Raw genomic sequence first — 72,089 nt, 5'->3', positions numbered from 1 at the left:
AGGCGCGGTTGTTTGACATAGGGTCCTGACCTACCTACCGAGAATCCTTTGTCATTTAAACTGTCATATGTAACGATTGATTTTTAAATCGAAGTAGTGAAGCAAATTATCAACTCGTAGCCGGGCTTCTACATGCAACCATGTGTCTAGGTGATTGCCAGGCGTACACCTATACCCGTTACAGTTGTGTAAAAAACCTACCTTCTATCTTTCAGGAGTATCTATCTGGATTTTTACGGGGTCAGCCACAAAGATCGACCCACTTTCGAGTCGAGGTCTGTACGTACAGTCTGATCGTCTTGTCAAGACTACAGCTCGACCCACTGTGAATGCACAGTTTGAACTGAACCAAGGTGGGCTACAGTTTGAACTCCATACCAAGGCATGGATCTGTGTCAGTATCACATGATAGCAATGTCACAGCTCGACCCAGCAGTCATCTGCGACATGATCGAGGGATCTACACAAACGTTCAGGTCGTAGCGTTTCAGCTTTTCCAAACAACTGTGTAACTGAGAACTACAACGCAGTAAATGTATTTGTCACCAATATTGGCGTTCACCTTCCGGGTCTCTACCTAAAATAGTTATATTTGTATACATGTAAGTATTACGTGTAAGTAAAGCACTCATTGATACAATGGGGTATGTTTAATATTTGGCAGTGGTTTCTGCTCAAAAGGTCAATATACGTGAGTGTACATGCGATCCTGGAGCCATTCCTGACAAGGTACAGCAGACAAACAGGGAGATTGAACGGAGAGTCGCGTGTATGTGAGGTGAAATGGGGTTTAACGTCGACTCCAAGATTATTGCACTTATATAGCGACGTGCATGCACGTGTGTGTGTTTGTGTGGCTGCTTGTACTAGTCCGGACTGATGCCGATTTATAGTGCTATCTCACTGAGATACCATGCCCCAGTCTAACATGAATACCCCACTCAGACACAGTATACAGACTCCGAGCCGACCAGTCCTTGTTTTAGCTCCTTAATGCCGAGCGCCAGACAGGGTAACAACATGTACCATCTTTTAACGTATTTTGGTATGACGCGGCCGGGGATCGAACCCCGGACCTTCCGCTCCCCGGGCGGACGCTCTACCACTAGACCACGGAGGCTGTCAGAGTCGCGTGGAAGGATAATGACCACCCAGCTTTGAATTCCACCCAGCGCCGGTGGCCCAGTCGTCTAAGGCGCCGCGATTCGCACGTTGGGTCCCTTGGCATATAAAACATATAATTGTGGGTTCGAATCCCGGGTCGCCCCGATTATGTTTCTAGGTTTGTCAGCACCATACCCGTCCTCCGAAGTGGTAAACGTCTGAGACCTGCATCACTTCGGGCTTTCCTCGCACATTTAGCTGACACGTCGTGATATAACTGGAATACTGTTAAAAGCGGCGGTAAACCAAACTCACTCATTCACTTTGTTGAACAGAGGATTTCTGTTTGTCGATCGTGGACATCATGAAGCATACGTAAAATTATGCATTAAAAGCTGGGTGAACGTACCTTGCCTATTTCACTGTAGTTGGTGAGGTGAGGTGAATTTACTTCCGCCTTCAAAATGATTTCACTTAGCAACATGCATGCATGCACGTGTGTGTGTGTGTGTGTGCGTATAAATGTGTGTGTGTGCGTATGCGTGCGTGCGTGCATGTATGTGTGTATGTGTATGTGGATGCTAGTCCGGGCATGTGTCGGTTTCATAGTGCTGGTCCTCTGCAACACAAAGTGGCTGACATTGACTCCCTTCTCAAATACATTATACTGACCAGTCCTTGTTTAATACCCTTAACACCCAGCGCCTTAATAGCGATTGCAATGCAGAGTAACAACAAGCGACATCTTCTAACATCTCAGGGAATATCGAGTATAACCGATCTACATGTACATGTACCTAACTGAGGTATGAAGTACTTCAGTCACAATGAGTCATATCGACAATTTTACAGGAGATAAATTCGACCGAAAACAACAAGTTCAGATTTGTTAAGTCCAATGAGGAAAGTCCCATTGTCGAGTTCTTTTCTGAATATATTGGCATGTCTTTTGGTCTTGACAAATGTAACATTCTTCATCAGAAACGTGGCAGGGTAGAAGAGAGAGTTTACTTGGGCAAGGAGTTATTGGTCATCTCGTGGAAGGTCAGGCTCCAGAATGCCTATATCAAAAGACAAACTTCGGGCAGAATACAAATGTAGATTGATGAAAAATTGGAGTTCACCCTTACAACAAAGAAAAAGCCACATATATGTATGCTGTACCCGTCCTTTCGTATTCGTACACGGAAAATCATGTCAGACAATAGATCACATCACCATCGCACTTCTCTCAATCACTTATATTTACCACTTATAATGGAAGGGCGTGGTTTGGTTAATCTTCATGATAGAATTGTATTGTGCACTTTTTGCACATATTTATTTTCCTGATGACCTTCTTGTGAAGCATGTCAAGACTCATGATTAAAACAAGGCATTCCACAGTTTCTTAAACGAGCCAAGTATATAGGACATAATCTCAATGTCAATGTTTATTTCGAAGTTTTTCAGGGAGGGGCTTCCAGAACCACCACTGCATCGAGTTAATGTGCAGTGTTATGAAGATCAGAAACACTGTACAGTCCTTCGCTTGGATCAAGTCGGTAGGCCTGAAAAGCGAAACCGAAGGATTTCTGTTCGCTGCTCAGGACCAGTCACTTCCCATTCGAAACCGGCAAGCTTTATGAACAGAAGGTACTCCCTTCGGGTGGAAATTAAAGACACAATTAATGTTTGCCGGAGTACACTAATTAATGTTCTCCACGAGATGAGAATTCGATACACTGAACGAGAGAACAGGGCCGTTTCAGGTGAAAAAATATTGACTATTCATGACTATTGCAGTCAGGGCTTCCAGATCTCGGTCATTTAACGTGATGAAGCCTGGGTGAAAAAGAATCATTCCCCTGACTACATGTTGCTACAACTAGATGGACGAAAATCCTCTGACAACCATCAGGTAAAGGTAATCGGATCATTGTCTTGCACCCGTGATCTTGGGCTTATTGATGGATGTGGGCTAGTTTTCGAGGCAGAAAAGGAAAACTGGTGATTATCACAAGAAAATGAACGGGGATGTGTTCATAGACTGGTTGGGACATCAGTTACTGCCCCATAAAAACAACCCCAGATTCATTGTCATGGATAACGCCATCCGGGAAGCAGATACTGTCACGCCAACCATGAGTAGTCTGAAGGCGACAATACAGGAATATCTGACATCTTGTAATTTCGACTTCAGGCCTTATGAAACGGAAGTTCAACTCTTGGAGAAATCAGTTAAGTACAAGACAGATGTCCTAGCGACAAAGCACGGCCACGTTGTATTACGTACGCCAGTCATGCATTGTGAGCTCAACCCTTTTGAGCTTATCTGAGCTAACTATGAAGGGTTCGTGGCATGACATAACACCATAGAATCACACCAGAGGAACAGCAAAAAGCTGAAGATCACGTACGTGAAACAGAACGTCAGGACCGCCAACGTGAGGGCGCAGATATCAACCTTGTTGCACCAGTTATCATACCTTTGGGTGATACAACAGACCCAGATACGGCATCAGCTGCATGAGAGAAATAAATCATCTGTAGAACAACAAATACTTACTTATTAAGAAAAACAACCTTCCAATACTCATCCAGTTTCATAGATGTTAACTATTCCATCATTTTGTCCACGCAAATATAATGCTGAACATATCTTACTTGGTAACCCCGTCAACACATATCTCAATAAAGTACAATAACAGCAATATTTTGAGACCACCCCAACTCAGGTAACATTTGCACCTGTGAGAAGCTCATCATCATTTTACATGCAAAAGTACCACTGTAGGCTAATCACAGTGTCAGTTCGGATATGCTAGATTAGATAGATTTACGTTATTTTAATATATGCTATTTCAATAGCCCAATGATTCGTATTTATTAAATGAATCTAGAAAAGCATTTCTTCTAACATTTCCGACAGAACTTTATCTGTTCACCACTTCATGTTGCCGAGTGCAGGAGAAATGCGGGTGAACTTCCGTGTTGAACAAGGTCATGGTGTGTGTCGCCCATATAAACAACTTGGTACACAGTTTGGTAATGTTTGCATAAACACACTTACTGTATAACGAGTGCACTAGCACATTGAATACACCAATAATCAAACGCATTATCAAATACAAAAAATAGGAAAGCAAATAAGAAACGCCTTTATTAGGCCTATGATAAGAGGGAATCGGGACACTCACCGTGTGAAAGGTTCTCACTTCGCCATCAAATCAGTTTGTGAAATGTAACCAAATTAACGGGCGATATTTTGGTAGTTCATTATGTTCCTTGTGAATTGCACATTCAGAAACTGATTGTAAAATGTTGGTTGCCTTTTAGTGAAAAGCACGTGGACATATACATGCGCACAATTGTGTCAATACAGCTAATATATACAACACGTTTTGATTAGAAACATCGTTGTAAAAGGATTGAATACAGAAATCCAAAGGAGCAATTTTACAATATATCACCGGTGCACAATACGAGCATCAACAAGAATGATAACTTTACGCATAATGGTTGGTGCGCCCGAGAAAGAAATGCAAACAACGTAAAGGTCAAATGACATTTTTTTGCATCAACAGGCCATTTTATTTATTTTTCTCCCGATTCACCATATAAACAACATTCACCATGTTAAATACATCCATAAACAAGGCAGATCTGATACATAGAGATTGCTACATAAGTGTCTGTCATATACCATTTATCTAACAGCGAGTTGTCTCCAAACATATCTTGGGTACAATGTGTGAAGCCCATTGCTGGTGTCCCCCGCTGTGATATTGCTGGAATATTGCTAAAAGCGGCGTAAAACCATACTCACTCACTCACTCCAAACATATCTACGTCGATACGTATTGAAACAACGATTTGTAAGATAAACGTTACATGACAGGCACGAATGCAGTATTCTATTTCTTACACACCCTAACACACACAATTGTATGCATGTTTCAGCAGTGGCGCATCAATATGTTACACATCGGTCATGCGTGACGTCACCCGACTTACTGTTACAACATACCTAGTGTGACCCTCCACAACAAACGTATCAGCTATTTCTGTGGATTGTCAAGGCGAAGATGATAATGTAAAATCGATAAGATCATTGAACATTTATCAACTATCTAAAACCATAGGTTCCATAGTTAAATTCGAGAAACGTATAAATGAATTACAATAAGTTCGTCATAATCTGACCTCAGGTCATCACCATGGAGTTGCCTATCACGGACCTGGAATTCGTTCTCTCACATATGTGTTTAGAATGTGTGCTGTATGTTTGGATGGGCCATAATTAATGACGTCTTTGCAAGGCCATCTCACACATCATACATACCTACCCGTGAAGATCCGGGGTAGAATAGGTCTCTATCAACCCATGCTTGCCGTAAAAGGCCGCCATGGATGTCGTAAGAGGCGACGAACGGGATCGGGTGGTCAGGCTCGATGACTTGGTTGATACATGTCGTCGTATCCCAATTGCGTGGATCGATGCTCATGATGTCAATCACTGGATTGTCTGGTCCAGACTCGATTATTTACCGACCGACGTCATATAGCTGGAATATTGCTGATTGTGGCGTTAAACAACAAACCAAAACAATTTGCAAGCATTTCTGTAAATAGATTATTTCTGCTTTTGCAAATTATTCGTCGCTTCATGTTAGTCACTTAACAATATCTTCATTGATGTTTTGGTCGAAATATGAATTACTTTATTAATGTAGTAAACACAGCAACACAATAAAAGAGAGCTCAGTTTAGATTCGTACTCGACTGCATGTTTGTATTCGGCATTGACTAGTTTACCTGTCTTTTGTATTTCGCCCGCCCTTAAATATGATGTCTCTACAAATTGAACATGGTTACAACAGAAACTCATCAATATCTCCCATCACCAGTCATTAGCGTGTTTCAATCTGATGTCGTCCCTGTTTATCAGGAATTGGAACTTTTTTTTACGAAGGAATTGTCCATTAATGGATATTGTCATGTGACCTTTCGTTATCATTGTGGGCTTTTGTGGACCTTGATTGTTTTGTATGAGGGAATATATAATACTCAAATTCGAATACACACTTTCAATATCTGCGAACGGAATCTCTCTTATGTTTATGTAGTCTTGTCCAGTAATCATGGGCCGATTTGATTTGGTAATTATCAAACATATAACCTGTTTTGTATGACTGACTTAAACTATCATACATTCTGTACAATTCCATTTGTATAAATTTTGTCGTAGCAGTAGAAAGGGAACCACAACCATTCACGAATGATCATGTGATCTATGAACTACTCATTATTGACCGGTTGGAACGGGCTTATCTATTTGGCTATCTATCGACCAAATTTGGTCAAAATCAATTGATAGCTGTTGAAGTCATTTATCCGAGAACGGCGGATAGGATGGACGACGCAGCACTGTGAAGGACATTCTGGTCTTCTACCATATGATACCCCCATGAGAAATCCGGGTTAAAATTGGCCCCCCCCAAAAAAAAAAAAAAAATATTTTGTGATTTTATTGATTGCGTGTCATCGTAACCGACGGCGTGTATCGTTGCTCAACATATAAATTGTCTGGTCCAGACTCCAAATTCACAGGTTGTCGCCATATAGCTGGAGTCTTGCTGGATGCAGCACTTAGAAATAAAGAAACAGATATAAGCTATTATTTGAGCTGAAGCTGTTCGTTAAAATCCATCTCAAACATACTGTCAGCAATATCATTAGATTAATAGACAATAAACTGCAACGAATGATTCATATGAATACTGACACGTCATCTCATCAACGTAAATCATTTGTCGTTTACTTTATTTCTTGTTGAAAGATAAGTGTTGTCCCTATGGCCTGTAATGGGTAGTCAGGCAATAAATGCGCTGAGCTTGTTTGATTAGGCTATCATGATGCAATAAAACACCAAATGACCATTTACACCTACATTTGTAGAACATACGTACATATAATTCAATCAAATTCATCCATAAAACGGGTAAGAAAAGTCGTATGATCTCAATATAAACGATCATAAACTACCACACAGGACTTTATACATGAACATAAAGAGAACTAGACAGGTAGCGGTACAATTATTTGCCAAAACACCTTGCATGTCAATATTGACATGTTTCTAAACGTGCGCGCCTTGTGATCTACACACTAACACATTTGTTTTACATGCAAGGATAAAATAGCTTTGAAATGCTACAGGAACTTTGGTTGTTTTAAGGTGCGCCAGTTTGGATTTATTTATGATTTCAGATTAAAATCTGTCAATGTTTCTTACTGTTGTCAACTGAATTAATTAATTTGTCTCTAAGGATTTATACGCTCTTAAACAGCTTGCACTGAATCCGTAGGTATGCTATAGTTTAGATTTGGATATAGATACGTAAGAGGTAAACGATACCATTTCGCTAAAAATTACGTGTACGGAACGCATATAGTATGTTTTTTTACTACCCCCACGAATTTAATTAGCATTGTATATTCCTCGCTTTGGGGTGGACAAATTTATAAAATACTCCAATGAAATCTAAGCTTTCAAAAATAAAAAAGAAACAAATTTGGTTTAATGCCTCTTTGAACAGTATTTCAGTTACATCACCGAGGAGGCAAGCCCGAAGTGATGCAAGTTTTAGATTTGTATCTGTTTGGCGAACTTAGAAAAATAATCAGAACGAATCTGGGCCTCGATGCTTTTGATAAAAAATGGTAAAATCCAAATTCGAAAGTGTGAATCAAATGACGGTGTGGTTGTACACGTTCTAGTATAGAACGTTGTATGGTCTTGTTGGAATAAAAGTCTCAGACTGATGCGCATAGAAAACAAGGTTCAGTGGTCTTGGATGTTTCCTCTAAATTTCGACACATACATGCGATTGCTTTACAGTCGACGCAGTTTTTTAGGAATTTCTTGTGATTATGGCAAGGGCTTTGTTGCCAACGAAAGAATGAGTGAATATGATTTTACGCCGCTTTTAGCAACATTCCAGCAATATCACGGAAGGGGGAAAACTGCAAATAGCCGTCACACATAGATCCCATGTCATCGTATCCAAATTGCGTGGATCGATGCTCATGATGTCAATCACTGGATTGTCTGGTCCAGACGCGATTATTTATAGACCGCTGTCATGTAGCTGGAATATTGCTGAGTGCGGCGTTAAACAACAAACACAACCTGGCTACCCAACAGCCCCACCAACTGACAAATGATACATGTTTATGTCTACAGCTATAAATGATGTTTTATAAATAAAGTGGGTATTTTTGCGAAAAATGGGAAATAGAGCTTTGCAAGAAAATATTTGTTTGCAATTCAGTCTACTAAACTACGGCCATGTAGCTCACTTTGGACATTCTGACATCCATGTTGAAAGGGTACGTACTCTAGAGCAATGAGCAGTAATTAAGTTGTAGTGATTGATACGTATCTGTATGATTGTGGTAAACTTTGCAAAGGTGTGTTTTCTGAAGTATGAGTGTAAATTAGCTCATTCATGCAATACTTTCACGTATTAAAACTTCAACGTTTCAAGAATGATCGTTGTCTCATTTAATTAAAAAAGTCAAAACTAAAGGGAAGTGACAATCCATAGACCTAACATTTTTCAACTATCAATAATCCCCAGCCCAGGTTTTTGTGGAATATTTCTGCCGTCATAGTAGTACTCGCCACAAGTAAAGGTCGACGTCACGCTATATTTGGGTCTGGGTAAACTGGGTACTTAGCAACTGTCCTCTTACCATGTGACATCAATACTGGGAGCGAATGAATGATTGAGCGTGTTTCTAACAAACTTCCAGCAATCATACAAACAGTTACGTGCAATAACAAACGATGAGAGGGATGCAATATTCTGTTTATGATTCAGTCTTCTGTATACATTCAGTATTATAGTGACGGAATAGAATAATACTTCAAACGAATGTATGTATGTATGTATGTATGTATGTATGTGTGTGTGTGTGTGTGTGTGTGTGTGTGTGTGTGTGTGTGTGTGTTTGCAAGAGTACGTGCGTGAGTGTGTGTATGTATGCACACAGTCACACATTTGTTTGCCGTAAGGGTGGACATTGTAACAATTCAGATAAACATTTCCTAAAAAAGTAACATCACCTTACACAGTCAACACCTAATGTACAGTGGAACCACATCAGTCTGTTCCCTGCTTTCGGGATTGAAGACGATAAGGAACATCTACACATGACACATGGCATTACGTAACATTAGTAATTAATCCGGGCGAATAACAGGATTTCACGGTATATGATACATTCAACTGTTTGAGGGTTAGCACTATTGCAAATCTACTGGTTCGTGCAGCCAAGTACATTTTAAGCAAGGAAATGTGCGTAAATACCATATACATAATCTATACTTCCTTCGATTGACAGAAGTCTTCTACTCGCCGCTGCAATGAAGCATTATTAAAAACCTGTCTTCTACGTTCAGCAGCTGTTATGGTATTTGTCTCCACCAATTGTCGAAGAGCGCGGTCACGTGCAGATTTGGGAAAATTCGATCCAAAATTGAAATTTGTTTCTCGGCACCCATTTAGAAATACAGGATTTTCTATTGAAACCTTTCTAACTAAACTTTCCCGTCGAACTTCCTTAAAAGGGTCATGTCGATATCGATCCTGAGGCCTGACGTAGTTGTGAATCCTCTTTCCTTTAAATAGTATGTAGCTCTTGTCATCTTTACTGGTATCAACTGAGGGATCCGCATCCTCATCACATATAGTCACACCTTCGTTAAGACCTCTTGCGGAATCGGAATTTGAACTTACGTCGACAGGAACTTTCTTTGAATCGTGAAAGTCACTTTTACTTTGATTGCTCGTTGGATTACTCTTTACCTGTTCTATGGTCGACTTGACGGCTGTTTCAGGAACTGCCTTTTCACGTAAGATTGATGCTGAAGAAAAGGAACAAACAGTTTGGTTGTTGAAGTCTACTTCATCAAACCCGGATAGCGGGTTAGCACGATATTCCATTCCTGCAACTGAGTGTGATCTCTGTTTCTCAGGCAGCATTTGAACTGCACCGCCACCTCGTGTTGTCCTTGCCACTGAAAGTGATCTTTGTTTCCTATTATTTCTCATAACTGGACCGCCACCATGTGTGTTTTTCCTTACAGCTGAATGTGGTCGTTGAGTTCCGTATTGTGCTACATCTGTTCCATCTTCCTTTCTGTCTGCACATTGGGAAGGACCATCTTTTACATGCTCTGTTTGTAAATGAAAAGCATGGTGTTTCTGCTCTGGTGAGGTTATATTGTTTCTGTGGTTGCAGGAGGTCACTGGGCGGCACACATTGGGACACTTGCTTCCTTGCCTCGATCCAGCTGGTGCAGACTTACAGCCAACCCTTGGCAAAATAGGGCTGGAATCCCGAACACTTGGTCGACGATACATATAAGGGTCAAATGGATCGTTATACACGGCATTGTAGGATGTCTCAGCAAACGTGAAAGCCCAGGGTTTTCGGAAATGCATCGACAGGACTTGATGGGATTTAGACATTGATACGTTTCCCTGACAATAAAGATCCTCAACAAGTGGACTTCTACCGGATGTTTTAAAAGTGTTTCGTCTGATTTCCAGAAGATACTGCTTTTCCTTTTTCAAGGAGTCCTCAAGAACGTGGTGTTTTTCTTGAAGATGTTTCAGATGAAGATTAAGTGTTCTTTCCTCGTGGCGATTTTTTGCCCTTGCTAACACTTCCCCGTCGGTGAATACTTTAACACCCTTTGGCGTTATTTTGGACATAGTTATTTGTTGCTTAATCCATGAAAACAAATTCAATGAAATTCAGCGCGACACAGTTCTTGTTAATGCAGACACATGAAGTCAAACATCAAACGTCGTGTTAACAATCACAGCAAGATGAACATTTTGTCTGAAGTGATACGCCAATAGTGTAGGAACAAGTGTATTCCGTGCCCTTTATACCTTCTTTATCGGAGCACTTGATATTTTAAGAGGGGCTTTAAGTTTCCTTCTGTATTGCTTACCTGTGTTGGTATTTCAAGTCCAAAGTCAAAGGTTGCTTGCAAGAAGCCAACAAAATGATATGTCGCTACCTTTCCCGTGGGCCTGGCAGCGTCAAGTCAAGTGCTTGATAATCGGAGAATTGCTATCAAATTACCCAGATTTTATTACTGTCTGAAGCAGTCATTGATAACAAGGTAGGACAAAATGTTGACTATCGGCAAATATTTTTCTATAAATAAGCTTCTGTCACTAGCCATTACCGATTTATAGGGATTATTAAGGGATAATCTTAAATGCTTATCGCATAATATGACGCTTTTATGATGGTTTATGATATGCTTTGATAAAAGTCTGTCCTCCCCTCTGTGGCGTGAGAGATAAGTTGTATCGGTGAGAAGGAGGCATCTGCAGACCCTCAGCCTTCGTATGCTGTCAACAGCTTATCAGGGATCACGGTACACCACGATACAACATGTTGACATGAGTGTACATTAACATTGTCGGGATGTCAGGATACATGGGCTACCGTGATCACTGTGTCAGCATCCCTTAGAAGTTTCGAAGGACATTATGGTGCATTTTGTGAGGTTAGTGTTTTAAAGGAATAGTAAAGTGCATATTACGTCCGAATGACCCTATTTGAACTGAACTGTAGTTTCCCAAACTGTGCACATTTGTTTTGTGTGGATATAGTAACACTCTGGTAAAGTATATAGTGCTTTCTGGTGTAATGACATGTGCTCTCTGGTGTAGGGAGTGAGTGAGTGAGTGAGTTTGGTTTTACGCCACTTTTAGCAATATTCCAGCAATATCACAGCGGGGGACACCAGAAATGGGCTTTACACATTGTACCCATGTGGTGAACTGAACCCGGGTCTTCGGCGTGACGAGCGAACGCTTTAACCACTAGGCTACCCGACCGCCCCCTGATGTTGTGACATAGTCTTGATGTTGTATGATGTGTTCTCGTGTATGCTCTTTCTCATACAAGGGACAAGGGTGGCCCAGTCGTCTAAGACGCCGTGATTCGCTGTGCAGAGTTGCGTCCCTTGGGCACGCCAGAAACCTATGATTGTTTGTTCGAATCCCCGGTCGTCCTTATTATGTTCCCAGGTTTGTCAGCACCATACCCGTGCTCGTGGGTTTCACCGAAGTGGTAAATGTCTGAGACCTGTATCACTTCGGGCTTTCCTCCCACATTAAGCTGACACGCCGCGATATAACCGAAGTGGTAAAGGTCTGAGGCGGTAAAGGTTCATGTTGGTAGTTAGTGAGTTTGAGATTTGTAAGGCACTCCACTGATACATTTCCCTCGGGTATTTACCTAAGCCTATACGCACGATAAGACTGTAGCATATGTGTCTGCACGAAATATTATCAAAGTAGTAAATCAATATTTTTCAATCTGCTACACCTACATATAATCACTGAGCTTGTTCCTGACACTTATTTTGTTGACACAACAGCTGCAAAGAAATATGCAGTAGGACTACTCTGGACACTGAACAAGTATTTGTATACACATGCGTTGAAGCACACCCATATTTGTCTCACGTCACGAAATGCTTTCTAGTCAAACACATATCCTGCTTGTTACTAATACATTATACGGCATGCATAGTATATCTGCAAATATTAATTCCACATGTGGCAGAATATGCCTCCAGTAACCCCCATTGGTTGTCTTTAGATAACAAGTGATTACGTTGAGTAACCTGGTAGATTGTGAATCTTGGTGTCTCGACTGTGTGAATCGTTGCCCCTGTAACCCTAATATAACTGACGAACGCTAGATTGTCCATTGGCCATAGTGCAGTAGGAATATTGGCGACCATGGCGGATAAAGGTTCCCGAGCTTTCAGGGGGCACGGGTGGCACAGTCGTCTAAGGCGGCGCGATTCGTTGTGCAGAGTTACGCCCCTTAGGCACGCCAGAAACCTATGATTGTGGGTTCGAATCCCAGTTCGCCCCGTTTATGTTTCTATGTTTGTCAGCACCATACCCGTGGTCGTTGGTTTCAGCGAAGTGGTGAGCGTCTGAGAGCTGCATTACTTTGGGCTTTCCTCCCACATTAAGCTGACACGCCGCGATATAACTGGAATACTGTTAAAAGCGGCATTTAACCAAACTCTCACTCACTCACACTCCCAAGCTTTCACTCACGTACGCACATATACTTATACATATAAAACCAAAATGATAAACGCTGATAAATCCTATAATAATCGGGAAAAATATATATTGGGATATAGTTGTCGGGTATCCAACTGGTATTGTTAGCCTATACCATAGTGAGTGATTGAACAACACTTCAGTTATATCGCGGTGTGGCCGCATTATTTGATTTGAAAACTCACAAAGTGATACAGGTACAAGACGTTTACCCTTTTGGTGGTGAGGCAAGGGTGCTGACAAAGCAGAATCATACTCAGGACGAATCCGGGATTCGAACCCAGGATTATCGGATTCGGTAACTAATAGACGCAAATCTACACAGAATTACTCAACTGGTGGTCAGGCCGCGCGATAAAACACTCATATTACATAGCACATTTAAATTTGGTATCTTATCGAATTTGCCTGGCCACAAGGGCTTGTAGCAACGCGTTGCTATATAGGTGTTATATACAAAGCGGCTTTAAAGCATAAGGTCACAGGCCAGAAGGGGCACGGGTGGCCCAGTCGTCTAAGGCGCCGCGATTCGCTGTGCAGAGTTGCGTCCCTTGGGCATGCCAGAAACCTAAGATTGTGGGTTCGAATCCCGGTTCTCCCCGATTATGTTTCTAGGTTTGTCAGCACCATATCCGTGCTCGTGGGTTTCACCGAAGTGGTAAACGTCTAAGGTCTGCATCACTTCGGGCTTTCCCCCCACATTAAGCTGACACGTCGCGATATAACTGGAATACTGTTAAAAGCGGCGGTAACCCCAACTCACTCACTCACTCACTTACTCACTCCCTCACTCACTCACAGGCCAGAAATTGCATACCACGAGGCATGTTCAATACGCCCACCAGTCACACAACACACCCCTATCCCTACGAGTACATTCATATATACATGAACCACCTCCATGCTCTAGTGAAAAGAGCGTCTGTCAGGGAAGGGGGGGGATGTCGGGGTTCGATCCCCTGGCCGGGACATACCAAAAAGACGTTAAAGATGGTACTTGTTGTTACCATGCCTGGTGCTCGGCATCCAGGGATAAACCAAGTCTATATACCGTGGCTGAGTTGGGTATCCATGTTAAACCGCGGCATGGTGTCTCAATGGGCTAGCACTATAAAACCGGCTTGGGTTCGGGCTGGTACAAGTAGCCACACAGTAGCTATAAAAGTGCAATAATCTTGAACGCGACATTAAATCCCATTTCACCTCACCTCACCTTGCCTCATGATCATATATATACGTTCTGAAGGAGAATCCAAGTCAATTAGCGGACACAGAGTGCAACTCCAGACCACGTGAACATGTACATGAAAATAAGTCATATTGATGATTTCGATTCAAACAGCGTCACACTTCTGGTTAAAATATTTCTTATCGCATGTGCAGGTGTCCGACGTGTTTGTAATAATATATAGCTCGGGGTTTAAAAATCAAAAAAGTATGTTTAACATATCTTGCTTTTATCTTTTGAACTGTTACTTGAGACTGCACGTCATGCTGGTAGGCAAACTAGTGAGTGAGTGAGTTGGGTTTAACGCCGCTTTTAACATTATTCCAGTTATATCACGGCGTGTCAGCTTAATGTGGGAGGAAAACCCGAAGTGATGCAGGTCTCAGACGTTTACCGCTTCGGTGAACCCTACGAGCACGGGTATGGTGCTGACAAACCAAGAAACATAATCGGGGCGAACCGGGATTCGAACCTAAATCATAGGTTTCTGGCGTGCCCAAGGGACACAACTCTGCTCAGCGATTCGCGCCGCCTTAGAAGACTCGGCCACCCGTGCCCTTGGTACGGCAAACTAATTTACAGAGGTGATTTTTATATATTTTTGGAATAACATTTATCAGTCGTCACATACATGTAGGATTAATGTCAAGAACGTTATTGCCCAAGAACACTCACAGATGTCATTCAGTGAACGATAATAGGTACTTGAGGGGACAATACCTCACAGCATTGATAACATGTGAAATCCATGGCTTGATAAGGTTGACGCTCTATCTTCGCAACACGGGCTATATTATCAGTCAACGATTAGGAGTAAATACATGTTAGTAACTGTCACCTATGTGACTACTGTGTTGTGAAAAATATTTCAGACAATATTTGGGATCATGCTGAGATGGCTATTAACAGTATACCTAGTTAATCTCCAATTAACTGATCACTGGTTTTCAATCAATATTTCCTTGAATGGTAAATATAATCCTATTTGTCTTGGCGGAGGTAAATCACCGAAAGAATCAATATTTGCCTTTGAGATAAGTGCATGTCACCATTAATTGTCCCCGGCATTATCTGTAGTCACACAAGGTGATTAATTTTTCCGGCTTGAATTTATCAGGATCTGATATACATAAAATGAATGGAGGTTCGGGTAGCAACATCTTAAATTTTCAAGTTCGTAATCATGTATCTCACACACAACATCCTGTCATGTTGAAAGAACACATAAATAATCTATCCCAGCATTGTAGAATAATTGTTGTGTATAGATTGTCAAATTAATGCTCTCATTTTCATTACACGCCTCGTGTAAATCAAAATAATAAAATTAAGAAGTACCCATGTTTTGTAAGTATATGATTGTATCAAAGCAGACAAATATTAACATTTAAAAAATATTATCAACTGTAATATACATCTGGTTAATATATATAGTATATTATATATTATTTGTTTTATCGTTACGTGGCTATGATTCATCGATAGCGACTTTATTGATTATTGACAAAGGAGGGTACTTTAGCTAGATTATTTAATCATTTGTCTTGTACGTATTCTTTACTCCTCGGCATGGGTCGTAGTATATTAAAAAGATAAAGATTTTGAAATCTAGTTAATGATTATGTGTGTCTCATATAAGCCCAAGGTAAATGGTAGGTTTCCAGACGCACACATTACACTGTCTGGGTAGCTTTGTCTTATATTGTGAGTACGCCTGAAGACTGAATACTGAGGAACTGGAGGATCCGACAATCGTTTTGGAAAAACGATTGTATTAAAATAATTTGGTTAACATCCACGTTAGCTAGAAACACGATAATTAGTGGCATTATCCCCGCACATAACGAGGGATGGACGATGGATACCATAGCAGACGGCCGGAGTCGAGACAGATGTTGGCAATGACCAGGAACTCTACAAGTAGTTTTGGCAGCAGAAGCTTCTTGAGACATGGCTCGGATAGAGGAGACAGGAAGTCTCAGTTCCACCTTGCGGTGGACGAGAGGAGACTCCCACCACCCGCTGTGTTCTGGAGCGACAATGAGAGAGATGCATACAGGAAAAACAAAATCATACAGAGTAAGTTAAATTCTGATCTCGATGACATCCGGTTACATAAACAGCATTCATCTCGGGTGATTAGATGTGATGCGTTGAGATTCCGGTTACATTCAACACGATTTCCTCATTTAACACCCTTGAAATTTGGTGTTTGGGGAAACTACAAGCAGAGGTCTCGTCATCGGTCAATACAGTCGGGACATGTGGGAAATATTACTGGACTGAAATGTTCACCTGTTGGGGATGACACTCTATCATGCATGGTAGCGTCCTCACCCGAACGACAAACCTCGATGGTACAACTTACACCGACCAGGCAAACTACACATTCCACTTTGCACAGAAATAGCAGTCTCAGACGTTACATCGGAGAGGCACAGAGTAGAAATGGAAATAAACGGCCAGAGACGAGTCCTGTCCGAGTTCCGGATGTACAGTATCACACTAAGCTGAACGTTGATAAGGAACAGGATGATAGGATTAAAGCGGCTGACAATGGTTCACAACTTCACCAACTAAAAGACAGTTCAAAACAAGATGTATCTGACAATGTACTGAATGGTGACTTTGGTGCTTCCATACAGGATAATAAGGAAGATTTGCACGTGCATAAGAGTGTTAGTTCATCCATTTTATCCAAAAAGAAAGCTTCGGGAAAGAAAGTACGATGGAGTAATCCAGAATATTCCTTTCTGAGGTCGAGGACAACATTGGACGATCCTTCCAAGGTGATCCCTGCTGAAAGTAAATTGATATCTCTTTACAACCCGACTCGTAATTTGAAAAACGCTTTGACATCTGAAAAGCTGAGGTTCCAAGACAGCCAGGATAAAGTGTCTGATTATGTGCGTCACCTTGCAATATGTGGATTTTCAACAAAGACCGAGGCATGTCATGATGTGGAGTACAAAAGAACAACTACTTCTACATCATAAGGGATGTGATTGCAGGCATTTACTTTGATGTTGAAAACATGCTTGTGCTTATGGCAATGGTAATGAGATATATCATAAGTTTCATTTATGTTTCTGTTGTTATTGAAATGTCGAAATCAAGTCTAACGAGCTTTGTTGATGTGATCTTAGTGCGTTTATACTTGACTGGTACTTACCTTTAGTAAAAATATGTCTTTGTGGTCCGATTGATTATATTGAGTTGGGTTGCTGAAGACTTATTCTACCCCGGATCTTCACAGGTCCCTGGGAGGGATGCATGCATACACGTCACAAGAACGCAGCTGGGCAAAACGGATAGTTGTAATAACGCTTGTTTAATCGAAACAAATGTGATTACGATGTTATATTTCGTAACGAATACAGTGCCATAAACGTGTACTCGAATTAATCAGGCATGAACAACTTTGATGCGGGTAGTTAACGCTAAGCAAAAATGCCAAGCTGGGATGTTTATGATTTATAGATCGCTATTTAGTAAATAAAGACGATAAGCTCAGCACGATGTTTTGGTCATCTAGCGTTAGTTGTTGTTACCCTGCCTGGCACTCGGCATTAAGGCTGACTAGGAATCAAATTACAGTGTCTGAATGGGGCATCCTTGTTAAACGGCGCCACTATCAAACTCGTACAATCAGCTACACACACACGTGCAGGCACAATGTGAAATAATCTTGAACGCGACGTTAATGACCATTCCCCTTCACTAACCCCCAAGTTTAAGATCGCTGGATGGAAACCAAAGATGATTTTGTTGCTACCCCTCAGACTGTAAAGTATAAAAGATTAAATGGGACCTGTTGATCATGACAGGACAATTTTCAAATATTTACCAAAAATTAGTTGTATATTTGAACCATTGTACTCTATGAGTGAAACCTGGCCTTCTCGTGAATCTGAAATGATTTATTACGTAGTGTTATAAAATATCGTTATCAGGACAAGGACACTCCACGAAGTCACTTAGAGAATTATTGATATATCAAGGACTGTCTACACTTTGAAGAAGGTGCACGGTATACTCGGTAATATTAACACCATACGACGTGAAGAATATCCTTATAGATAGCCTCTTCTCGCATATCCTGTCTAGTAAAGCGCAAGACTTCACACCCGAAAGGGTATCCGTGCTTTGTTGACTTTTGTTTGTTTATATTTTATTTCTTTCCTTCGCAAACATACATTGAGATTGAGAAAGTAAGTAGGGCTTGGCCATACACATCGCTAAGATTAACCAAAGCCTTTCCTCAAGATAGTAGAAACACGAAAGAACATGCATTTTCCAAATCAATATTGATAAAATAATATCCAATGGTGTAGACAATATGTCCGTTCTTTACACCACAGGAAACAAAACTGCTTCGTTGCACGTGGGCCTTTCTGCGCGGATCAGATTTCGGCCATGTGTGCCGAGTTGGCTTCAAAGTGGCGTGTCGACGGCTTTCGGTCGATATTATTATATATCCATAAAGTGAGTGAGTATGGTTTTACGCCGCTTTTAGCAATATTCCAGCAATATCACGGCAGGGGACAGAAATGGGCTTCACACATTGTACCCAAGACGCTTTAGCCACTACGCTACCCGATCGCCCATCATACCAATAAAGACTCCGGAGCAGTCATGTATTGGAATCGATAGAATAATCACCCAAGACAAGGATTTTGTGCCGGATTTGCAATTTCACTTTAGAAACAGCAATACAAGCCGAGCTGTGTTGTACGGAGTGTGCATTTTTGACACTCTTGATATTTATTGATCTAGAAATATTTAAGCAACGACACAAGGGCCTGTAGTTTGGGATCGTTCAATCCAGAATAGTGAATGAAAGATGTGGGCTTAACGCTGCTTTCAATAGTATTTCATTTTCATCAAAGTGTGACAGCTTCATGTAGGAGGAATACCCAAGGAATGCACATCTTACATCTGATTTTGCTGTTGCCAAACCAAGACAAATTAGAGGGTCGAGTCTTGGATTCGTACCAATGATTCTGACACGCGTAAAGGACGCAACTTCGAACAGCACAATGCGGCACTTTAGGCAACTTGTTCACCCGTTTGTCAGATTACTTTTGATTAAGATGTAAGTCTAGAGAGCGGCCATAGCTAAACACAACAATAGGTGAGGTGAGGTGATCAGGTGAAATGGGTTTAACGTCGCCTCCAAAATTATTGAACTTATAAAGCGACGTGCATTCACGTGTGTGTATGTAGCTGCTTGTACTAGTCCGGACTGATGCCGATTTACAGTGTTAGCCCACTGAGATACCATACCGCAGTTTCACATGAATACCCCACTCAGACACAGTATACTGACTCCGAGGCGACCAGTCCTTGTTTTAGCCCCTTAATGCCGACTACCAGACAGGATAACAACAAGTACCATCTTTTAACGTCTTTTGGTATGACGCAGCAGGGAATCGAACCCCGGACCTTCCGCTCACCGGGCGGACGCTCCACCACTAGACCACGGAATACGACAATAGAGGATGAGTGAATGCTGTCTGAAGCCAGTAGTATTGCACTTTGCCACAGCGGTCTGTAAATAATCATGTCAGGGCAGGTAAACTAACACTAGAAACATGTGCAAATATCAATGCCATCGTGTAGGATGATAGAAAAGTCATGTCATCGAGTCTGACCACCCGAAGAACTTCAGTCGACACTTACGACATGCACGGCATACTTGGGCCCCACGTGCCCCGGAAACCCCACGAAGGGGCAATACACGGGAGCCGTAGAATTACAACACCTTCTCAACAGACGAAAGGTAGATCCTCCCAACCACTCTCACTTTTCACTCTCAAGCACTCAATGTTCCACGTCATAATGCGTGTCTCCTCGGGTAAATACAACGTGTGAGGCATGCCAAGCTACCCGCGCCACATTCGAGGCATGTGCATGACCTCTCTCTTATCGGTACATTATACACTTGATTTGAAGGGGTGTACAAGCCACTAGTTCAGAGACATTGTACAATTACCGATCTTATGTATTTGAAAAATTAACTATATTCGGCACATTTCTTAAGAGTAAACTGGCCTTAACGTTGTTCATACAGCTATTACCTAAATAATTAATAAATAATGGGACACACGCCTCTACATATTCGATAGAAATCTCTGAGTCGATTGAACGATTCCGACTATACCATGAGCATGTTTTTATTAATCACTCTCTAATAGTAATGACACCAGGTGTTCGCGAGAAGGGGGGCGTATCCTGCTCCACCGATGGCACCCGCCCAAAACACATGCAAAGGCAAGTCAAAGCAAGGGAACGTATGGTACAAGTCAAAATAGGGAATTGCATCGGACATCATTTTTGTCACTGACGCTTCAAATTTGGAAATGTCCTCTTCATATCAACCCTAAAACGTTTTGAAAGCTTTGCTGAGGCCATGAATGTTGTAACCTTGATCAAACAACTTCTGACCGAGAGTCGTATGACGCGCTTTGACATCTTGATCGTAAGAGCATGCTTGTTTGTATCCCACAAGTTGTGAAATGTAAACATCAGGGGGTGACGTCCAATGGTAAATGGGATGTTCAGCGATGAATCCCGATTGATGTTGGACTTCGATGCCGGTTGTACGAGGGTGTGCTGACGCCATCAGCCACCTGCGATCATGCATCTTGATTAATATTGTCAGATCTCCACATCTGCCACTGGTATCTACTACTCGAAAACATCGTCACCAGTCATGTTGTGGTGTTGCACTGGCCTTTGTGTTGTACGCACCAGAGTTCACCTTGATGACATCATTCTTGACCACCTATGCTCGATGCTCATGATGTCACTTACTGGATTACCTGGCCCAGACTCAATTATTTACAAACCTATACACTCTTCAAAAATAAAGAAACGCACAGGTAGTGCATAGTTCATTTGACTACACAAAAAGTCCGGTATATAAATTGGATATATGTTACTGGAAAATGTTGGTGGCCTGACAGTCGACAAACGGTGCGTCAAAACGTAGCCATTATCGATTTGCAATGTCTTAAGCGGCATTGTTCACTTGGAGGAAAACAGTAAACCAAATGCACGTGCAAATTATGGCATTTGTAACTCGTGGTAGTGGCTATAAAAAGGCAAGCATAAGCCAATAATTTGTCATTCAATTGTCAACATTTTTCAAGTTCGAAAAAGCCGAGAACATCGCCTTAGGACGTATCTAATGGGGTGGGGGGTGGGGGGGAATTGCAGTCTTCTGTTGCACGCCACTTCAACGTCCACCACAGCACCATTTGTCGCCTTTGCGACCGATACACACAGTTCAATTCAACTACAGACCGGCCGACCACGAGTTACCACCCCTGCTCAGGATCGTTGCATTCGACTGTTCCACCTAAGTCATCGCAATGCCACAGCTACGGAGACTGCAGGACGCATCCCTGTTTTGAGGAGGATAACCAAAAAAAAAAAACATCTTCGCGAGGCTGGAATCCGGCTCAGGAGACCAGTTAACGTCCCTGTTGATGCGAGTTTGCTACTTTGGTGAAGCCAACGGGCATGACCAGGGCGAGTGATGAATTCAAACCAACGATCACGGCGTATTGACTGGCGGTATCAACTAAAGTTTACAATCGACGAGGAACTATAGTCTGCGACACACGCTCGATATAAATGCTGTTTAACATCTGGTTAATGTCTCTAATATTACCCCAATCACTACAAAGTGGTGCAAGATGTATACCACAGCGGGAGATCGGAGTCGTTACAGACATTGACCTTAACCAGGAACTCGCCAGTAGATCAAGCAGTAGAAGCTTCTTGAGAATTGGCACGGATAGAGGCGACAGGAAGTCATCATACTATACCTTACAGTGGATGACAGGAGGCCCCCCGCCAACAGTAGTGTTTGCTACAAAGCGAGACGTACGCAAGAAAAACATAATCATACAAAAACAACTTACCTAAAAAAACTAAATTAAGTTAGATAAGAAACAAAAACAACTCGGAATGTATAGGACATGTTACACACAACATTCCTCTTGGGTAATAAACTTTGATGCATTGAGATACCGATTCCGTGCATCCTCGAAAAATATCAATTATCAAATATCAACTATCATAGGTAATTCCTATCGAATTAAATGTGACATGACAGTACAAGATTGATTAAAGTTTAACACTGTTTAGTCGAAATCGAAGGGATCCTAGAAAAGTTCGACTTCATTTCAAATCAATAATTAGATGTTTAATTATTATCAAAAGGGTAAGTATCAAAAGAGACAACGAATTTGTATTTTGACAAGTGATGAACGTTGAAGTCAGACTTATAAAGTTATTTTGTATATCTTGGAACGAAAGCAAAATAAGACAACCAAACAGTCGGCATATCCAACTGGACCTGTACATGTAAGAATTAAAACAATGACCATACCACATGAATGAATTGAGTTGAGTTCGATACAATGTCAACACTGTCTTTCGGTGTTCAACAAAAAAGAACGCAAATCAATTCTTTGCATGAAAGGACGTGTCCCCTGCGTACCCGGGATAGAATGTGTCTCCAAGCACCCAATTGCGACCACATTGGACAAACAGTTTGAGAAGTCGGAGGCAGGGAGTCTGGTAGTTAAAACATAACTATGTCTTTGCGATGGGAGCTTTCGAGGTATGTAATCATGGTATCTATCGGGTCGTCTGCCTCAAGCCCAGATGCTCCTGTAATTGTGTTTTCAATGTTTCAATCATTAATTTAACCCAGCCCCGCTTTAAAATCACCATATGTGTATCTCCATTCTCCTTGGATTCAGCTAAGGTATTGTGCAAAGCGACAGGGAGTTGGATCAATGTTTTAAGTGGGTTCTCCAACTGAATTAAGGGAACACCGATAATAGCTATTAAACAATGTTTGGTGTTGCATAACATTTTTTGTTCAAAATAATTTTACTTTACTCGTAGATGAAACAGGCATTGAAAGTGCAGCACAGACATTTGGTAAGACAACGTTAACATATTACATCACAGTCGGCTAGGGACTAGCGCCATATTTCAAAGTCTAAAACATGGTCTGCATTTTGTATTGTATAATTGTATATGTAAGTATTTAAAAACCTCTTCCGGCAATGAGAAACGAGTACTTTTCTATACGTATTAGCTTCCGCGAAGAGGTGGTTATAGTGATTTAATACCTCTGACTGACCAGTCAGAATCTCTTTGAAGTAATTTCAAAAGACATGACATATTTAACGTATTATCATGGAGGGTTTTCCAAGGAGCAAGCGTTTCTGTTTATTATAAGTTATATATTTTTTTATAATTTGGAGTTAACACGACATACGGCTTTTCCATTGGATGAGTGGTCGGTCAAATAACTCCAAAACTGACGTTCATAAGTGTATGAACGACACAATGCGACGTTTTCCCTTGCACGAATGTAAACTTAAGCGTTGTTCCTGGTCAAATTGACCCTTGAACTCAGCGTGATAGTGTACATTGAGAAAAGTCAGAGTGTTTGACTGCATCATCGTTCACAATATCCGCTCCACGACCGATCCGAGTAAACAAAACGAAGAAATGAGTTCACTGGAGTATGAACCTTTATAGAGTGAGGGCCAAACAAGCTCCGACGTTCATACAGTTTGTCCCTCACTCTGAAGTTTCATACTCCAATAGACTCACAAAAAAAGAAAGTCAATTCTTAAAAAGTATATGTATGTCTGTAATACGACGCCTAAACGCTTGACGTTTTAGATAGGGCTTGGTCCTTAGTCTCCCACACGTGTTATAGAAAACATGTTCCGACAACTTGAAACAATTACTGTCATTTTACTGATCAAAGCTTTCCGAGCAGCAACTGGTGTCCACAAGGAAGTTAACCACTTTGCTGAAGCCACTGGCATGTATGTCTTGCTGACAAACCATTGTTCTGAATCAGGCCGAATGTGGGATTCCAACCAACGATGATTAGATCATAGAACATAGGGAAACTCTGCACAGCGCACGTTGATACCATATTTATCTTTGAACAGCAATGACAATGATATCGGCCTTAACAAGAACTCCGACAGTAGAAGCTTCTCGAGACATGGCTATAGCTAGGAGACAGGAGAGAGGAGACAGGAAGTCGTAGTACTTCCACCTTTCACTAGATGAAAGAAGGTTCCCGCCACAAGCCACTCTTATTGAGTGACAAAGCGAGATGCATACAAGATGTATGCGTTGGGATACCGATTGCGTGCGACACCTTTTACCATCCTTGAGAATTAACAATTTCGAAAAACTGCCCCCCCCCCCCCCCCCCCCCCCCACACACACACACACACAAACACACCCCTACCCCCCTCCCAATAAAATGTCCGACCTATCCGAATGTTTGACGAATCCGAAATCGGTTTCTCAACGTCATTCATATCACAAGAAGCGTGACATGGTAGGTGTACAACAGCATTGAAATTGATTGATACACATTATCAGCCGATTGCTCTGTATAATGACGTCAGCGCTTAAATCGGAATTGATGTCTTCAAACTCAACTGTATTCAGTGATGTGGACGAAGTCACTATCGTTCCATTTGCTTCTTCCCTTGTTACAGTCACAACTGTATTGTTCTCACGTGCCAAGACACGCAACGTCATTCCTCCTGGTGAATCAGTTTCGACTTTAGGTGCAATTACTGTTGTCGTAAATGCATACTCTCGAGGAACCTGACTGACCATGTGACCGCCAGCAAGGTCAGGTTTCCGGACATACAGAGCCCCAGAAAACACTGCGACTTGATGATTAGAATGGATTCGGGTTCCTCCTAAATCACATTTATCAGCTCGAGAATCAGATGCTAAACCTAACTGAAATACGTCACCATTACCAAGTGTAACACTGACTGTATCTCCATCTCCGTATTGTACACTGTTGAATACATAATCACATATTGCATTTAGGGTCACTGAAATAGCAGTATTGTCTCGCGTGGCCACAACGCCAAGGTTTGCAGTTTTCTCGACACTTGCAACGAGATAATCCGTTGACAACATTTCCTCTGTCAAAACAGTGAATGCGTCTGAGGTGTCTGTCCCAAAAACGTATTTATTGTGGCCATAAAGAGCTATTTTGGTGGAACAGTTGACAAAAATGGCCTTATGTTCAACTCTTGTTCCAGTTAGGAGCTGTGTTGTGTCAGGTAAAGCCAGCTTTACCACATCGCCCGCGATAATATGCACATTAGTCTCATGTCTTGTCCCGTCATTGTAGCTCACAGTACAACCACGGTCAAGGGCGGATGAGAAATAAAGAATGTTTCGAAGAGCACTTGTTGGAGCATGTGTGTATTCAGGAAAAAATGCTAGAGAAAATGTTCTTCCTTTTGTATCTGTGAAAGCTGCAATACATCATAAGTGAAATTACGTTTTCGTTGACTAAAACGTCATTCGTAGTCGCTTACTTGTCTCGATTTTATAACACATGTGAAGACACATTTTGGAGATAAACACACTGTGGCTTCAAATGTTGAGCTAGGTTACAAGTAGATTTACATGTAACTGCGTAAAATTGAATTTGGCACAGTACACGTAGCTACTGTGTGGGCTGTTGATCTGATTCTAGGAAACGCCGATGATAGTCTTTCAACGCAAAAGGCGCTGTATGTGCCTACACATCTTGATACCTTTCTTGATATCAGTGTACTTTATCCCCATACATGACAGGCATTGAAAGAGTTAAAATTACTACTTTGTAGACAACATAAATGGGCACCCGCAAGCCTTTCAAAGTTAAGCTCTGCACAGCACGTCTTTGTTACGATTTCACGTCGCTCATTGTGACCCTGAAAATATGACGTCATGGTCGGATACAGAAATACGTAAAATTTCCAGCGCTCCATTGTTACTAAACCTTGGACACTCATAGTCCTAGATTTATGTCGTGTTTCCTGGCCAGTGTCGTCACATATGATCGTACATAGCATTATTTCAATATGTCTGCCGACACTTGGTGAGAAAACTTGTGAGCTGATGCAGCCTTTAAATTATTTGTTTCAAACAGAGGTTGTTAGTGTGATTTGGACCTGATGACCACTAACAATCGAGAATTTTTCACACTCATGGCTGAATGTACAATTACAGTTGTAGGTACAATATTTAGAATTGAAGGTATCGAAACTTACCCATGCATATCTGATTATAGGAAAACATAAGCCAAAACAACTTCAGGATATTCTTCATAGCTGTCAGTTTGCTTTCATAACCCGATCACTGCTGAGAACAAAACATGTGGGCAAATTAAGCCCTTTTAAGGTGCCAAGTCGGCGCTGGGAACAGCTTGTAAAAAGCATAGCGATAACCTTGCACAATCTGAACTGAACTTTATTCACGCTCAGGCCGCTATCAGCGGCATCAGAGGTACAAAATTATTTCAACACCATGATACATATACATATAAATAAAGAATATATACAAAAACATCTTAGCCGAGCATGCATGCATATTTATACAGATTTACTATGGTAGCAATATATGTGCAATTCAGAAAGAGGGAGAGTTACTTGATAGGTTTAAACAATGGCGCGGTGATTTTACAGAATTTGGACAGGTTTCTTATGTCGTGAATTATTGCAGGCCATGTACAGTGGATTTGAGATGATTCACAATAGATGACGGCATTTGTTCGTTGGTCAAAGCTTCTACAAAATGTTCAAAACATTTTATTCTGAATATTTGTATAACATTGTCTGATTTGATTTGAATTATAAATGAAAACGTACTGTAACATGCACCTATAACATGAAACTGATCAAAACTTTCCGAGCAGCAACTAGAGTCCACAAAGACGTTTACCACTTTGGTGAACCCACTGGCATGTTTATCGTGATGACAAACCATTGTTCTAATTAAATCAGGTCGAATCTGGGATTCCAACCAACGATAATAAGATCAGGACACGCGTGAGGAAAACAATGTACAGGCGAATTATGTTGCCTTGGATATCTTTGCACAGCAATGACCATGACATGTATGGAATTTGCTTTCCACGGAACCAATACAATTGTAACATGTCGCAGTTCATGCTGGATAACGACACACAACCCTAAGTAAGTTGAACCTGAATCTAACACCTCACTAAACCGTGGAAATCATGTGAAGTAGGAGTGAGTTAGGTGGGTTTAACGCCGCTTTTAACAGTATTCCAGTTATATCGCAGCGTGTCAGCTTACCGTGGGAGGAAAGGTGATGCAGGTCTAAGACGTTTACCCCTTCGGTGGAACCCACGAGTACGGGTATGGTGCTGACAAACCTAGAAACACAATCGGGTCGGACCGGGATTCGAACCCATAATCATAGGTTTTGCGTGCCCAAGGGACGCAACGCATCGAATGGCGGCGCCTTAAACGACTGTGCCACCCGTGCCCCAATGTGAAGTAAGAAGGTATATCCATGTCATTCTGACACCTGAGGGAACTCCTACGAAGAAACAGTGTCAACAGCTCGAAAGACTAGACTAATGGGGATCGAATGGTCACAATGTGTGACATGTCTGATTATTGGTCATTGTAGTCTGACGGTGTTGTGTTCATACTATCAACCACCTGTCAGCCTGTTTCTGATTCAGTTATTTTCAGCATGTCGTAATATAAGTAAATAATGACTTTGACGTAAAACAACATTCACTCAGGTTCTCACTCACCATGTCATTGTGAAAAGTGTCATATGATGTTCATATGATGTTCATATGATAATGGTTCATGTGTTACCTCATGTGTTCATGTGTTAAAAGGCATGGCTCGATTCGAATGGCTTGTTGGTGTTGGTGTGGCCTCTTCACAACTACCGGTTTGCTTTGTTTTGAAAATATATGTGCGGAGGAACAATGAATTGTGTTTAAAAAATTCTTTCTGAAAGTTTCTTTGTTTCTTATCATAATTTTCATTATATATTTAGAGTGTGAGAATAACTGCTTGCGTCTCTGCGTGCGTGTGGGTGGACATATGTCCCTGAGGTACATGGTCGCGGTTCTCATAAAACGTAACACCACTACTGACTGAACACTACAATAAATAGGACAAAATTTAACGACATTGCACATACATGTACTGTGTGGCATAATCACCGTCTACAGGTGGCCCCGTCGTCTGAGGCTCCTTATATTCGCTTAGCGGAGATGCGTCCTTTAGATCTGCCAGACAATATTGATCGCGGCTCCGCCTAGATTATGTGTCTGGGTTTGTCAGCATCGTACCGTGCTCTCTGGCTTCACCAAAGTGGTAAATGTCTGACACCTGCATCACTTCTGGCGTTCCTGTCACATCAAGCTGACACGCTGTGATATCACTGAAACTCCCTCACTCACTAAAGGGAAAACCGGTGGTCCATTGATCCAATGTGCTGCAATTTGCTGTGAAGAGGTTCTTGACTAAGTCAGTGAAATGATCCCATAATCACAGATAAAGCTATTTAAGCATCCCTCGTAGTTATCACTAAAATCATTTTGGCATGTCCTCCCACATTAAGCTGCCACGCCGTCATATTACTGAAGTACTATTACAATGTGTGTTATACACAACTCGCACAACTTATTGTGTCGTTAAGGCGTAAGAGAGTATAGTCTTCTGCCGCTTCTGGCAATATTCCTGCAATATTATGACGACGGGAACACGAAAATTGGGTTCAATCACGGAGATTCGACATTGCGAGCGAACAAATAAACTACTCTGCTGCTCAACCAACCTCACTTGATCCCGAGAGTAAGGCGGTTCTTATTGAAGAGAGGTTCGGGGGTAAACTATCAGATCGTTAAAAAATTAGATAAATGACGTATATCCAACCATTGTGATGGTAGGGGAGAAATGCAGGAAGATGTTCAGAATGATTAAAAAGATACAGATAAAATTACAGTTTGACTTTCAGTTGAAAATAAACATTATGTAATCACCTTCTCATTGCTAAGAAAAATGATAAGAGCAACAAAATTGCATCACAAGAGATTGTATTATATACCCCTTTCGTGAAAAGTAAATATAACTAAAATATCGATGTCTGTTTCTCTGTGCTTTCTCCACTGCCTCGCCAACAGATAGCCACATGAATTAACCGACCTGGACTTGTTTCCATAATCCTGCAAGAAGTTTTGCACAGCTACGACGTAGGATTGAATCTGTTCATTTTGAATCCAAGTGCACAACAGTTTGATCAGCTGTGGTTTGTGACTGTCACTATAGGTTTCAGGCCTCAAGTACAAAAAGCGTGCCTATTGCATATGTTAAGCATTCACTAAACGTTAAATGTCTGATACTAAGCCTTAACTGATGTACCTATCTGTATTTAGAAAGATTAATTTCACATTTATCGCGTTTTGCAGGAATATCCAAGAGGACACCATCCACATTTCGCTTGGACATGGATCTACAACAATAAGTGAAGCTGCACGAGGTTCAACATTGAAAAAGAAGCAGCCGTGCGATGGCTAGTTGGCTTTTGTGATTCCTAGTTTCTCCAAGACTTCAGACATCATGGCTTCCCGCCTACTGACGAACTGTGGTGGTTTTCGGTCCACCCTGTTGCCGCTATGGAGACGAAAGGCCTCGCACTGAACTACAATGTCTTCATTGACCGGATTCGTCCTATTGTACACCTCTTGTGACTGTACAAACTCGCCAACCTTCCTTTGAATTTCAATCTTGGCGGGAAACGTTCGTCGACTTTTGGCCGAGGTCAAGGTCGTACACACGTGACCCATGTCGTCTGGTGGAAGCATTTTCGTTGATTCTCTGATCAGTCTTTTCTGAGATGGGTTTATATCTGTATTCTTATCAGTCTTCATACTGAGCATTCCATCTTTGCAACTCTTAGCACGTCCGTCTAAATGTATTCTTCCAGCATCCATAAAACTCCCAGAGGTAACGTCCCACTTCAAAGGCATCACCGTTGTTTCTATAGACTCCAGAAACTGTCTGACATGGCTGTCAGATTGGCACAGATTCGTAGAAGTGGCATACCTTGCTGTGTTCTTTGGACGCTTCTCTGCCTCGTACTTAAGAACTATGTCAGTAATCCGGTCACATAGAGAACACTCCTCACTCTTAGGTAGGCGAGCAGATTTACAGCCCCTGAATCGAAGCGAAGACGGTCTCGCTGAATCGGGCAGAGTTTTAAACTCCTTCCTCTCGTCATCGCTGCCTACATCCACGTCCCTTTTCATCTCTTGCTGTCGAGTTTTAAGTTTCTGAACTCGAAGTTGAAAGTCTTTCTCATAGAGAGTCTTCTCCCTATGGATCAAGGTCCGAGCAGATTCAAGTTTGCACTGCTCGGTTCTGTTTAAACGATGGGCCTTGTATTCGTTAACAGTGTGAAACACCTGGAGCTTGTACGACAGATCATCCATTGCGTCCCTGATGCTAATTGTTGCTCTCTTCACAAATCAATTACAGTCTCACGGCAGCTATACACGGTCTTTGCATATATAGTCTTTCAATGATTTGGAGATCTAACATCATATTCCGATCACGTAATCGCAGACTGTATATATGTTCGACCTAAATGACGAAAATGCCGTGAGAAGAAATCCAAAACACAAGCACACAGGTGTACAATTGGAACATGGAGAATATATGATCTTGTACTCTGAACATGACCGAGAGTCCTTTTTTCAAATATTCACTTAACCATCTTGCGTCTGACTATACACAGGGTACAACAGCATTCCATAAATACGGTTATAATTCTAAAGAAAACCCTGTCGGATCAGTGTACACAACATGTTTTACGCACTCGTACCGATCAGTTAAACAAGTCCTGTAAAAGCAAATGGTCTAGATTGTACTTCTGATAATTGGTGAACGCTGTGTTTGAATAGCTTAGGGCGAATATAGAATCAGCTTCTGGATTTCTGAATGGTTTTAAGTTTCACGTATTCTTGTTCGCCTTGTGTCATATTGTTTAGGCAGCGATTAGTCAGGTCACTTTCTCAAAGCAGGGCAGAAAGATAACCACATACACCCATGTTAAGTACGAGAACAATATATCAAAATAAAGCCTCTATTTTTTCTTGAGTATTTGGTTCTCCTTAAATGTACTTAGTCCCTAAATGCTTTGTCAACTTACTTTTACTTGAAACATAATCCCCACCTCGGCAAAATGAAAGGTTCTTGTTGACACAGAGTTAGTAAATATCTTTCTAGTCAAACTTCGTGCGGGTTGGTAAAGCAATTGGAGTTTTATCGGGTGAAGTGTCTGTGAAATGTAATATTATGTAAAAGCACACTTTAAAACATGAAACGGTTTAAGTTTGATTTATGAACTTGCCGATGTATATGCATTGGCTTTCAGTACAGGGAAGTTAAAAGTCGTAAATGTAATTATCTCGCTGTCAAGGGTACTTTGGATAAGTCTAGAATTCAACATTTCCTAAGATCTTTAGCATAATTGTGTAGAAGTAGATACTTTCGTGAAAAAGATTTGTTTAAAAAAAATAAGAAACGGGAGTGGTGTTTGTTTGAAGTTAATCCTGTAGTCAGAAGTTTTTCTACTTTCGTGGTCTACAGAGCGCTACCAAGCAAGTGATCAATATTGTAAACATTGATATATGACGTGAGGCGAAAGGAAAAATCGTTATCAGCCAAATCTGAGGAATTATCCACATTCAGCACTCATTTTGTACATCCGAACACACTTGAACTAGAAAAAACAAGTATTTTTAACATCCACATCAATCTATTGGAGGACCTAACCCTTAAACACACTATCAGTAAGGGAAGAGATATGATAGGGGCCCTTTACAGATCGCTGGAAATCTGAAATTATACAATTAAGGAAAGGTTTGCATATGACGTACAAACATTATCATAAAATTGGCTAAAATGTTCAACTCCAAGAGAGCCTCTTCCAACAAACTTATGACCAAAGATGATGTTTTTAGCATATGCTGGTACTATCTCGATAAACCATATAAATTTAGCTAGGGTCATCTTCAAAACCCCATTTTATAGAGTACGTTTAGTGTAAAGTCTCAAAAATCCAGGGGTTGATAGCTAGTGAGGGTCAGACAAACCAATGGTTGATAGCTAAGTTTGTTTGTTGTTTAACTCTGCACTCAGTAATATTCCAGCTATATGATAGTGATATAGCCATGGGTAGCCATCCTGATAGGCAAACCAGTGGATGAAAGCTAAGGACGACCATATGAACTACTGGTTGATGACAAAGAAGGACCCGATAAACTACTGGTTGATGACAAAGAAGGGCCTGATAAACTACTGGTTGATAGCAAAGGAGGGTCAGATAAACTACTGGTTGGTGACAAAGAATAAAGGGCCAGATGAACTAGTGGTTGATGACAAAGGAGGACCAGATAAACAACTTGGTGATGACAAAGAAGGACCAGATAAACTACTGGTTGATAGCGAAGGAGGACCAGATAAACTACTGGTGGATGACAAAGAATTAAGGGCCTGATAAACTACTGGTTGATGACAAAGGAGGACCAGATAAACTACTGGTTGATGACAAAGGAGGACCAGATAAACTACTGGTTGATGACAAAGGAGGACCAGATAAACTACTGGTTGATGACAAAGGAGGACCAGATAAACAACTTGGTGATGACAAAGAAGGACCAGATAAACAACTTGGTGATGACAAAGAAGGACCAGATGAACTACTGGTTGATAGCGAAGGAGGTCAGATAAACTACTGGTTGATGACAAAGGAGGGCCAGATTAACTACTGGTTGATAGCGAAGGAGGGCCAGCTTAACAACTGGGTGATGACAAAGGAATGTCAGATAAACTACTGGCTGATGACAAAGAAGGGCCAGATAAACAACTGGTTGATGACAAAGGAAGGCCAGATAAACTACTGGTTGATGACAAAGAAGGGCCAGATAAACAACAGGTTGATGACAAAGGAAGGTCAGATAAACTACTTGTTGATGACAAAGAAGGGCCAGATAAACAACTGGTTCATGACAAAGAAGGGCCTGATAAACTACTGGTTGATAGCAAAGGAGGGTCAGATAAACTACTGGTTGATGACAAAGAAGGGCCAGATAAACAACTGGTTCATGACAAAGAAGGGCCTGATAAACTACTGGTTGATAGCAAAGGAGGGTCAGATAAACTACTGGTTGGTGACAAAGTAAGGCCAGATAAACTACTGGTTGATGACAAAGAAGGGCCAGATAAACTACTGGTTGATGACAAAGAAAGGCCAGATAAACTACTGGTTGATGACAAAGAAGGGCCAGATAAACTAATGGTTGATGACAAAGTAAGGCCAGATAAACTACTGGTTCATGACAAAGGAAGGTCAGATAAACTACTGGTTGATGACAAAGAAGGGCCAGATAAACTAATGGTTGATGACAAAGGAAGGCCAGATAAACTAATGGTTGATGACAAAGGAAGGCCAGATAAACTACTGGTTGATGACAAAGGAGGGTCAGATAAACTACAGGTTGATGACAAAGGAAGGTCAGATAAACAACTGGTTCATGACAAAGAAGGGCCTGATAAACTACTGGTTGATAGCAAAGGAGGGTCAGATAAACTACAGGTTGATGACAAAGAAGGGCCAGATAAACAACTGGTTCATGACAAAGAAGGGCCTGATAAACTACTGGTTGATAGCAAAGAAGGGCCAGATAAACTAATGGTTGATGACAAAGGAAGGTCAGATAAACAACTGGTTCATGACAAAGAAGGGCCTGATAAACTACTGGTTGATGACAAAGAAGGGCTAGATAAACTAATGGTTGATGACAAAGGAGGGTCAGATAAACTACTGGATGATAGCGAAGGAGGGTCAGGTAAACTACTGGTTGATAGCGAAGGAGGGTCAGGTAATAGACTGGTTGATGACAAAGAAGGGCCAGATAAACTAATGGTTGATGACAAAGGAAGGTCAGATAAACTAATGGTTGATGACAAAGGAAGGTCAGATAAACTACTGGTTGATAGCGAAGGAGGGTCAGGTAAACTACTGGTTGATAGCGAAGGAGGGTCAGGTAATAGACTGGTTGATGACAAAGAAGGGCCAGATAAACTAATGGTTGATGACAAAGGAAGGTCAGATAAACTAATGGTTGATGACAAAGGAAGGTCAGATAAACTAATGGTTGATGACAAAGAAGGGCCAGATAAACTACTGGTTGATGACAAAGGAAGGCCAGATAAACAACTGGTTGATGACAAAGTAAGGTCAGATAAACTACTTGTTGATGACAAAGTAAGGCCAGATAAACTACTGGTTGATGACAAAGGAAGGCCAGATAAACTACTGGTTGATGACAAAGGAAGGTCAGATAAACTACTTGTTGATGACAAAGGAAGGCCAGATAAACAACTGGTTGATGACAAAGGAAGGTCAGATAAACTACTGGTTGATGACAAAGGAAGGTCAGATAAACTACTTGTTGATGACAAAGGAAGGTCAGATAAACTACTGGTTGATGACAAAGTAAGGCCAGATAAACTACTGGTTGATGACAAAGGAAGGCCAGATAAACTACTGGTGGATGACAAAGGAAGGTCAGATAAACTACTTGTTGATGACAAAGTAAGGCCAGATAAACTACTGGTTGATGACAAAGGAAGGTCAGATAAACTACTGGTTGATGACAAAGGAAGGTCAGATAAACTACTTGTTGATGACAAAGGAAGGTCAGATAAACTACTGGTTGATGACAAAGGAAGGTCAGATAAACTAATGGTTGATGACAAAGGAAGGCCAGATAAACTACTGGTTGATGACAAAGTAAGGCCAGATAAACTACTGGTTGATGACAAAGGAAGGTCAGATAAACTACTGGTTGATGACAAAGAAGGGCCAGATGAACTACTGGTTGATAGCGAAGGAGGGTCAGATAAACTACTGGTTGATGACAAAGGAGGGCCAGATAAACTACTGGTTTTGTAACAAAGGAGGAATAGATAAACCGATGGTTGAAAGCTGAGGAGGTCACACATTACTGCATTTCCTGAACTAATACCTTCCACTGGATGATTAAATTAAATATTTCAGAAAAGTATTGCAGAGAATAACAACTAAGAGAATTTAATATTTGTGTTTATTTTTATTTGAATTTCTTAAACTCAAGTTGTCTGAGCTCCATGGCAATATAAAAACCATATTTATCTAAATCCGTGTCCCCAGACTAGACACTCAGATAGAATATCCCTATCAAAAGTTGAGAAACCTAAGCTCAGAGTCAATATGGCAGTCACAGTTTTGGGTTATTATCATGATTATACAGCTTAATGTTCTTTTATACAATTCAGATCAACCAAGCAAAATATATAGTTCCCAAAATCACTTAATGGCAACATATCATCTTTGTAGAATACATTAATTCCAGACTGAAAATGATCAAGAGAAACAGCACGGAGGTAAAATTCAGTTATACTCAGGGTCACACAGAATTTCTTTTTATAAAAGGTCGCATTTTCAAAGTTCAAGAGTGCAATTAAGTTGCATCTGAAATCAACTATTTTACAAACACACTGATTGTTACTTGTCATGTATTGCATGTGCAACCACTGATTGCATTCAGCCATGTGTTTTGGGTAGCTGATACCATCCCCTTGATCTTTTGCTATGGTTTTCAGTAGTTTTTGTCCATTCTTCCAGTTACATAAAAGCATCCAATCAAACTCACATAGGCATATACAACATGTTCTTCAACTATTGCCACGCATACTTTGAATATTGAAGTAACTGCAACTTTGCATTTATTAATCTATAACTATTCACATAATTATTTTGAAATGCCTACTGGTTATGATTGAAACAGAAGTTCTGTTCATTAAATATCAGTTTCCATGGTGATGCGGCCAATAAATTGGCTGTTTCAATCAGAGGGGGTTTATTGTGATTTGATAACCCCTGAATGACTAATACAAACTGTGTAATTTCCAAATTCATGATAGAATGATGTATACAATACAATTGCGTATTTTCTTGAACAACACTCAAATATGACTAAGACTGGTTCTTTGTTAGTGTTCCGTAATTACAGCTGAGCTAGCTGTTGTCATGACAACCCTACAGCCTTCTTCACTTCCTTCATAGTTTCTTGGGCTATTTCCCTGGCTCTCTCATTCCCACTTTTCAACACTTGTTCCAGGTGAGACTTATCTCCCTTTAGTTTCAGCACATTCTCTCTAATTGGAGCCAACTGTTCAATGACAATGTCAGCCAACTTGGCTTTATAGTCACTTTTACTCAACAACATGTTCTCCTCGCATATCTCCTCCTGCACCAGGCCAGTGAGTGAGGAGTGGATGTCAATCAGATTAGACACACCTGGCCTTTCCTCAGGCTCATAGGACAACACTGCTGTAAAGTCAGTGACTGCCTTCTTTATCTTCTCTCGGATCTCGTCGGGACTGTCTGTCAGGTCGATGCGACCTTTTGCATTCGGTTCTGATTTACTCATTTTGTTTTCTGGATTTCTCAAACTTTTGATCCTTGGTGCATCACCTGAAGAGAAGATAACAAAGAATGAAACATTTACAATCATGCTGTGTTTGAGGACAAAGTTGTACCAGTTTCCATACATTTCAAAGAATTGTAATTTCTGAACAATTCATCCCTATGGGTATTTCATGTTATCCCAGTATTGTTGCAAGAGTGGTGCGTGACCGGCTGATCGTGTCATTGTAATTTCTGAACAATTCATCCCTATGGGTATTTCATGTTATCCCAGTATTGTTGCAAGAGTGGTGCGTGACCGGCTGATCGTGTCATTGTAATTTCTGAACAATTCATCCCTATGGGTATTTCATGTTATCCCAGTATTGTTTCAAGAGTGGTGTGTGACCGGCTGATCGTGTCATTGTAATTTCTGAACAATTCATCCAACGATCTACTCTGTAGGTATTCCATGTTATCCCATGATTGTTGCAAGAGTGGTGTGTGACCGGCTGATTGTGTCATTGTAATTTCTGAACAATTCATCCAATGATCTACTCTGTAGGTATTCCATGTTATCCAATGATTGTTGCAAGAGTGGTGTGTGACCGGCTGATCGTGTCATTGTAATTTCTGAACAATTCATCCAACGATCTACCCTGTAGGTATTCCATGTTATCCCATGATTGTTGCAACAGTGGTGTGTGACCGCCTGATTGTGTCATTGTAATTTCTGAACAATTCATCCAATGATCTACCCTGTAGGTATTCCATGTTATCCCATGATTGTTGCAAGAGTTGTGTGTGACCGGCTGATCGTGTCATTGTAATTTCTGAACAATTCATCCAACAATCTACCCGGTGGGTATTCCATGTTATCCCATGATTGTTGCAAGAGTTGTGTGTGACCTAGTTGATTGTGTCATTGTAATTTCTGAACAATTCATCCAACGATCTACCCTGTGGGTATTCCATGTTATCTCATGATTGTTGCAAGAGCTGACTTATTAAGATCAGGTAGTGTGTGACCTGGCTGATTCATCCTGCGAAACACTGATTATTCAGCTGACCCACACTCAATTATCTACAGAACATCATGATGGAGCTGAAATATTTAGCAGCATATACAATTCACTCACAAACGTGAAGGGATAAATAATATGATTTCATGAGGTACTCGTACATGTTCCAATTGTATTTACAGATTAGATCTTAAGTTTTGATGATAAAGGCATCAATGGATTTTATTAACATCTTTCTTTCATAAGCAATGGTATTTTTCAATCTACACTATCTCAGTGTTAAATCCATCAAATTCTTAGAATATCGTATCATCATAAAGCTTGTGATTCTGTAGGTTGGAATATGTCATTATTCTGACTTAAAATAAAATGGAAACAGGCCTGTGCTGAAGCTAGCAATTTTCCTGCTTTGTGAACGACAGTATCGCGACACACAGTGTAAATGTAATGCCTGAGCAATGATCTATACCATCAGGTCACAGTGACACACAATCAACCAAATCACCGAGTGTGACCACCCAAGTATAATACAAAGTGAGGCTTACTGGAGACCAATATCCGGAATCCCTTTAGGGTGGGTTTTAGAAAAGCTTTTATAAACTTAAATAATGTTTTATAATGCTTCACACATAATGGAATTTGCTCATGTGAGGCACTGTCTTCATCAGCTGATGAACGTCAACAAATATAACTTTAATTCTTTAGTGAACTTTTCAAAGGGACACAACTCTACATTTACTCAGATCAAATTATGTTGCAGTACACAAATAATGATTCCTATTCCTTTCATCAATGAGTCTCGTGTTAATGTCTACATGAGATTTGGGAATTCAGAGTATGTCAGATGTAATTCCTTTACAGTTTGACTTGTAATTATTCATCACTGACAGTGATCCTATTAATGTGGCCAATCCAAGACAGAATCTGAAACAGCTATGATTCATGTAAAACATCTTACTTGAAAGAACTTCAGGTCTAGGAAATATGACCTGGAATGTTCTATTGAAAGCCTTGGCGAGATCTCTGGCCAGCTCGATGTGATGTATCTGGTCATCTCCTACAGGCACGTCCGTCGCCCTGGCAACCAAACAATCGACAGACAAATAAGTGATGGATACAAAGTAGGGTCATTAGATTTCTTCAAGATGACATGCTCCAAATAACCACTTCATTCTGTTTCTGATTTGTTTTGACAAGTTACTGATTCTCTGTATGACTCAACAACGCAAAGACTGCACAGGTTCTTCACCACATCAGAATCAGCATCCGACCAACAGTTTTTGTAGCGAGCCTCCAGTGCAGATTGACTCATCTGGCAGATGTGATTTGAGGATTTTGGGTAAGATTTATATGTTTTTCAATGTACATCCAATCTCATTAAAATCAGACCTCAGTTCTCGTTTCCGCTAAACAAAGATCTGAGGACATCCCATTTGGGGTCACGTCAGAACGACCTTTCATACGACCAATAAGAGCATCGCTTACCAGATTATGAAAGTGACAGTCGGAATGTGATTTCTAATCATGCAACCTCGAAAACTTTAACTCCGAACAATATTAACGGGTTTAACCACTGAGTCCATAAAATCTAGACCATCCATTAGCCATTCCAGAATGTTCTTTTGTTCAGGTTTCAAATTTGTAATCGAGAATTTGTCAAAATATGTTTCGAAGTGTAGTCGCCAATTTCAAATTAGTGCCGTAAAGCACGAGAAAGCTGCCTTCTGATTGGTCATTCCATTGGTCGGTCAAAGTTCGCGCAAGGTCGCTCTGACTCAACCCGTAATGGGATGTCCTCAGATCTTTGTTTAGCGGTAGCGAGAACTAAGATCTGATTTTAATGAGATTCAATGTACATCCATCCAGTGATTTTAAAAGACCATGTTTTTCTTTATTTAGTGGTGTCTTATGCTGAATGTGACTACAGATGTTTTTGGTAGCAAGTGACATTTGGTGAGGATGTGGGGCTGAAAAAGAATTAAGCCAGTCAGGTACTTTATTTTTATTGCTGTGTTAACATGGTTAAGGCCAGGCTGTGCACACATGTACATGCAATGGTGAATGCTTGGTTAATTTCTTTTCAAAATATAACGTTACTATAGAAGTCTATGGAAAACATTAAGTTGTGTTCAACCTGCAACTAGTCATCAATGCACCAATTACCCATGGGATTTCCAGGAAAGAATATAGATCTAATGGTTATGCTGAGTGACATCATGGTTGATGCATGTCACCATTTCCCAATTACGTAGATTGATACTCATAATGTCGATCACAGGATTGTCTGGTTCACTATTGATTATTTTCTGACTGCCGTCATATATCTGGAATATTGCTAAGTGCTGCGTTAAACAACAAGCAAACAAACAAAACTCTTGACCACACTGGCCTAGTATAAAATCATCACTACAGCTGTATTTTGGGTATCAAAGTCCATGACATAATACGCAGAACAGCACATATACCATAGTCATTCATATTTAGTCGAAGCACGTTATCTCGAACCTTGTAATCTTGAACCTGGTTATCTCGAACATACCTATTCTCTGGTCACGACGGTCTTACAATATAATGTTCATGCCTAGTTATCTCAAAAGTCTGGATATCTCAAAGGTGCAACACAGTCCCGCTAGGATCGATATAACGGGGATTTGACTGTATACTACTCGAAAGAAGTTAAAGAACATCTGGTCCTTTCATTCATTTCTATTGTTAATCTGTTATAGCATGATAGATTAAATTTAGTCGTGTGTTCTTTAATTTATTTGGGTTGTATATCCCAAGTCAAAATGGTAAGTGTTATGTAATTTGTATGTATCTTTTGTTTGTTTATTTGTTTGTTGTTTAACGCAGCATTCAGCAATATTACAGCTATATGACGGCGGTCTGTAAATAATTGAGTCTGGACCAGAAAATACAGTGATTGCGCAATTGGGACCCATGACATGCATAAACCAAGTCAGCAAGTCTGACCACCCGATCCTGTTAGTCGCCTTTTTACGACAAGCAGAGTCGCCTTTTACGACAAGCATGGGTTGCTGAAGACCTATTCTACCCCGGATCTTCACGGGTCTTGTATGTATCTGATTCATAGACAATTTGAATGCTACAAACTGCAGGCAACAATATTCAATGTATATCATTACAGCCTTCAAATAAACCAGTGAAACCAGTGGGTGATAGCATGAGCAGCTTTCTTTTTTCCCAAGGTAATGATATTTAGAGGTCATTAGAAGACTGCTTCATATCATACCCGATATCAACCTGAGACCCCCATATCAACACGAGACCCCCATATCAGCCCTTTTGGGATTTGGGGAAAAAAAAGAAAAGTTCTGAATAAAATGATCTTAAAAGACAGAGATACCATATCAGAGTACATGGAGGAAAGCATCTGAATTTAATGAGATTTATAGAAAACCGCCACAGGTCAACCTGTTTTGCTCTGCAGAAGGCTGCAGTGCCACTCGGGCTTGTGTGCTACCTTGCATTAATGAGTGAGTTAGTGGATAAGAATTTACGCTGATTTTAACAATATTCCAGGAAAATCAGGGGGGGGGGGACACCAGAAATGGGCTTCACACATTGTAACCATGCGAGGAATAGAACCTGGGCCTTCTGCGTGATGAGCGAATGCTTTAACCACAAAGCTACCCCACTGCCCCTTGCATTAAGGAATGGAGTTACATCCATGTGACTTGATTCAGTGGAGAGAACCTACTTGTACAGGATGATGTCAGCTGTCTGGAGGATAGGGTAGGTGAACAGACCAACACTGGGGTCCTTCAGCCTTTCAGATTTCTCCTGAAGCAAAACAAAATCAATATCAAGGTGAGGTGGGGTGAAATTGGGCTTAAAGCCACGTCCAAGATTATTGCACTTATATAGCGATGTGCATGCATGTGTGTGCATATCTGCTTGTACTAGTCCGGAATAATGCCAATTTTATAGAGCTAGCCCACTTAGATACCATGTCGCCCTTTAGCATGAATACCCCACTTAGACAGTGTACTGACTCTGAGCTGACCAATCCTTGTTGAGCCAGGCAGGACAACAAGAAGTACCATCTTTTAAGGTCTTTTGGTCTGACATGGTCGGGGATCAAACCCTGAACTTTCCGCTCTCTGGGCGGGAAACTCTTCCTCTAGACCACAGAGGCTGTCCATATCATGAATGAGAGAAGTTTTAACAAGCTATCATAAACAAAAACCCATCTGATACACCAGTAATGTTGTCATGTAAGGGACCGTCTCCGTGGTCTAGTGGTAGAGCGTCCACCCGGAGAGCGGAAGGTCTGGGGTTCAATCCCCGGCCGCGTCATACCAAAAGACGTTAAAAGATGGTACTTGTTGTTACCCTGTCTGGTGCTCTGCATAAAGGGGCTAAAACAAGGACTAGTCGGCTTGGAATCAGTATACTGTGTCTGAGTGGGGTATTCATGTTAAACTGCGGCATGGTATCTCAGTGGGCTAGCACTATAAATCGGCATCAGTCCTGACTAGTACAAGCAGCCACAAAAACACACACACATACATTCACATCGCTTTATAAGTGCAATAACCTTGGACGCGACATTAAACCCAATTTCACCTCACCCCATCATGTAGGAGCATCATGGAATTCTGCAACATGGTAAAATGCATGACTTCATCATTTGTTTTCACAAGGCGGCATGACAATCTTGGGTGGGGCGAGGTGGGGTGTGGCAGGGTGAGGTGAGGTGAAATGGGGTTTAATGTAGCTTTAAGAATTATTTGACATCTTGTTTGTTTGTTGTTTAATGCCACACTCCTCAATATTCCAGCCATATGACGGCAGTCTGTAAATAATCGAGTCTGGACCAGACAATCCAGTGGTTGACAGCCATGAGCATCGATCCACACAATTAGGATCGATGACATGCATCAATCAATTCTGACCACCCGATCCCATTAGTTACCTCTTATGACAAGCATAGTCGCCTTTTACGGCAAGCATGGGTTGCTGAAGACCTAATTCTACCCTGGATCTTCACGGGTCTATTTACCATGTACAGCAATGTGCAGGCATGTGTGTGTGTGGCTGCTTGTACTAGTCCAGACATATGCCAGTTTTAAAGTGTAGGTCCACTGAGATACCATGACATAGTTTAATATGGATGGTCCATTCAGACACATTATACAGACTCTGAGCCGACCATCTATGACGAGAATGTGACGACACTTACCCTCCACTGGGGCAGATGACTGAGTCGAGGTAGAGTACACAGGCTGCTCAATATCCAGTTCAGCTCTGCATGCTGAGACACCTGATTAACATATACAAGTACACTTTATAGAGAGATTGTGAGTGAGTAGGGCTTGAGTTATGTCCCTTCAATATCCCTCCTACTGACAAATCAGATTCCACCTCTCATATCCCTTGCATTTGATTTAATCAGAATAGTGGTGCCCTGTCAAGACAATCTGATCGATAATCAATATTTTTCTTGTAATATAATAGATTTATTCTCGCGAAGTGTATCAAATCATTTGAGCACGTTAATTAAGAACATGAAAAGATTTGGAAAATATCTGTCGACGCCCAGTTGCAAATCTTGAAATCGACCAAAATCTGCCTGTCAGTAGCCATGTTTATGAACCGGATATCAATTTAGTTACACGATTTTGATTGGATGATGCATAGACTTGCTGGGCCAGCCAAAATATAACTCTGAAATTCCAGTCAAGTTTGGCAAGGGTGGACACAGGACTTCTATAGTCAGTTAACTCTCTGTATCGGGAAGATGGCAATAAACTTACCATATCATTTTGCACAGCTCTTAATATTCCCCATCAAGTCCCCTGAGGAGTTGCCATGGCTAAAGACAGTGATGTACAATGTACTAACAGCACAATAAAGATATTCCCTTATATCATGCTTTTGGATGTGAGAATTACAGGGATTTTTGGTCTGCTTCAGTTAACTGGTCCATCATCAGTGTTGATTAACCAGTGAAAAAACACAGGGTCATCGTGACACACTTAGTGGGGGTATGAATGTTGTTATACCCGATAGCCTGCAATATTATTGCTACATGATGGTGGCCTCTCGATGTCTGGACAAGATAAACCAGTGACTGAAATCATGAGGAAAGATCAGTGCCACCCTGGCAATTACCACGACCAAACCTATAGTTTTCTAACACAGGTCCCCACATACATTATGTTCAGGAAGTCGAATTCACCTTACGGAAGTAAATCTGTCTTATAGTTTGGAAGGTAATTTAAGGTACCTTCGTTTACTACAATATCTGAAAAACTATCGGACCTACTCCAGTCAAAGTTGGTATGAGATTATTAAACAGTCATACATAACTGAATATTACATTTAAAGACAATCAGTGCATGAATAAAAAATCTGTTTATTTAGCTATAGTTTTTCAGATATTGTAGTAAACGTTGGTACCTTAAATTACCTTCCAGACTTAACACTAAGCCCAATTAGCATTGGGTAGAGTTGTGTCCCTTAGGCTTAACAGAAACAAATGCTCATGGTTTTGGATTCCCACCCTGATTATTTTTCTTGGTAAAATGTCTAAAATATGTCTTACTTTGAGTTTTCTTCCCACATCAAGCTGAAGAACCAATGTTTAACTTAAAATGCTGATCAAAGTAGCATCATACCAAACTCACTCACTCACTGTTTCAATCTACTATAACTTGCTAAATGTCTATGCACATGGGAGACATATCATAATTGAAGTCACCATGGACAACAATGCAGGGGCGGATCCAGGATTCTAAAAGACGGAGCATTTCACTTGGGCCATTTGTTAATAATTCATAGTGTCTGAAGCTGCCAGCCCGCCTAACCGTGGCTGGTAACTTTTCAGTCGGGCTGCATGAAATTGTCTTCCACCTGCCAGACTGTTTGGCAGATAATTTTAAGACTGCTCATGTTTTCAGCTTTATTATAACTCCTTGTAGATTCTCAATTAATTGTTTGCATAATTTCAACTGAACATGGACGAGAATGTCTCTTATTTTTCATGATTTTTCAATATTTATAATGTCTGAATACGAGCAGGTAACTTGAGTGAGTGAGTGAATGAGTATGTCTTTTTACGCCACTTTTAGCAATATTCCAGCAATATCACGGCGGGGGACACCAGAAATGGGCTTCACACACTGTACCCATGTCGGGAATCGAACCCCGGTCTTCGGCGTGACGAGCGAACGCTTTAACCACTTGGCTACCCGACCGCCCAGCAGGTAACTTGAAGATGGGCAGGCAACATTTATGGGCCACATGTCTGACTGTCTTGTTGGTTTTAAAATTATTTCAAACACTGATAAGGTTACTTTAATGACCACATAAACATCTTAATATAGTAGGATATGTGAATACAAAATGTACAAAAAAAGGGTGGGGCGGGTGTTGCCACTCCCTGAACCCCCCCTCTGGATCCGCCACTGACGATGGATAGTTAATCTTGAACATGTTGAAGGCTTGCCTGGTATATTGACTCCTCATCATCTTCATCATGAGACTTTGGTATGACAGTCTAACTGTGTGATAATACTGATAACACTTACTGCAGATTGCTGAAAGAGGATGCTTTTCCCTGGGTCTATACCACATGCAAGCAGGCAGGCTGTCATGTCCAGGACATTCTCCCTGGAAACAAAACATGCTGGTCTTGAGGGCATGCAGTTAGAGTTTGTTTGTTTGTTTGTTGTTTAAGCCAAACTCAGCAATATTCCAGCTATATGACGGCGGCTGTAGATAATCGAGTCTGGACCAGATAATTCTGTGATTGATATCATGGACATTGATCTATGCAATTGGGATACGATGACATGCATCAACCAGGTCAGCGAGCCTGACCACCCAAACTCGTTAGTCGCCTCTTACGACAAGCATAGTCGCCATTTACTGCAAGCATGGGATGCTGAAGACCTTATCTACCCCGGATTTTATGACTGTAGAACTTTAAAGGTTTTGTTTTTTGTTTCTTTGTTGTTTTATGCTGTACTCAGCAAATTCCAGCTACTGAACAACAGTCAGTAAATAATCAAGTCTGAAGAAGACTAATAAATCTAGTAATTGACATCATGAACATCGATCTACACAGTTGAGATACAAAGACATGTAGTCAAACACGTAACAGAGTCTGGCCATCTGATCCATTTAGTCGTGTCTATCACAAACATAGGGTGCTGGGCACTGGCATCCCCACAGGTTCGAACTGAAAGATATTCTCAGAAAAATGGTAAATCTTTTGAAGTTTTTTCCATGAATTCTCACAGGAAACATTACCATGGTGATTGACATAACATCTGAGTGAGTGATAAAGTATGTTTTTATGTCAATTTTAGAAATATCATGGCCAATATGGGAATTAAACCTGGGCCTTGGTCGGGCGAACAAACAGAAAATGAGTAAGGATTTGAAACAACATTTGGGGAGTCCTGGGGAGTCTTCATTGCAGATTGGCCGACTGGACCTCTGTGCCTCTATAAACATGAAATTGGTTTGGTTGGTTTGTTGTTTAACGCTGCACTCAGCAATATTCCAGCTATATGACGGCGGTCTGTAAATAATCGAGTCTGGACCAGACAATCCAGTGATTGACATCATGAGCATCGATCCACGCAATTGGGATCGATGACATGCATCAACAAAGTCAGTGAGCCTGACCACCCGATCCCGTCAGTCGCCTTTTACGACAAGTATAGTCGCCTTTTACGGCAAGCATGGGTTGCTGAAGACCTCTTCTACCCCGGATCTTCACGGGTCCTATAAACATGACAGCATCAAGGCTTGTAAGGATGTCACACCTGAGGCCAGCTGGATCCTGAGGTACTGTTATTGAATGGAGGTCTACGATGCTGAAGATGACATCATCATACTTCTTCTGCAGCTGAACCCAGTTCTTAATGGCGCCAACGTAGTTGCCTAGGTGAGGGATGCCAGTTGGCTGTATTCCAGAAAATACTCTTGGAGGACAATGTGCAAACTTGGAAGCCTGAAAAAGAATTGCATCTGATAGTTAGCAATTCTTTCTCTTTCACTCTTTTAAAGCAAAATCAATAAACAAGCTATTGAAATAAAATTACAACTATTAGATAAAACGATAGCATATATTACAACTGTTAGAAAACATTATTGTGTATCAGCGGGTTTTCATTGCGGGTATACAACTATTCACATAGTTTTAAATGATTTAAGGGGAATGTAACGAAACAGATTTTAAGTTAAAATACCCAAATGTCAAGAAACAGGTGGGTAAAAAAGATTTGAATACCCTCTAAAACTGTGGATACCCTATAGGGCTGGGACGATACACCAACTGTGCGATCCGATACGTATCACGATACCTTGCTCACGATCCAATATGTATCACGATACTTGCATGTGCTCTTAGCTGTGGTCCGTAAGCCATCTTTTTCATAGACAGGATAGCCAAATACCTGGCACACTATGATTTACAGTTGGCAGTGTCAAGTATGGCGCAGTTTGGTGTAACATTTATTAAAGAATACATTTAAGGCAAGAATCAATACTTTTAACTAAGTGTGCGATTGTGATCTATACTTGTATTGAGAAGTAAAAAAAAATCGCGATCCAGCAATGCATCGGCGTATTGTCCTACGGCTAATATCTAATCAAAATCAAAACCCTGGGTAAAATACCCAAATAACCAAAAGCTTATCTACAGCTCAGTATATAAAACCAACAATCCTCTACTGACTTTTTGTCACATGAAGTGGAGCGTTAATAAAACAAACAACTAACAAGTGCTCAAGAGAATTGTTTTAGCATTTGTCATTTGCTCACAACCCAGGTAGCATGCCATCATCGGCCCTGCATCGGCCCAACGTCGGCTACACCATCGGCCCAACGTCGGCAAACTGCATCGGGCCGATGAAGTTTTGCTCATCGGATCGACATCGGCCCAACGTCGGCAAACGTCATCGGCCCTGCATCGGCACTGCACCGGCCCAGCATCGGCCCAGTGTCGGCAAACATTGTCGGGCCGATGAAGTTTTGCTCATCGGATCGACATCGGCCCAACGCCGGCAAACATCATCGGCCCTGCATCGGCACTGCTCCGGCCCAGCATCGGCCCAGTGTCGGCAGACATTGTCGGGCCGATGAAGTTTTGCTCATCGGATCGACATCGGCACAACGCCGGCAAACATCATCGGCCCTGCATCGGCAATGCACCGGCCCAGCATTGGCTCAGCGACGGTAAACATTGTCGGGCCGATGAAGTTTTGCTCATCGGATCGACATCGGCACAACGTCGTAAATAGTTATCTGGCCAGCCTTCGGCCAGAAATAGGCAACTGTTATGGAATCAGCATCGGATGGACATCGGCCCAATGTCGACAACAATTATCAGCGCAGCATCTGCCATCTGCCATTGTCTTAAATAGGCCGATGTCATCAGAAGTCATAACTGACAACATCTCATCTTAATATTTCATGTAAATGATGCCACAATAGAACTTTTCCAATTGTAGTGTTAGGGTACATAAAACTAAACATTTCTAAAAGCTGCAACTAGCTGTGATGTTAAAGTTACAAAGATAAAAGGTAAAACTAAAAATACTGAATTTTTAAAAAGATAATATTTTTTTATCATAGTTAATACTTTGAAAACCAAATGTAAGTAATATAAATACTTCTAGCTATACAAAACAATCGAAATGATTACACTAGTTACAGTACTATTTTTTATGTACCCCAATACATGTGTAGTTAATACTTATAAATAAACACAAAGAGCAAAATAGAATAATAAACTTTATTATTAATTAATTATTATTTACAAGAAAACAGTGTTACTACCTGCAACAAGGCAGATATGAAACATATATTCTCAAAACCAGTTTTAAAACACAGTCTAAACATGTACCCCTCATATTGGCCTGCAAAATTTCATTTATGTGGCTTCAAATTCGTTTGCGAGACAAACTTTTCCCCCCTATTTCATCAAGTTAAAAAAGCATGAAGCAAAGGCCATAACTCCATACAAAATAAGTTCTTATAACCATCTTCTGGAGTTTGTACCTTAGATAAGCACGGAAAGTTTCATTTACTAACTTCAGTAGTGTCCAAGAGAAGCTGGCAGTATATGTTCCAAGTTCAAAAACAAGGGTCATAACCCTGTGAAAAATATGTTGTCAACACCAGCTTTTTGGATTTCTTTGTTCCGTTGCAATTCAGCACTTTTGTTTGCAGATTCTCAATCTACACCTCTGTTTTTCAGTACACGTTTTCCTTATGCCATTTCTAAGCCTTGCTCCTGGAACTCGAAGCCATTCTTTTACACAGGTCACCATGTACTTGTCAGTGGCTTGTAAGAGCCCAGCTACAGGCTTCCTCCTCAGCTTCTGTTTACAAATGATAGCAAAAAATGCATATTATAAGTCATTGCATGCACTCTCACAATTACGAGTAATGGACTTCACAAGTGTGTCAAAACAAGCTATTGATAATATAATGGAATAATAGAATAAGTAATACCCTGTTCACATGCACCACCTTACATATATGTGTATATATTATTTTAAGTATTGACACCTGTTAATAAATACAGGGTTCACTCAAGGAATTTTCTGCCATGGGCCCTTTATGTGACAATTTCATATATTCCCTAGGTACACCTGCACTTGCCCATACAGCACAATGTTAAAATGTCCCATTGTATTTAAAAATGTGAGCCTTTTTCCAAATGGAGGGGCTAAAAGCAGAAGGCCCCACCCTAGAATTATCAGAATCCCAGTAAGTAAATTGATGAGTTTATAATATGTGTAAATAAGTAAATTGAATTATGTGTAATTATATACGCAAATAACATAACCCCTCCCAATATTGCATGGTAGATCCCTAATCTGTTTCTTATGTCAATTAAAAAAGATTTTATAACTGACATATCACCCTATTAATTTAGCCCAATAAACATCCCCAATAACCACATGATAACCCCCCTCCTCCAGTCTTGCTGGAGAACAGTTTTAGGTGTGCAATCTCTCTTGCATGTCCATCAAAAGTAAGTCAGCATGAAATTTCATTTGGAAGATTACCATAGTAAGTGTCAGGGGGCCCTTAATAGGGCAAACATGATATTAAATATATGCTTATAAATATTTCAAGCAGAAACATGTATCAGTTGGTTTGGTTTGTTGTTTAACGCCTCACTCAGCAATATTCCAGCTATATGACGGCGGTCTGTAAATAATTGAGTCTGGACCAGACAATCCAGTGATTATCATCACGAGCATCAATCCATGCAATTGGGATCGATGACATGCATCAACCAAGTCAGAGAGCCTCACCTCCCGATCCCATTAGTCGCCTCATCCCATACGACAAGCATAGGTGCCTTTTACGGCAAGCATGGGTTGCTGAAGATATCTTCTTAGATATCTTCTACCCCGGATCTTCTATATGAATCAAAATTGGAGTAAATTTCCCATACTTGATACATCTAAAGAAATTTAATCCACTCACCAGTGCTCTCTCAGTTGCTCGATTTTGGAAAAGCTGCTAAGAGTTCATTCAGCTCATCCATGTTTGCCAATAGGCAATGGCTGAACATCTGGTTTTCTTAAATAGAAATATAAGAATATTATATATCAAGGTTGTGTAGCAGCAGTGAGCACTAAGCTATTATGGTGATGATGTCAAGAGGTTGAGGGGAATATTGCTCAAAACATAAAAGTAACATTTAAATAAAGCTTTGGCCATACACAGATATCAGGTCCTTTCCTTAATTCATACATCTTATCTCATATATTTGCACTTGTACATACAGTCCTTATCTGGAGCCATGTAGCAGAAATAATTTCTCAGGGAAAGTAGTTTCACTTTAATAGCTATAGCCGCATCCATTGAAAAGCAGTGAGAAAATCCCCATATTGACATAATATTGAACCGATCCTGTGAAGTCTGGTTATCACAAAACAGATTTCATTTATTATATGATACCAAAATATGTAGATTACATCATGGTAAACCAAAACTGCAAATAAACGTTTATCATTAAAAGATCAGATACAAAGGTATGTACATATTACAAATACTTGTATGCCAAAAATAGCAGGAAAGTATTGGGGACAAGTAATTTTATGCACAGTTTCATTGCTTGTAAACATAGGAAAAGGGATAATGATAAACTGAAACAATATATCTTTAGTTAGAATAAATCAAATTTCAAACAAGGCTCTGGGTGTTTTTCTACAATGGATAATGTCCTGAAAAATCTGTATTGAAGTATCTATTCTTCCTCATCAAAGTTTTACAATTAATTTGAATTTTGATTAAATAAATGACATTCTAAATTGTCTTGTAATATATATTTAGCATCATACCTTTGAAATGGTACATTTTTTAAATTTATAATTCAGTATTTCATCCCAAATGTACATCATAAATTACTTAAGTAGATAAGACTACCACCCACTAAAATCCAGTCTGAATTAGCCATATCTCAAAACCTTAATCAATCGATACAGATACCATGCATCGGTATAAGATTTCTGATCGATATATAGGTCTAGGTCAATGTGAGGTATCAAAGTAGATCTTGATAAAATTGCCCACACCTGTAATACGCATTGATCGTTTACAAAAAGATCTGTCCTTTCATTTCGCCCATTATCCAGAAAATGTTCAAAATTCGCAAGTAATTATGACATTAAAAAACATCAATTTTACTCTTTTTTTTATTTCAACTTTTGGGTGATCGAAAACCGAACTCGGCAGTGTAGCTCCGTTCATCGATCAGTAGGAACATTAGCTGGATCGCAATGCTGAAAGTTTCCGAAAGCCTCGTTATGAATTTCATGTTCAATGCTTTTTGCGCTGACAGCAATCACAACATTGATTTGTAAATTCGAGTTTGTAATCAATTTCCTAACCTCATCTATCCCCACGCTTAACAAATACGCCTGTGACAATGACAAATAAAGCAATGTTCACTCAAAAATACTAATGTAAGTAATTGTTTGGCTATTCATTTGCTTGCAGCTGTAATACTCTCATTCCGAGATTGCGACTCGTTGGTTGAACATCGCTGAATATACATGGAAATAAAACATATCTTGTCATATTTTGTATTTGCCCTTGTCCCCGCGTTTTGCTAGAAATATGTATATGGTGTTTAAAAAATATAAATAGAGAATCTAGTGAGGATGCAGTGTCACGACATATTCCACGGATTTTGTCATTGACGTAGAATATTGACAGTGTGTTTCTCGAACGTCAAAAACACACAGGCCTAGATTTCTCTACTCACGTTGACACTTTTGAATGAACACTGTTTCTTGTTTAAATTGTAAGGTTTGAAAATGAAATTAACCCCTCGTAAATACAGAAATGAAGTAAACACTTACCGCAAAATAGGTTTTCCCTCAGCCCTCCACGCATCATCCTTTCGTCGTCTGCTTGAAAAGACGCGCGTGAGTAACAGCGCCCTCTATTACAAGAGTAGCTTCTCTCGAAGCATGTTGTGAAAACGTTGGACCAACGTAACATAACCGATCGCGATATTCCAAACTTTTGCCAACATCTTGTATTTTGCTGAATGAATTGTAAGATGTGACGAATCCCGTCTGTATATTCTCTTTCTGTTGTATATGTGCAGCCAAAAATGGTCAGTGAATGTGCTTGATCTATTTCATTTAAAAATTAAAAATAAAGTTAATATTTTGAGTTCGAATAGAATTATTGTATTGTTCGTAATTATATTTGATCTAAGGTTTGTCACATTGTAATCGACAAATGTGTTATTTCTTTTATGTTATCATAACAAAATCAAATCATATATCAGGTTCAATGTCAGTGCCAATCAACAGCATTGGCCCGACAGCGGACCGCTGCAGTTTGCCGATGCCGATATTGCCGGCGGTTGCCGATGTAAAGCCAACGTCGGCCCGATGTAGGTGTGCTAGCTGGGAAGGGTGGTTGGGTAGCCTGATGGTTAAAGTGCTCGTCATGCCAAACACCCGACATGGGTACAACGTGTGAAGCCCATTTCTGGTGTCCCATGTGGAGATATTGCTAAAAGCGGCGTAAAACCATACTCACTCACGTTATGATGTCGATGTTATCATTCAGATTGGGTATTGATCATGTTGATACTTATTTTATTTGGTATTCAATATAGTTTTACCCTCTTGGGTTTTGTACATCAATGACATGTTTGAAATTAATTCTACTTCTATGCTGTGCATAATTCGCTGCATGTATTTTTATGAGGCCTGCATTCAGTCAGTTAGTAAAGATCTTTAAATATATATGTGTAGGCCTACGCAAGCTGAAAATGCTACACTGGGAAATAATAATGCATTTCAGTGTTGTACATGTGCATGTTGCCTACTCTATATTTGGTTATCATTTTTTTATGATGTGTATTTATGGGCACACAACGCAAAATTAATTGGATTATGGTGATTTAATTTGCATATTTTATGCAAATATGCACCCGGGGCTCTGACTAATGATGCACACTTGTGTGAACTTGTTTATCATGTCAGATAGGCTGCATAACACTGGCCTCTTAGAGTAACGGAAACAATTTGTGCACATGCACTTGTTCATGACTATCTGACTAGTGCAGGCAGTGTTATCTCCCCATGATACAAACTACCGATGTAAGGGGCATGTATTTTTTTCTTTTTCAAACAAAGATTAAGGCCGCCAATTTGTTTTCTTTCGTTCATTTGCGTGTGCAGGCCTATAACGATGTGTATACTAACTTTAAGTAGGTGTTCTTTATCAGTTAAGAATCATATTTAAAGACCCTGGCCCTGGCAAAGTCTCCAAGCTACTCCCAGTAGAATATAGAAATACAATTTTGAAGATCTAAAGTGATCGAAATTAGGACAGACATATTACACGTAGGTCTCATTTTCTATAATGAAATACGATTGACAACGCGTCAGCTCACTATCTGATAGATGGATATACCTTCTTTTTGTTATTATCTGGGTTTGTGCTTGTTGACAATCTGGATAACAATCCAATCTGTTGCAACATTGGTACACAACCCGGCACATGCCTTGTCAAGGGCGCAGCCATTTTGGTTTATGCAAAACGAAAACTGCATTTCATTCGGGAGATGATTCTCAAATTTAAGCATTCCATAGGACAAAAATCACTGTAGGCTCCCTATTGCATGCTTTATATTTCATGATGTCTTTGTTTTGTATGGGTTTTGTAAGATGATTCACTAAAGCCACATTTTGTACTGCACGTGGTGATTTTACTACCACTTGCACCAATTACATTGTTTATGTTGTAAATTTTATTCTTCGGCGAGAAGATAAAAAACCTTAAACATTAGCTCTTCATCCCGTCAATATGTTTTTGAATATACAAAGCTAAGCACTACCTTGTCTACAGTAACTGTCTTGCCAAATGCTATATGCTTTGCGTTAGAATTATTCTTCCTTTGTCCCATCAACGAAAACACACATATGACATGAAGCGTTCCCAGCAGGCACGCAACGTTGGATCAACGTTTAAAATTGGTTGCGTTTAGGTTGTGACGTTGATCAACCAAAACGCAACGTTGTATCAACGTTAAATCTTAAACGTTGAGCCATGGTTGTGATACTGACGTCACAACAACGTTGAATTTAAGACGTACGTACATCATTTCAATTTGACGTACGCCTATTCGAAAATCGACAAATCTCCATACTTTTCCACTCCGTTTCACCAGTTTAAACACTGCAGTTAGGCTGCCTATTCAAATTTGAATAAGCCAGGTATATTATATTATATATGTATATTTATATATATATACGTGCACATATGTAAAGAAATTCACAAAATAATTACACAACACGGATGATCCCCCGACGTGTTTCAGTGTTATCTTCAGGGAGAAGTTGAAAAAATAAAGTTGAAAAGGGTTTAACCTGAAAAATAAATATCTTGACGCGTGGACTTGAACTCGGTACTTGCAGCTGATGATATTTGGATATTTAGCATCAGCGAGGACAGGAAGTGGATTTGCGACTGCGCAAAAATTCAAAACTTGGCGGATACTCGATCGAGAAGGTAAGTTCATGTAACATTTGACATTCTTTGCATGTTTGTTTCCAATCTTATGTTGAAAATGAGTTGTAGTTCAATGGTCATTTAGTTATGACACGTAGATCTGTAAAGTTGCATTTTCGCACACACCTTTGACGAACAGATTATAAATAGCCCATCCAATCGGTCCATTGATAGGCTGGGCAGGCTGTGTAAGTGGGCTACAACATGGCTCAGTCGGCACGCGCGAATATATGAATTGACTTTTACTGACGTGTAGTTAATTGTTTTTATATCCGTATATGTTTGAGTTAAGTTACTGAAAAATACCAGATCTACATGGGCCTAGTTGTTGAAATGTTGACCTGATGCACGGAGCGGGTGTAGCCATGTTGATCGAGGTTGCCGCGCGCCATTATCGAATTTCTGTGTTACGGTATTTCAGTGTAAATCTTCAATCAGTATGTTGCATGAAGTAGATTTTCAATGTTAAATGCCTTGCTTTGAATGCAATATACCGGACACCTACCATTTTTCGGTAAGGTATGTGCACGAGCTCATTCCTTACTAATGGTTTCCAATGGCCTCGCTAAAATGGCATGGGTTTCGCGCCATTTGTGCACGAGCTCATTCCTCAGTGACGGTTTCTTAGTTCGTTAGACGCCATTTATTTCGCCTTGCTAAATTAACAGCGGGCCTCAACACACAATGGCTTGAATTAACTTCTTTCGTAAGTAAATATTTAAAGTAAATGTTTAAATAGTATTACCAATGTATATACAAAATACAACGTGTCTGTTGAAATGTCACTCCGACGGATGTCACTAATGAGGTCGGTGCACGCCATCATTTACCTTCTATTTTTGAGTACTTTTTCTGTGTTGTCCAAATTTCGACTTCATGAATCGCTTTGATGTTCAATTTCAAAGTTAAATCATATTAAACCATAGAAATGCAAGCGGGGTAATATTTCTGCTTATTTTGACCTTTATCGCCCTATTTTTTTCAAGTATTGATGCTGTCACGTGCCGCTTCGTTAGTAGCATCGAACAAACATGGTGGATAGGTGTCCGGGGTGTAATGCACATGTAACGTCAACTTAACTTGCCATCTCTACAAGAAGAAATTATGAAACTGTTCCATTAGACATTATGAATTATAACAGTGCCAATACTTAGGTCTACCGTCTTAATAAATTGGGTGGGTTGTCAGATTTGGTTGATTGGCTGTCAGTGTGGAAACTATTTGATATTCGGTATTTGACTCAAATTATGTTGCAATTAATGTTACTAGATTATACAGAAATATCTTCCGATAGTTTTGAACATTATTATTTTGATGAATATTTTAAAATATTAGCAATAGTGTCCAAAATTAATGCATTAGTAGATTTCTATTTATATATATGTTCATTGTTGACTTTAGGACAATTAATTGCAAGGTCAATTATAGATCATTTAGGATGCATGTCTACCACCATCAGCTGTTCATTTCATTGGCATGCAGGTCTTAAGACATGAAATAGCGACTGTTGTAAATGGTGTTTCAGTTTGTTGGCAAAAAAGATAAATTATTTACACTCCAACAGAAGTAAAGATATAATTATATAATAGGTATTATCATTTCCAGTTTGTTCTGTTAGCACCTTAAATGTGATTTGTTTTTGTTTTAATTAAGTTGCTTGATTGTTTAATTATACCTTTTCAGAAATGTTGTCAAGGCAACTTTGATGTTAAAACCATGCGCCTACAGACATACTCGCTCAGATTAACTTATAATAATTAGGGTATTTATTGCTGTGCAATTTGCTTTAAATATTGTGCTACTTTCTGAGTTACACTAAAGGAATCTATACCTGTTACATTCTATGTCTACAACAAACTATCTTTTATTGTTATGTATTTATTTCTTTTTCACAGGATTCCAGAGAAGGGTTCTCTATCTTTTGATGGAAATTAGGAACCTAATGAAACAGAATCAAGACTCAGTGGCAGACACAGTATCAGTAAGCTCTATTGAGCAACTCAATACACTGGATGAGTTGGATACTCTCGAGGGGAGACTGAGAGAAGACGAATATCAGGCCAGCTTGGTAAGTCAAGTTGAAGTTACGGTACTGTTATTACATTGTAAGATTAGAATGTTGTTTGTTATGAATTGCTTGGAAACAAAAGTAAACAGTAACATGCCATAAGTTTTGGTTGAATTAATATACTTATATAATGATTTTCATACCACATATAAATTTCAAATGTTCTTTTTACAGAAAATTACTTAAGAAGGATTGGTGGGGCGAATGCCGATGACCACGTGGAAAAGGCTATGCTAAGGTAAAATAGAATGAAATTGGTGAAAGGTTACAGTAGCTCAGTAGGTAGAACTCAGGTCCATGGATCCATAAAGACTGGTACAAGTAGTGGTGGGGATCAAGTTTTTTGAGTTTTGAAAATGTGGTAAGGTATTTACTTTTACATTGTAAGATAAGTGGAATGTTTATAATAAGGAAGTGGTGTTAATCCATACACAAATCATTAATCAGTTGGTCAATGATTATATATGTACATCAAGAACATCGATCTATACTTTGAATTTGCATCCTCAGATATGTTACTGGTTATTTTTCAGAATGATGACAAACTCGCCCATGTCCAAAATGAACATGAAGGGGAAGAAAACCAAGACTGCGTTTCATGTACTACTTTGTGTGTGTTGATTAAATGTAAAAAGTAATTATAGTTATATTTTGTATATAGAGATATGAGAGAAATTAGACCAGCACTCATATATAAAGCGATCTGTATACATAACACCTTTTGTTCAAACTAAAATCATATCTTTGTGTTTGCTACCACTATATATATATATATATATATATATATATATATATATATATATATATAAAAGATCTGAGGATACTGTGTACACATGAAATGAAATCTAAAAGGAAATGTATCTGTGATACTATTTCATTCAGTGAGTAAGCTTAGGGGATATTCATAATTAAGATTCTTTTATATATAATAACACAATATCTGTCGTTTTAGTTTTAATGTTATACACACAAGTTTTGAATAACTTAATAATAGTATTAAATTGCATGTTGATATTATTTCAGATTCAGTCCTCCTGACCTTTCCAAAGACAATGGAAATGGAACTTCAGGATATGATCAGTCGATTTCGTAAATATGCCCCTGGCAGAACAGGGGGGAGATGGAAGGCCTAAGCACTAGGACCTCGTTGCCACCCAGAAAAAAGAAGAGCTTATGTTGTATATATTTGAAATTAAGTTGTTTTTTTAATTATCTTTGAATACAATTTTTTAAAAACAATGTATCTTTGTTGTTCATTCATCATCTGCATCAGATATAAGTATTTAACAATGTCATTCAAAGAATAGGCACGTGAAGATCGGGGGTAGAATACGTCTTCAGCAACCCATGCTTGTCATAAAAGGCGACTGCGCTTGTAAAAGGCGACTAACGGGATCGGGTGGTCAGGCTCGCTGACTAAGTTGATGCATGTCATCGGTCCGAACTGCGTGGATCGATGCTTATGTTGTCAATCACTAGATTGTCTTTTCCAGATTCGATTATTTACAAACGGCCATCATAAAGCTGGAACCCCAAACCATTCAAAGGAAGGGAATAACACAATGGGCAGCTGGTGAGTTATCACTGCTGAGGCCATCTCATACCAATCAGTGACCTTGGCATTGATATTGAGTGGCATTTCTGGTTAGGGGTCAGCAGTCGTATTAATTTGGAGACGCATCAATTTCCAGATTTACAGTATTAGTTTTTTTCCACACTTCTTTGAGGTTAGTGAAATTGGTTAACACCCTAATTAATTAACATAATGGTTCGTTTTTTGGTGTGTATTATGACCGTCTAGAATATTTCACTGATCTCAAATATCAGGGAGGCCACCACTTCTTGAGCTGATACTGTACTGAAAAAACCCACTTTTTCAAGGTTCACAAGGGGTCCTCTGATACATCAACGTTGAAACAACGTTGAAATAACGTTGACATCTGACGTTAAAACAACGTTGACATCTGACGTTGAAACAACGTTGAAGTGTCAACGTCAGTTCAATTTTCATATGAAACCAATTTGCAACGTTGTTTCAACGTTGAAGAGTGACGTTGTTTCAACGTTGTTTCAACGTTGTAATGCCTGCTGGGTTTAATGTGTCAGCATTGACAGCAATCTTTGTTTCCGATATCATCAAAGATAGCAGCTAGGAGATTCTTTCATATAAGTGACATTTCAGCTGCATTCTAGCCGACACAAGTATGTCGAATTTGGAACCAAGAAATGTTTGTTTTATCACTGTAGAATGTAATTCAAAATCTACGAAACGTGCAACAGATTACAGTGAACATACACAACACAATAGTAACTGTTATTATGTTGAGACTATTCATGCTATGCAGGCTTTCAATATCTAATGAAAGCACAAATTAAACAGATACGTGCGTATACTGTCTAGCAGTTCGTTATTTTAAATACCAAAATTGTAAAACTATATTAACTGCAAAGTTAAGTCCCATTTCATCACATTCATCACGTTATTTCAACTCATGTGTGGAATTCACCCCACTCCCAATTCCATAAAGTCATATAAACACCTGGGAAGAAATGATATACTCTTTCATTCTCTAAAATACCCAAAGTTGTTGTGATAATTTCGCCGCCCGTATAGTCATGTATAGAAAATACAAACGAACAAATTATCAACTTAAAATTTGCAATATTTTTGCGGACCCCACCTGTCGAACGCCGGACTTATCCGTAAGTACACGGACAGTGGTATATTGATTGTACGTGCACATCGGAGGCGAAAACAGAGCCTATTCCGGCCGCATATGAATGAATTGTGTCTCTGATTGTGGTAATCCTTAACCGCTAGACTGATAATCATCACACAAAGGAAAATAATCCGAATAAGTGGACTTCAGCTCAAAGAACCTGCCAGTTGGTTCTCGTTTAGCTTCCGTTTAATAAGATATTGCTGTCCATTGACACCAAAACAAAATGGGATACTGATATTTATATTTTTATATTTGCACGACTGTTATTTCTCTATAGTTACGGTCAACCATAATTGTTCTGATGACATGTTAAATTAGATATCAAACCGCGCTCATCCAAAAGTGGTGAGCTTTGGAGTAAAGTGAGAATTTATACTTTCGCTCTTTCGTTGTTGAAATGAATGTTCAATATTTGGAATAATCGTGTTTTTCAATCGCACCAGTTTTTGAGAGGAAACAAATCAGATGCCTTGGTGAAGATCTTTGATTCGACTTGCCTATGTTTGAAAGAACAGCAACGGAACTAATTATAAGAATATAATCAGGAAAAAACACTATTTTAACGGTTCTACTCGTTTCTTACAATCATCATGCTAGTAGTTACGGGTGGCCCAGTCGTCTAAGGCGCCAGAAACCTATGATTCTGGGTTCGAATACCGATACGGCCCGATTATGTTTCTAGGTCTGTCAGCACCATACCCGTGCACGTGGGTTTCACCGAAGTGGTAAACGTCTGAGACCTGCATCACTTCGGGCTTTCCTCCCACATTAAGCTGACACGCCGCAATATAACTGGAATACTGTTAGAATCGGCGTTAACCAATCAACTCACTCACTCTTACATCATGCAGTTTCTGCAGGCCAAGAGGGAATATTTCCTACACTGTCCTTTGGTTGTCATTATTGTAATATTTTAAACGCATATATCTTACAATGAAATATTTTGTAAATAAAAAACCCGATTAAAATCTTATCGACAAACATTTCACCAACTTTGCGTAGAATGTCGCTCGGTCATGAGGTTGAAATCAACAATCAATCAGAACGGCTCTTCTGAACGTTTTGAACGGAAATAATGTTTTATTCTGAGTATTAAGACAACGGAAGTTTGTCCTTGTGCTACAGGGTGTCCTAAGTTGGACTTGAGGTGATACACAACATATTGAGTCGAATTCTGGTGTAATTCCAGCTTGTTTCAACTGTGAAAGAACGGGGTTATTTGCTTGGACGCTGTTTCTTTTATAGGTTGTGTCGGAACCCTATAGTTGCTTGGTGAAGAGTATTTATCACAATGGAACGAAGAAATAATAAATGTGCTGGCACGAAAATCGGTATATTCGGCTGGTCGCAGATCCGGGTCAGAACTGTCTTCAGCAACCCATGCATTGTCTTAAGGGGCGACTAAAGGGTCATTCACACGGTGCAACTAGTTGTATGCAATTTGTTGTATGCAATAAGTTGTACGGACTGAAGTTGTATACAACTCGCCATTCAACACGGCGGCGAGTTGCATACAACCCGGGTCTCGCGAGATATCTGACAAAACGCTTGTGATGCACTACATTACCGCTGGAATCCTGGTTGCCGAGTTTATGTTCAGACGCATAGTTTTGAAAAATCAACCCTGCGCGAGAATTGCGGTCGCTTGGTACTAGGCCAACCTCTGACTGTGCAATTTAACCGAGTTATATTAATGAATTTTTAACCCATGGTGGAAAAATGAAAGACTGGTTGAAAGTGTTAAATGTTGTCGAAGTTTCTGTTTTGCTGACGAAAAAGCCTCTAAAATATGTAGCCACATTTGATCGACTATGTCTATGCTTGTCGTAAGAGGCAGCTAACGGGATCGGGTGGTCAGGCTAGCTGACTTAGTTGATGCATGTGATCGTTACCAATTGCTTAGATTGATGCTCATGCTGTGTGTCACTGGATTGTCTAATCCAAATTCGCTTATTTACAGACTGCGTTGAACAACAAACAAAACACTGGTACACCTTTCTCATTCATCAGACTACGTCATATTGGACTGGGACGAGGTCATAATCACAATGACGTCACAGTTGGAAAGTATCTTTATGATGACGTCACACCATGAGGCTGGGTCTGCGTGTCACGTGACGTTATTGTTGTCTATCTGCCTAGATACACAGTCGCATTCAACTGACTGTCGCTATTTTGTCAGTGTATATTTCCCCGAGATGCCAGGTCAGACTGTACAGGTCGTGTTTAAGGTCTACAGCCTGCCCCCTGGTGTGAAGGCCATGATGAGAGCGGATAGCCGGGTAAAACTCGGAGTTCTGGGTTCGATCCCCGAACTTGGCTCATGGAATATCCCTCAGATGCTGACTGCCGGGCCGTCGGAGACAGAGCAGGACGTGTGGAAGGTGACGAGTTACCTGCCCATATCGGCCACGTTCACGTGGTCGTGGCTGGTGACAACGCATGATTCACAGGTTTTGTACTGGGATCCTGCTAGAAACAGACAGTGAGTTTTCCATACCCTCGTTATTAGCATGCACCATTCTCCACACAAGTATACATGACATTTGTGATGCGATCAGTTGGGTATACTGTGTCAACTCCGTTCCTCAAGTCCATGGATACAATAAGTCCGTTTTTCTTTCCTACCCCCTTTTATTTCGAAATCAGCCACGATGTGTACAAATACATTTACACGTCAGCTTAACTAGGGCCTACAGGGTGTTGGAAACATACACACATGTTTGATGGCACGTTGTCACTTTATTCCATCAAAGGCTCTAATGCGACCAGTGTCTTAAGAGCAGCCTTCCCTATATGTTCCCGTGGCAAGTATCAGTTAATATAGTATCAAATCAAATCAGTACATTGTGAAACGCCCAAGTACACATATAAAGAGGTCGAGGCTGTTTCATCCCATCCGCCTACTGTAAATTTACCTAGCAGTAGGTTTTCCAATCATCCCAGCTAAGTATTTTAATCAGGTCCTCATCTGTGTTCTCTGCCCATCTTGTTACAAAATTATCCTTTGTTTATTACTTTACCTACTCATGATAATCCATATAATGTATGATAATTGTTGTTACTGTTAATCCTGCAGCTACCTTATTTTACACAGACAAATTTGATTTACTTCACACATTAAGGGGATATTTAATTTGTCCATAAAGGATAATAATGTTACTATCTTTAATTTACTTGATCTTTCAAAAACATGACTTTATCTCGTATGATAAATAACATTTATCGGTCCGAACCTAGAACCAGTGTTTAGTTGTGCAATCGCCGCAGCTTCTTCAGACAGAGCTGATTGTACGGACACATTGGTTCCGACTGAATAATTTCTGACTGGTGTATATGTGAACTTAACTGTTGCAGGACAAGTCTGAACTTCTTCGGCGGCACTATGCAGGTCCGGTGGGGTCTTAAACACTCTCAGTTCATCTCCCGCATATGCCTAGCAGACATTCGCACTCGATACCAGTGTCAGCCAGGAGAGGTGTTGGCTGTGGCGGGTTCTGAGGCCTGTCTCGGTTCTTGGGAGCCAAAGAACGCCATCCGCGCCAAAGAGAACCCGTCTAAGTCCGGGTGCTGGATTGCTCACACTGTTCTGGACTGTTCTGTCAACTACCTCTGGAAGTGGGTGGTTCTGGACGCAGAGACTGGAGCCGTCAGACGCTGGGAGGAGCGCCGGAACCGTCATCTGAAGACCAACTGTGAGCGGCTGGTGATGTACGCCGGATGGAACTGCGAGTCCCTCATCCAACACCGTGTCCCTGTGCCCATGTACAGAAACGTCGACATGACCAAAGTGAACATCGCCAACTACAGCCAGATCACGTGCAATGCGCCTCAGGATGTAGCAACCAAATGGATCGCAAATGCTAATGTCGAAGACAAGTATTTTGCAGGTGAGTAACTTTCTGCTTCTTAAAGGCGTTAGTTGGCAACATTAGCAATACTATACTGCTAACTCACATTTAATGATGTATATCAATTAAGCAGTTAGAGGTTGCTCTGATTTCTAGACCGAGGCTGGAAATAGTCACCATTATTTCGTTGAGCATGCTATGTATTTTCCAGGTGACTATATGACTTTTATAAAATGTTATAGTGATGTCCGGTGAACTGAATGGTTTGGCATTTTGATTTGTCTGTTTACAAGGTAAATCACAATCATGATCATGTAATAAGTTTAAATTTGCTTCAGTTACCGAGAGAGAAGAAGCAGCCATGGCCAACCCGGCTCCAGAATCACCTTCATCCCACGAAACAAAGAAATCAACATGGCGCTCACTGTTCAGCCAACTTCCGGCACTGGTACCCTTCGTGGGGTTTGTGATGATTGGGGTCACTGAGTGGGCTGCAAGCCTGATGTAAAGCGTGTGGGGTCAGGGTGAGGGGTGTGGGGTGAGATGACGCGGAGGCGTAATGTCGGTGAATATGATCATGCGTGCACCCCTCATGCCCAGGCAAGGCAGCAAGTGAAGTTGGTACAGTGAGTGAGTGGGTTAAAATTAACTTCGCATCAGAACTTTTTTAGCCATGTAGCGACGAAGTTGGTACAAAATCTCAAGAGGGAACAGGCGGAATAACTTCCTTATTGGTGTCTTAAACACATGTCAACACTGATTGTATCTGCTGATCATTGCAAAATGGAATAAACGATAAAAATAAACGAAAACGGTAACAATAAAAACATTGTTTTTGAATGAAATCAAACGATCAAATCCAAAATTGATAAAAATAGGCCTTCGATTTAAGGATACTAATCAATCTTTTTTTACGTTTATGTTTATAACATATTTTTGTTTTTTCAAACAGTGAAATAGTATCGGTAAAACGGCAACAGCAACATTCTATACAAACAAAGTGCACGAGATGATATGGAAATAAAGTAACGTCTTAACGAAGCATAAAAGGATTGTTCATGGTTATTGCATTTGTGGGGAGTTGATTCGCAATAATGTATTATTATGTAATGTTATTTATTTTAACATTTTCATTGCAAATAAAATATATCAATCAGTTGTACAGCTTCAGAGAAAAATGTGTAAAAAGAATAATGTACTTAGATATTTGAGACGTCATTGTATCGTTCACTTTTGATGATGAAACATAGTTTAGAATAAATACGTTTAAATATATTCACTAAATGTCTTGTTTCTTATCTCGTCACAATACCAATACCGTCACACCAGGCTTATATTATGACTGGATGGAATTGGATTGAGTGAGTGAGTGAGTGAGTGAGTGATTTGGGTTTAACGCCGCTTTTAACAGTATTCCAGTTATTCCGTGTCAGCTCAATGTGGGAGGAAAGCCCGAAGTGATGCAGGTGAAACCCACGAGCACGGGTATGGTGCTGACAAACCTAGAAACATAATCGGGGCGAACCGGCATTCGAACCCACAATCATAGGTTTCTGGCGTACCCAAGGGACGCAACTCGCGGCGCCTTAGACGACTGGGCCACCCCTGCCCCCTGCATGGTATTGGAAGTTTATCACAGAAATGACACATTTCATTCATGAGACTATCATAATACTTGTTCCTCATTACCCTTCCGCACCTAAAGTTCCTTCGCCCTGAACAATGCTTTTGGTTTACATAAGACGTGTTACAGACAGGGGTGACAGGGGTCTCCTTAAACTTCGAGCAGGCCAAAAGACGATATGTGGTACATTACAATTATTATATACGACAAACGGCAAAATGTATTTATCAAAACCTCCCTGCCCTGACAGTTTTTTATAAAAAGTTCATGAGAAAAAGGAATACATAATTTATTTTATTTAATTCGCCTGGTGAATTAAAATATTTCTCCGCTTAAAATCGCTGTATTTCACACTTAATCATACATGTACACTATTCAACAATCTGCTACATTTAACCTCCAACCACATGTGACCGCCTCCGTGGTCTTGTGGTAGAGCGTCCGCCCGGAGAGCGGGAGGTCGTTGGTTCGATCCCCGACCGCGTCATATCAAATCTCGTTAAAATGATGGTACTTGTTCTTACCCTGTCTGGCGCTCGGCATTAAGGGGCTAAAACAAGGACTGGTCGCCTTGGAGTCAGTATACTGTGTCTGAGTGGGGTATTCATGTTAAACTGCGGCATGGTATCTCAGTGGGCTTGCAGTCTAAATCGGCATCAGTCCGGACTAGTACAAGCAGCCACACACACACGTGCATGCACGTCGCTATATAAGTGCAATAATCTTGGACGCGACGTTAAACCCCATTTTCACCTCAACTTCTACGAAATGTTCTTTGCTGAATGTTCTATACTGGTATGTTTGTATGCCTCAGAAATCAGGTGCAAACTAAGACCAATGAGGCATTATATATTTTGAAATTACAGGAGCATTTAAATTTAATTGCTAACTTGATTTCTCTTCATGTTCAACAGTGGCCTTTACAGTGGTATCAGTGGTCGTATTTTGCCCCGGATTTCTCACGCATACAGACCAGTTGCACATTCAGGGAAGAACGTAGGCTCGGAGATGATGACATATTCTTGAAAGATTTTTTTCGTTCCATAACCTCTGTCCTTCTGGATCATTAAGACCAAAGTAATGGCCACGAGACACGGCGCCTTCTTCAACGCTGTGAGTGAGTGGGCAGGTGGGTGGTTACATCGCTTTCAGAAAATCCCAGCCATAGCAGGGCGATGGAGGCCGAAAAACGGATCTGATTTTGACTCACAGTATCGATCCTAAGTGACAGTTTAGACTCATTTGATTGGTTAATAGTGAGTGAGTTGGGTTTTACGCCGCTTTTAACAGTATTCCAGTTATATCACGGCGTGTCAGCTGAATGTGGGAGGAAAACCCGAAGTGATGCAGGTCTCCGACGTTTACCACTTCGGTGAAACCCACGAGCACGGGTATTGTGCTGACAAACCTAGAAACATAATTGGGGCGAACCGGGATTCGAACCCACAATCATAGGTTTCTGGCGTGCCCAAGGGACGTAACTCTGCACAGCGAATCGCGGCGCCTTAGACGACTGGGCCACCCGTGCCCCCGATTGGTTAATAATACGCATACAACTCTAATCAGTTTCTGTTGGTTGCGGGTGAATCCTTTCATTTTAATTGCTAAAGGGAACTATCGGTAGGCTAGTTTAAAGCGTTCGCTGCTCACACGTGAGACCTGGGTGGATCCTATACTTTAGTGAAATCCACCTAGGGGGTAAGATGCGGACAGACCAATGTTCATGATCGGAGAGAATCAAGGACCCACGGCCACTTTTACTCTGGCTTTGTAAAGAGGAACGGAACAACATACGATGTATGTAGGTACTTCATTAATCGTAGCTGGATAAACCTTGTGTTTGGTCACTTACTGTCTACATAGGTTCATGTCAATCTGGCGGCCGTCATATAGCTGGAAGATTGTTGAGTGCGGCGTTGAACAACAAACAAATATTTCAACAAATTCATGTCAGTCTGATACAATGCCACTTAGGTGATTAAGTCCCCGCGAAGATCCGGGTTAGAACTGGTCTTCAATAACCCATGCTTTTCGTATTTATTGACTGTCTGGCCCAGACTCGACTGCGAACAGCCCGCCGTCATATAGCTTGAATATTGAGTGGGGCCGACCATTTGATAGTCAATTTTGAATCGAAACCAGATATTTTCGTCAGCTGCAGCTGCAAAACCAGATATATTTTTAATTAAAACTATGAGCCAATTGTATTTCTACAAAACACAATGCACCACTATGAAGCATAATCTTTTTAAAGAATTCACCCCGCACCCCATCCCCCTGAAAATCAAATGGTCGGGCCCTAAACAAAAACAACTCGGACGATTAAGACAAATTATTATACAGAAGCTGAATTATCGGGCGAATACATCGATCTATCGATCGCCTACACATCCATGCACATAACAATGATTGATGATAACCGTTTGGAACGAAAAACGCCCCGATATTGGAACATTATCAGAATGTTTGTCACTCACTGATAAACTGCACACTTGGTCACATCGGCTTATACTTATCAGTCAATATGAAATCGATTGCAGAACACATATAATTAAGTATACATATATCAACCCTGGGTAACAAAAATGTCCCGTCTCTTATGTCCGGCAAGGCTTGTTCATCCGTAGTTCACAAACGACGGTATTAAGATAGACGAGTCTGGGGAGTTCTTTTGGCGGTGGTTGTGAAGTGAACCTAAACCTCATTCTCTCTGTGAAACTGTAATCTGATAAGCTTCGTTACAGTATACGTAAAAACTGCTTACCTCATAGGTGGGATTAATTATTCGTTTCGGCTTAGCGATGAGTTGATAGGGACACGGCATCAGGTTGCTACGTTGCGGTGTAAGCTTCTGTCTGCGGACCGGTAGCTTAGGAGGCGATTAGAGAATTAAGGGGTGGCTTTATATACCAGGGCTGAAGGTTGTTCAGCACAAGAAAAGTTGTCACCCTCTTCACACGTACTGCGAGGACCATCGGTCACACAACCGTAGCAACTGTGGAATACACCAAGTTGGGTACGTTCTCCCTCTTGCAATAGCAAACGTTTGACCTATCGAAGCAGGGTTCGTTAACATTAGTAATGAACCGTTTACCTCTTATCATTGAAGTGTTGGCATAACTAATATTAAGAAGTGTAATAGCTTGCAAGACTTTTGGAATTAATTCATTCTACAAATTGAAGGGATCTAGAGTGTATGAGAATAGGACTCCAATATATAGGCATATCTCATTTGTGTGACTGGATTGCAGGTCTATTACTTGATTCTCTGGTTTATTTACATACCGCCGTTGCATTGCAGGATTACTATTGAGTGGTGTCAGGCAACAGACACATATTGTTTATGCAAATTGTGTGAGTGGCGGGTGCTTCCGGTAGGGCGGGACGCTTACCCTTTACGCGAACACCTGGCGTCTTCACTGATAATCAGTGTACCTATCACTGTATTCTTGTCCGTTTTCGCCCAACGGGGTCTGTTTCGTGAGATAATCGAGACTGGTTATTCTCTGGCGTTGACGTTCCATTTTTTATATTCAGTCAATACAAATGTGCGTGAAGTCTCGCAATACACATATTGCATAAATTTGCCGGTAGTTTTCCGTCAATTTGCTGGCTTGGCAGTTATGACATTCGTCCTGAAACAACTATTACAAACGCAATACTTTCATATACCTGTTGTTTTCAGTTCTCAGAAAAAAGTTTTTGTTTTTGATTCTCGTTGTGGAGCTACAATATTTGGTTTTCATGTTTTTGTCTGAGATTTATAACTAAGATGAAATTATCGAGGCTATTTTAGACTTCCGAAATCGTTTTTGATTTCTAATAAAAAATGCATAACTTTTTATCAATGAAATCAAATGTTTGTAGCTGTTAATAATTAAACTAATAGAAACGTTTCCATAGAAAATGTTCCAGAGTGCAATATTATAGATCTCGAAATTCAATTTTTACAGCATCCGAAATAATCACGCACTTAATGTATTGCATTCCATACTAATAAATCATATTGAATGATCGATTTATTAACCACCTTGGTAACTCTACATTGGTGGCTGCAATGGTTAACGCTTCAAACTATTGGTAAACAGAAACTGTCCGTGATAATATAAAGGTCTCCAAATTAAGGTTTGATGATCATGACATTGGTTTTATATCTAATCCAGACTTGTATTTCTTTTCCATAAAGTCTGATATATTTTTATTTTCTGTTCAGTTCATCAGGTTGCATCTTAGGCAGTCACAATGGCGCACAACGAAACAAAACCCCGAGGAGCGATCGCTGCCATGTACACCAGCCCTGGCCCAGCCTATGGCCTACCGAAACTAATTGGCCAGAATACCCATGATCCTCGCAGTTCACACCAGAAATACCCCGCATATTCTTTTGGCATCCGTCACGGCAAATTTTGGGATGACTGCAGTCCTGGCCCATGCTACCTCCCTGACACCAAGGTAAGGGTCTCACCCCAGTCATCCATTACCCTGGTCCTTTCAGAAATTCCCATATATAAACTATATCTGTATAAAACGTCATGACAATAGGCATTATTACACTTAACTGCAATTATAAGCAATAAAAATTTCCAAAACAGAGCATTAACCAAAATGTTATAAGCAGCTTCAGAAGGCATAAGCTTACTCAGTGGATATCGTGAACAATATACGTAACTTGAGATGTATCTCCTACAGGTGAACCGAGACGGAATGGATGGTACCCCCCACTACTCCCTATACGGTCGCCAGAAGGATAGCAAATCATTTAAGACCCCCGGGCCAGGTTCTTATAATCCTGAGAAAGTCGGCCCCACCGCCAAGTTCCGTCATCCAGCCTACAGTTTTGGTACGAGGCAGAGATACAGAAGAACAGACAATAATCCAGGTGAGAGTCATGGTTTATGATGAAAAGGATGACTGGGTCATAATAAGAAATTATGATTTGGAAAAATATGATGACAGATTTTGGAAAGATTTAAACAATTGTTTATGTTCCAGCTGCCAACAGCTACTCCTTGCCCAACATGATCGGCAAGACAGTTCAGAGTGGGAAGAAACAGGCAGCTTGTCACAGTCTCTCTGGGAGACAGACCGTTGGAGGCTCTTCTGAGGATCTGGCCAGGGTACGTAAACGCTCCTGTTGTGAATTGAAATGTGTCCTCTTGGAACATTGATTTTCAGAAGGACAGCTGATATTCAACCCGGAAATATTGCCATTTTTGTAGTTTGCCAAAGGTAACAAATTGCCCTGACAGGCGTCCACTCCTTTGATATCCTGAGACTGTGAGCGAGCGAGTACGTCGTTAAACATCAGTTACATTACTATATTCATATCATTCATAAAATAATATATCAGAATTAAGAGAGAACACTCTCTCCCCCATGCTACCCAATGTCCCTCAAGTGATAGGTTGATATCAGAGCAAGATGTCAAACATCAGTCGGTTGTTGATGTGTGGAATGTATGTTACATGGTCTTCACTCAATTCAGCAGAACACTTCTTGATTTCTGATCATATTTGCGATAATATACTGATGGTGCTGTTGTTATTCAGGCCCCTGGACCAGGCACCTACAACACCACTGACCCCAGCACGTTCAAGATAAAAGCCCCTCTGTACAGCATGACCAGCAGAAACGTCATGCCCGGCGACACCACCAAGAAGCCTGGCCCAGGAGCTCACTCACCACAGAAGGTAAGTCTCGAGCTATTAAACACCCAATAAAGTGTACTAGTATCTAGCATTGACACATGGTAAGGAAATCAGAATTTTGGTCATAGAAAGATTAGGAAAGGAAACAAATACAGAAGCAGATGCTGGATGTTGATAAAAGGTGTGATGAAGTGAACACTACCTAGAAGAGGATGTGTGACAAGTTGAGATGAGTGAAAAGGTGGAGTGTGCATCTCCCCAACCCCTCTCTGGATCTGAAACTGAATACCTTTTTGATAACATTTGGTAATGTTATGTCAAACGATACGAAGAATTGATGTCACAAGCCAGGTCACCACCCACTGATCCTACTGAACTCCCTTCCCAACATGGGGGCACGGGATTCCCAGTCCTCTACGCCGCATTTCGCTGTGTAGAGGTGCGTTCCTTGGTTAGGCCAGAAACATATGCCCGTAGGTTTCATTCCAGGTTCCCGCATTATGTTCCTTGGGTCCTAGCGGTACACATCTGAGAATATTGTTTAAAGCGGCGTTAAACGCAGCTCACGCACTCTTTCACAACTTGACAGGGGCGATCGGGTAGCCTAGTGGTTAAAGCGTTTGCTCGTCACGCCGAAGACCCGGGTTCGAATCCCGACATGGGTACAATGTGTGAAGCCCATTTCTGGTGTCCCCGCCATGATATTACTGGAATATTGCTAAAAGCGGCGTAAAACCATACTCACCCACTCACCCACTCACTCACAACTTGACAATGTATGTCCCATTGAATACCAATGTGCTGTTCAATTCAAATAGAGTCTTCTAAGAAGTCTTTCAATCAATTTGATGATGATTCTTTCTCCTACTTTTCATTTTGATGTGGATGGTGCATAACATGAAGCTTTATCTTCCAGGTGTGGATCCACAAGAAGAAGGAACCCGACTACTCCTTCGGAATCCGACACAGCCAGTACCTTACCCCACTCATTGTTGATGTTCAAGAATAGGTCTCGATAGCAACCGACACAAGCAATCCAAGACACATTGTTCAATGCACAGAACAATAAAGACGTTTCATGATAAATGCCTTCCTCAATCAACTTATGGATTTTGTACAGCGCAGCCTTTTACCATTGTTATGTATCATAGAATTTAATGGGTCACATGTTCGGTGACTTTTTGCCAAAAATGAGAGCTTTGCTCAAAGTTACAGTATTAGTACTGACATAAACGTGATTTCATATAAGGACTAGTTG

General features: G+C 40.5%; 7 protein-coding genes and 2 long non-coding RNA genes across 10 annotated transcripts in view; 4 read left to right on the top strand and 5 right to left on the bottom strand.

Moving 5' to 3' along the window:
* The window catches only part of LOC139475844 (uncharacterized), a 2,510-nt gene extending 2,234 nt beyond the window's left edge, over nt 1-276 (bottom strand). The window contains exon 1 of one of the 2 annotated variants that reach the window (XM_071259048.1): nt 202-276. The gene's annotated coding sequence lies outside the window, so the exon portion shown is untranslated. The remainder of the gene's footprint in view (nt 1-201) is intronic. The other variant, XM_071259049.1, reaches the window with a different exon arrangement.
* A 16,070-nt stretch (nt 277-16,346) lies between these two features.
* On the top strand, nt 16,347-17,492 carry LOC139475446 (uncharacterized). The gene has a single exon (XM_071258657.1). The coding sequence runs from the start codon at nt 16,347-16,349 to the stop codon at nt 17,490-17,492; it is 1,146 nt and encodes a 381-aa protein (XP_071114758.1).
* A 12,422-nt stretch (nt 17,493-29,914) lies between these two features.
* LOC139474060 (uncharacterized) lies at nt 29,915-30,832 on the bottom strand. The gene has a single exon (XM_071256919.1). The coding sequence runs from the start codon at nt 30,830-30,832 to the stop codon at nt 29,915-29,917; it is 918 nt and encodes a 305-aa protein (XP_071113020.1).
* Nucleotides 30,833-33,737: 2,905 nt separating this feature from the next.
* On the bottom strand, nt 33,738-35,411 carry LOC139475445 (uncharacterized). The gene is made up of 3 exons (XM_071258656.1): nt 35,197-35,411; nt 34,174-34,260; nt 33,738-33,894 (listed from the first exon to the last, which is right to left on the bottom strand). The coding sequence occupies exons 1-3, from the start codon at nt 35,409-35,411 to the stop codon at nt 33,738-33,740; spliced, it is 459 nt and encodes a 152-aa protein (XP_071114757.1).
* A 139-nt stretch (nt 35,412-35,550) lies between these two features.
* Nucleotides 35,551-53,930, bottom strand: LOC139474481 (tryptophan--tRNA ligase, mitochondrial-like). The gene is made up of 7 exons (XM_071257520.1): nt 53,820-53,930; nt 46,679-46,866; nt 45,434-45,515; nt 43,084-43,164; nt 41,599-41,681; nt 38,836-38,954; nt 35,551-36,924 (listed from the first exon to the last, which is right to left on the bottom strand). Exons 1-7 carry the CDS (start codon nt 53,928-53,930, stop codon nt 36,476-36,478), a joined length of 1,113 nt encoding a protein of 370 aa, XP_071113621.1. The 3' UTR covers nt 35,551-36,475.
* On the bottom strand, nt 49,110-52,344 carry LOC139475875 (uncharacterized). Its single transcript, XR_011654030.1, has 3 exons — nt 52,244-52,344; nt 50,361-50,456; nt 49,110-49,240 (listed from the first exon to the last, which is right to left on the bottom strand). It is a non-coding gene; the product is annotated as an uncharacterized lncRNA (long non-coding RNA).
* A 3,006-nt stretch (nt 53,931-56,936) lies between the features above and the next one.
* Nucleotides 56,937-57,596, top strand: LOC139474325 (uncharacterized). The gene is made up of 3 exons (XR_011653980.1): nt 56,937-56,985; nt 57,160-57,223; nt 57,519-57,596. It is a non-coding gene; the product is annotated as an uncharacterized lncRNA (long non-coding RNA).
* A 4,310-nt stretch (nt 57,597-61,906) lies between these two features.
* On the top strand, nt 61,907-64,067 carry LOC139474614 (uncharacterized). The gene is made up of 3 exons (XM_071257696.1): nt 61,907-62,193; nt 63,066-63,598; nt 63,898-64,067. Exons 1-3 carry the CDS (start codon nt 61,907-61,909, stop codon nt 64,065-64,067), a joined length of 990 nt encoding a protein of 329 aa, XP_071113797.1.
* A 5,358-nt stretch (nt 64,068-69,425) lies between these two features.
* LOC139475828 (ciliary microtubule associated protein 1A-like) lies at nt 69,426-71,840 on the top strand. Its single transcript, XM_071259031.1, has 5 exons — nt 69,426-69,635; nt 69,873-70,062; nt 70,176-70,300; nt 70,733-70,873; nt 71,748-71,840. The coding sequence occupies exons 1-5, from the start codon at nt 69,426-69,428 to the stop codon at nt 71,838-71,840; spliced, it is 759 nt and encodes a 252-aa protein (XP_071115132.1).
* Nucleotides 71,841-72,089: the final 249 nt, after the last annotated feature.

Source organism: Haliotis cracherodii, unplaced genomic scaffold, assembly GCF_022045235.1.
Source record: "Haliotis cracherodii isolate W230 unplaced genomic scaffold, xgHalCrac1.p SCAF_3, whole genome shotgun sequence".
In the NCBI taxonomy this organism is placed as follows: Eukaryota; Metazoa; Mollusca; class Gastropoda; order Lepetellida; family Haliotidae; genus Haliotis; species Haliotis cracherodii.
The sequence above is the reverse complement of the archived record's forward strand: the minus strand, read 5'-3'. Positions and strand labels throughout refer to the sequence as shown.

What these genes read in the sequence shown, in the direction of transcription:
- LOC139475828 (XM_071259031.1), top strand. Translation starts at nt 69,426, where the DNA reads ATGGCGCACAACGAAACAAAACCCCGAGGAGCGATCGCTGCCATGTAC. An exon ending in GCTACCTCCCTGACACCAAG is followed by an intron (nt 69,636 to 69,872) that starts GTAAGGGTCTCA and finishes TATCTCCTACAG; the next exon opens with GTGAACCGAGACGGAATGGA. An exon ending in GAGCTCACTCACCACAGAAG is followed by an intron (nt 70,874 to 71,747) that starts GTAAGTCTCGAG and finishes TTTATCTTCCAG; the next exon opens with GTGTGGATCCACAAGAAGAA.
- LOC139474614 (XM_071257696.1), top strand. Translation starts at nt 61,907, where the DNA reads ATGCCAGGTCAGACTGTACAGGTCGTGTTTAAGGTCTACAGCCTGCCC. An exon ending in GATCCTGCTAGAAACAGACA is followed by an intron (nt 62,194 to 63,065) that starts GTGAGTTTTCCA and finishes TAACTGTTGCAG; the next exon opens with GACAAGTCTGAACTTCTTCG. An exon ending in CGAAGACAAGTATTTTGCAG is followed by an intron (nt 63,599 to 63,897) that starts GTGAGTAACTTT and finishes AATTTGCTTCAG; the next exon opens with TTACCGAGAGAGAAGAAGCA.
- LOC139475445 (XM_071258656.1), bottom strand. Translation starts at nt 35,411, where the DNA reads ATGTGTGACCTCCTCAGCTTTCAACCATCGGTTTATCTATTCCTCCTT. An exon ending in AGTTTATCTGGCCTTACTTT is followed by an intron (nt 34,261 to 35,196) that starts GTCATCAACCAG and finishes GCTATCAACCAG; the next exon opens with TAGTTTACCTGACCCTCCTT. An exon ending in AGTTTATCTAGCCCTTCTTT is followed by an intron (nt 33,895 to 34,173) that starts GTCATCAACCAG and finishes ATCAACCTGTAG; the next exon opens with TTTATCTGACCCTCCTTTGT.
- LOC139475446 (XM_071258657.1), top strand. Translation starts at nt 16,347, where the DNA reads ATGGACGATGGATACCATAGCAGACGGCCGGAGTCGAGACAGATGTTG.
- LOC139474481 (XM_071257520.1), bottom strand. Translation starts at nt 53,930, where the DNA reads ATGGCTGCGCCCTTGACAAGGCATGTGCCGGGTTGTGTACCAATGTTG. An exon ending in CAGATAATAACAAAAAGAAG is followed by an intron (nt 46,867 to 53,819) that starts GTATATCCATCT and finishes ATTCTTTTTCAG; the next exon opens with GCTTCCAAGTTTGCACATTG. An exon ending in GTCATCTGCCCCAGTGGAGG is followed by an intron (nt 41,682 to 43,083) that starts GTAAGTGTCGTC and finishes GTTTTGCTTCAG; the next exon opens with GAGAAATCTGAAAGGCTGAA.
- LOC139474060 (XM_071256919.1), bottom strand. Translation starts at nt 30,832, where the DNA reads ATGGATGATCTGTCGTACAAGCTCCAGGTGTTTCACACTGTTAACGAA.